Source organism: Nicotiana tomentosiformis, chromosome 6, assembly GCF_000390325.3.
Source record: "Nicotiana tomentosiformis chromosome 6, ASM39032v3, whole genome shotgun sequence".
In the NCBI taxonomy this organism is placed as follows: Eukaryota; Viridiplantae; Streptophyta; class Magnoliopsida; order Solanales; family Solanaceae; genus Nicotiana; species Nicotiana tomentosiformis.
The window spans coordinates 79,898,207-79,970,295 of record NC_090817.1 but is presented as its reverse complement, the minus strand read 5'-3'; positions in this window follow the sequence as shown (position 1 = coordinate 79,970,295).

Genomic DNA, 72,089 nt, shown 5'->3' with positions numbered 1-72,089 from the left:
GTCACATAAGCTGAAACAGAAATGGAGAAAATAGTAAATAGGGAATCAAGGATATTACTCTCAAAAAGACCGGATGAGTCGTTACACATATAGGTCGTTTCACACGTAATTCACATAACATGTAGTTCAAGGGTTTAGAATTCCCTCAAATCAAGGTTAGACCCAACACTTAACCTTGCTAGTAGAATGACCAGAAGTCTCCCTCTTGGCATGACAGTCCAATATAACATGATAAGGTGACAACCAATCCATACCCAAGATAACATCAAAGTCCACTATATCGAGAAGTAGGAGTTCTACACTAGTCTTAAGGCTCCCAATAGATACCACACACGAGCGATAAACACGATCTACGACAATAGAATCTCCCACAAGCGGGACACATATACAAGAGCACTCAAAGAATCACGAGGTACAATCAGATATTAAGCAAAATAGGACGACATGTAGGAATACGTAGAACCCAAATCAAATAGAATTGGAGCATCTCTATGGCAAACCGGAACAATACCTGTGATGACAGCGTCAGATGACTCTGCCTTAAGTCTAGCTGGGAATGTCTAAGAACGGGGCTGGGGCCCACCACTCTGACCTCCACCTCTCGGGTGACCTCTAGATGGATGGCCTCCACCTCTAACAATCTGATCCCCGCCTCTAGCTGGTTGTGCAAGTAGTGGAGCAACAGGTGCCGACATGATGGCACGAGAACCCTGCTGAGGTCTGTTGCTCGACAATCTAGGGCAATAACTCCTGATGTGACCTATGCCCACACACTCAAAGCACTCTCTCAGCTGCTGAGGCTACTAAAACTGAGACTGACCCTAGCGACCCGGATAGCCGCTGTAGTAACTCCGAAGTGGTGGTGCACTGATTGGAGCTGAAGGTGTGCTAAATGTTGGCTTCTCAGCATGAGACTTATAAGAACCACGACCACTTGAAGTACTGTGGGCTACCTGAAGAGCTGACTGAATCGGCCTAGGAGAATGACCCCTACCAAAAGAACCCCAGCCTCCAAATGATGCACCACTGAAACCACCAAAATAATGGGGCCTCTTCTCAGATGTCGACCCTCTATCCTGACCACGAACCATCTCGATCTATATGGAAATCTCTACGACCCTCTAGAAATAAATATCATCCCCCATTTCCTTAGCCATCTGAAGCCTGATGTCAAAGGTAAGACCATCGATAAACCTCATCACTCTCTCTCTCTATATGTAGGAATCAACATAGCTGCATGACGGGCTAGGTCTAAACATCTACTCTTGTACTGGGTGATAGTTATGCCACCCTACCGGAGGTGCTCAAACTGCCTACGGTACTCCTCCCTTAGAGTGAAAGGAATAAACTTCTCCAAAGAAAACTGTGAAAACTGATCCCACGTAAGTGAAGGAGAACCGACTGGTCTGCTCCGCTCAAAATCCTGCCACTACCTATTGGCAGAGCCGATCATCTGGAACACTACAAAGTCGACCCCATTGGTCTCAACAATACCCATGTTTCGCAATACCTCGTGGCAATGATCCAAGTAATATTGTGGCTCCTCAGAGGGTGCACCGCTATAATGAAAAAAAGAGCTTGGTGACCTTGTCCAACCTCATCAATCCCTCAGAAGACATCGCGGGCCTCTCCTCGGGTTGTGTATTAACTACGGGCTGAGCTACTCCAACTGCTAGAGCAACCGGAGTTTGATATACAAGAGCCATCTGCTCTGGAGTGTGCGTGGTGGGAGTTTTTGCTCCTCCCCTAGCCCGAGAGACGATTGGTACCATAGGAAAGGATCCGATATGAGCTACACTCTCAATGAGTCCAAAGCAGACTAGAGCGTCTTGAAGCACTGAAGTGGCTATGAATCCGGCTCAACCACTAATAATCCACCCACTAACAGTCAGAAATACTAATTTATCTCCAGATTCGATAAGAAAGTGCAATACTCGTCATAAGTTGTCACGACCCCAATTTCATCTCCTTAGGATGTCATGATGACACCTTGTATCTAAGACTAGGTAATCCTAATAATGAGGGATTATGACGGAAATAAAAGCTAAGACATGATATAAACTAAAAATTCTAAAAAATATGTCGATAACTGAAACACAACTACACTGCTCCCAAAACCCAGTGAGACTAAGTCATAAGCTTTTACAAAATGTTCCAAAACACGTACTACAACACTGTCTAATAAAGGAATCAACAATACTATAAAGATGACGGAAGGTGACTCCGAGGCCTGCGGATGTCAAGCAGGTATACCTTAAATCTATGGCAAACAACTATAATCAAACACTAACGTCCAGCACGAGCAGACGTACCTGGATCTACACAAAAATGTGCAGAAGCGTAGTATGAGTACACCACAATGGTACCTAGTAAGTATGAAGCCTAACCTCGGTAGATTAGTGACGAGCCCACGTCAAGACACCTACTAGGACATAATAAACAGAATGAAAATATAATAATGAGACGTAATTGAAGACGGAGAAATAACTGATACGAAATAAGTTAATAACATAGACTAATGCCGGAATTGTAAGCATATAGATAACATAAAGGAAGCAATTAAAGATAACCACCATAGTCAAATATAGATACAAACTGGTAAGACAAGGAAGAATAAAAGCAACAAGAAGTGTTTCACCAATAACTCTTTACAACATGAGAATAACAACAAAAATCACAAACGAGGTACCACCTCGTACACAACAAGAATCACAGCCGAGGTACCGCCTCGTATTCTCAATTCTTAATTTCAATTACAATCTTTCCTTATACTTCCGCGTGAGCCTTACATTTAAATAATTTTGAAAACATTTTTCCCGAAATAGCTACAGGCACTTTAGCCCATCTTATGATGCCACACGACTTCAAATAATTCCCTTACAAGCAACACGCTCATAAGTCCCACCATATGCTGTCACATGCACATTAACCCCTAGCCTTATACCATCGCATGCGCATCAGTATCACATCACAATAACAACTCGCACCACAACTGCCCATATGTCACAAATTCCCAATAATCAACAATATCTATAGTTTCACAACAATAGCCATTTCTCAACCACAATATGTATAAGAATATCAACAATAACGATGAATGTAAATTTCTCAACAAGGAGAATATCTCAACAATTAATAACTTCACCTCAATGTAATAACAACTTTCACAACTTCAACACCAATAACTCAACAATGAGAGAGATAATGTGTAACCACTATATCAAATAAGAATAACTCACAATGGGAGAGATAACATGTAATAGTGACTTCAAATATGGATAAATTAACAACGGAAGAGATAACATGTAACAATGACTTCAAATAAGGATAAGTCAACAATGGAAGAGATAGCATTTAACGATGACTTCAAATATGGATAAATCAACAATAGAAGAGATGACATGTAATAATAAAAGATACAACAACTTCGACTAAAGCATAAGAGTAAAGTATCAAGTAAGGTGTAGAACAAATGTTAACAAAGTCAAATAATGCATATAAGGATAGACTAACACAAGTGAGTGTAGATTGACTATGAGAATTTAAAACATGATATGACAATTCAATTAAGGTATGGAAAGAGTCTATGTAACCTAAATCGGTCAAATACCACATATAACCCATATACACACTCGTCAACTTGCATACATGGCTTTCACATAACACAAATAACACAATCAATCCCAAATCCTAAGGGGTAGTTTCCCCACATAAAGTTATACAAGATACTAACCTCAACTAGGCCAACTTAACCCTCGAAAATAGCTTTTCCCCTAAAATTCGCCTCCTCATAGCTCAAATCTAACCAAAATTGACTTAATATCATCAAACAATGCAAGGTAAAACAATTACAATAGATAAACTTATGATATTTATACTTCTCCCAAAAAGTCAACTCGGGGCCCGCCCGGCCAAAACCTGGTTTAAGGGTAGATTCCGACTACCCATAACCCTACGGGTCCATATATGTGATTAGTTTCAAAATTCGAGTCCAAATCGACTCTCAAAACTAAAATTCTTATTATTCAAAAACTTGACAAAGTTTTAGAAATTTCCTTTTTGATTCATATGATTTTTGATGTTAAATCTAAGATATATTGGTGAAATATAGTTGGAAATTGATTAAAATCACTTACCCAATATTTGTAGATGAAAATCCCCTCTCCAAATCGCCTCCTACCGAGTCTAGGGTTCTAAAATGAGAGAATATGTTGAAAAATCCCGACCCCTAGCCCTTTTGTCCAGCTGCAGATGTTTCATTTGCGATGCGAACCCTCACAATTGCGAACCGGGGATCGCATTTGCGAACCCTAATAGCCTCAACAATTGTCGCAATTGCGACAAAAGCTTCGCAATTGCGAAGCTGGACTTCTTCGCAAAAGCGAGCAATTTTTCGCAAAAGCGACCCATGCCTCAGGCCTGCTGACTTTGCAATTGCGAAACAGAGCACCATCAATTCCATTTTCAGTTCAATTCATTCTGAAACATGTCTGAAACTCATCTGAGCCCTTGGGGCTCCAAACCAAACATCCACACAAGTCTAAAAACATCATACGAACTCGCTCGAGTGGTCAAAACACAAAAATAACATCTAGAACTATGAATCGAACACTAAAATGCATGAATTTCAATGTAAAGTTCAAGAAATACTAGAATTGCAACTAAGAGTCCAAATCCTATCAATTCAACTCCAAATGATACCAAATTTTGCAGACAAGTTCTAAATAGCATAACGAACCTATTCTAAGTCCCAAAATCAAATTCCAAGTCCGATAGCTAAAAGTCAACCTACGGTCAAACTTTTCAACTTCAAATTGCCAAATTTCGGCAAAACAACACAAATCCATCTACGGACCTTCGAATTCGATTCCGGGCATACGCCCAAGTCCAAAATCACGTTACAAAGCTATTGGAGCCATAAAAACACCTTTCCGTGATCGTTTTTCATAAAAGTCAAAGTTTGGTCAATATTTCTAACTTAAGCTTCTAACTCAAGAATCAAAGGCTCCAAATCAACCCGAAATCTTCCCGGAACGGAACTAATCAGCCCTATAAGTCATAAAATCATGAACACATATGTGTGAAGCATCAAAAGGGGAAACAGAGCGCAATTACACAAAATGACTAGTGGGGTCGTTACATTCTCCCTCTCTTAAAACAAATGTTCACCCTTGAACATGCATAAGGGCATACCTGAAGTGATGAATAGATGAGGATAATGACTCCGCATGTCATGCTTGGTCTCTCAGGTCACTTCCTCGACCGGATGACCCATTCATTGAACCTTCACTGAACCAATATTCTTTGATCTCAACATTCAGACTTGTTTGTCTAAGATAGCCACCGACTCCTCAATATGAGTCAAATCCTTATCTAATTGGACGATGCTGAAGTCTAAAACATGAGACGGATCACCATACTACTTTTAGAGCGTAGAAACATGGAAGGGTATCAAAGGGTCCGATATTCCTAGGGCAGTGCAAGCTTGTATGTCACTTCACCAATCCTCTCAAGGATCTCAAAGGGTCCGATATACCTAGGGCCCAACTTGCCCTTCTTTCCGGACCTCATCACACCTTTCATGGATGATACTCGGAGCAAAACCCGCTCCCCAACCATAAATGCTACATCAAAAACCTTTCGATCGGAATAACTCTTCTGTGTAGACTGGGTTGTACAACGCCGATCCTAAATCAACTTGACTTTCTCCAAGGCATCCTGAACCAAATTCTTGCCCAATAACTTAGCCTCTTCCGGTTCAAACCAACCAACTAGAGAACGACACTGTCTCCCATATAAGGCCTTATAAGGAGACATATAAATACTCGATTGGTAGTTGTTATTGTAGGCAAACTCCGCAAGCGGCAAGAACTGATCCCAAGAACCCCCTGAAATCCATTACACATGCACGAATCATATCCTCTAAAATCTGAATGGCGCGCTCGGACTATCCGTCTGTCTGGGGTTGAAATGTTGTACTCAACCCGTGTGCCTAAATCACACTACACAACTCTCAATAAGTGCGATGTAAACTGTATGTCCCGGTCAGAGATATTAGATACCGACACACCATGATGCCGGACAATCTCCCGGATATAGATCCGAGCCAGCTGCTCTGAAGAATAGGTTGTCGCTACTGGAATGAAATGAGTCGACTTGGTAAGACTATCCACAATCACCCATACAACATCAAATTTCTTCTGAGTTTGTGGGATCCCAACAACGAAGTCCATGGTAACACTCTCCCATTTTCACTAGGAAATCTCAAGTCTCTGAAGCAAACCACCTGGCCTTTGATGCTTATACTTCACTTGCTGGAAATTTAGGCACTGAGCTACATACTCCAACATGTCTTTCTTCATTCTCCTCCACCAATAGTGCTATGTCAAATCCTGATACATCTTAGAGACGCTTGGATAAATGAAGTACCGCGAACTGTGGACCTCCTCAAGGCTCATCTCACGCAACCCATCCACATTGGGCACACATAATTGGCCCTGCATCCGTAACACACTGTCATCTCTAATAGAACCCTACTTGGCATCACCATGCTGTACCGTGTCCTTGAGGACAAGAAAATGGTGGTCGACATACTGACACTCTCTGATGCAATCATATAAAGAAGACCGAGAAATCACGCAAACAAGAACTCGACTGGGATCTGATACATCCAATCTAACAAATTGGTTGGCCAAGGCCTCTGTGCTGCCGATAGATATGCTAAACTATCCAAGCTCTCCGCCTTTTGACTCAAGGCATAGGCCACCACATTGGCCTTCCCGGGATGATATAGAATAGTGATATCATAGTCTTTAAGCAATTCTAACCATCTCCGTTGCCGCAAGTTAAGATCTTTCTATTTGAACATATGCTCTAGACACCGGTGGTCGGTATAGACCTCACAAGGGACACCATACAAATAGTGCCTCCAAATCTTCAATGCATGAACAATAACTGCAAATTCCAAGTCGTGGACCAGATAATTTTTCTCATGGACCTTCAACTGTCGAGATACGTAGGCAATCACCCTACCGTCTTGCATTAACACCGCGCCAAGCCCAATATGTGACTCATCACAATACGCAGTGTAAGACCCCGAACCCGTAGATGACACCAACACTGGGGCTGTAGTCAAAGCAGTCTTGAACTTTTGAAAGCTTGCCTCACACTCCTCTGACCATATGAAAGGAGCACCCTTCTAGGTCAATCTAGACATAGGTGCAACAATGGATGAGAAACTGTCACGACCCAAAAATCCCAACCTGTCGTGATGGTGCCTATCTCAATAATAGGCAAGCCGATAATCTCGATAAACCATAATTTTTCTTATGTTTGAAAATACAATAATTTAATACAATACAAAATCCCATAAATACTGACACGAACACTCCCCAAAACCTGGTGTCACAGAATACATGAGCATCTAATATGAATACAAGTCTGGAAAATACGGTCTATAATAGTCTAAGATCAAATACAATAAACAAGGAGATAGAGAAGGAGAGACAAGGTCTGCGAAACACGGCAGCTACCTCAAAATCTCCTGAAAATTAGTTGTACGGAAAAATCAACACCCGCTATGTCCGGGAACACCTGGATCTGCACACGAAGTTCAGGGTATAGTATGAGTACAACCAACTCAGTAAGTAACAATAATAAATAAAGAATTGAAGATAGTGACGAGCTACACAGCTATAGTTCATATTCAGTAGTTCCAGCAAAGAATAGACATGCTTTCAAATATGGCAGCTTAATGTCAAATCAATTTTTATACCGTTCATGTAATCCGTATATAAAATCTTTCAGAGATTTCACAACAATGACAGAAAGCAACTAGGTGCAACAACAAATGAAAATCAAGTATAACCTCTCAGGACAACAATCACTCACTAGGGTCCCAACCCTCATCACTCATTGGGCTCCCATCCCTCATCACTCACACTCAATGGGTACCCGTGCTCACTGGGGGTGTACAGACTTCGGAGGGGCTCCTACAGCCCAAGCACTATAATCTGCACGGACAACTCACGTGCTGCATGGACAACTCACGTGCCATAATATAAATATCTGGATCCGCACGACCAACTCACGTGCTGCACGGCCAGCTCACGTGCTATAGTATAATATAAGGATCTGCACGGCCAACTCACGTGCTGCATAGACAATTCACATGCTATGGTATCAATATCTCACAATCAGGCCCTTGGCCTCACTCAGTCATAAATCTCTTTAGTCTCTCGGACTCTCAATAATCATGAAATCATCCCAAACAACAATGATATGATGTATCAATAATAATAATAGAGACTGAGATAAAATGTGCAAATAAAAACTGAGACTGAGTACATATAGCATTTAGCAGGCAATTCAACAAGTACGCGACTTTTGTGGGTCCTAACGGTATTATTTCATAACCTAAGCATGACTTCTAACATGATTTACAGTCAAATTTTATCAACACATAGAGAGCATATATCTAACAACAAATTATTCAACTTTACAGTTCTCGGGATGGACCAAGTCACAATCTCCTCGGTGTACGCCCACATTCCCGTCACCTAGCATGTGCGTCACCTTTAAAATAATCACATAATACCAAAATCCGGGGTTTCATACCCTCAGGACTATATTTATAACTGTTACTTACCTCAGAGCATGAAATTCTTTACTCTGCTATGCCTTTGCCTCGCAAATCGGCCTCCGAATGCCTCGAATATAGTCACAAATAATTCGTTTCAGTCAATAAAATTTATTGGAATTAACTCCATAAGAAAATGCTAATTTTCCATAAAAATCCTGAATTTTAGCTCAAAAACCGCCTGTGGGGCCCACACCTCAGAACTCGACAAAGGTTACAAAATTTGGAAACCCATTCAACCACGAGTCTAACCATACCAATTTTATCAAAATCCGACCCCAACTCGACCCTCAAATCTTCAATTTAAACTAAGAGGGTTTTCAAACTTTTCCTACTTAATTCACCAATTAAATGATAAAAACAACCATGGATTCAGGTAATTTAACCAATATTGAGTTAAGAACACTTACCCCGTTGTTTTCCTTGAAAACTCCCGAAAATTGCCTCTTCCCGAGCTCAAATCCGTCAAAATCCTATTTTTAGAACTTAAACTCTCTGTCCAGACCTCTCTTCTTCGCGAACGTGACAGGTCCCTCGCGTTCGCGAAGCACAACTCGACTGCCCACAAATTTAACCATTCGCGAACACGATCGTGGCTTCGCGAACGCGAAGCTTTGCAAATCTTACCCTTTGCGAACGCGACCACGGTTTCGCGAACGCGAAGCTTTACCAGCTCAGACCTTCGCGTTCGCGTCCTCCCCTTCGCGGACGCGAAGAACAAAACCTCACACTCAGAAAATACTCTTCGCGAACGCGAGGGCCCACTCGCGAATGCGAAAGAGAAAATCAGAAAAATGCAGCAGGAGATATCAACAATCTCACCAAGGACAAAAATGATCCGTTAACCATCCAAAACTCACCCGAGCCCCTCGGGACCTCAACCAAATATACCAACAAGTCCTAAAACATTATACGAACTTAGTTGAACCCTCAAATCACCTCAAACACCACTAAAATCATGAATTTCACCCCAATTCAAGCCTAATGAACTATGAATTTCTAGTTTCTACAAACGACTCCGGAACCTATCAATTCACGTCCGAGTGACCTCAAATTTTGCACACAAGTCATAAATGACATAACTGATATATTCAAATTTTGAGAATCGGATTCCGACACCGATATCAAAAAGTCAACCCCCCGGTCAAACTTCCCAAAAATTCAACTTTCGGCATTTCAAGCCTAATTCCTCTACGGACCTCCAAATAATATTCCAGACACGCTCTTAAGCTCAAAATCACCATACAGAGCTATTAGAGTCATCAAAATTCAAATCCGAGGTCGTTTACACATAGTTCCATATCCGGTCCACTTTTCTAACTTAAAGTTTCAATTTTGAGACTAAGTATCTCATTTCACTCCAAATTCCTTCCGGACCCGAATCCACTAACCCGGTAAGTCATAAAACAACTATAAAGCATAAATTGAGCAGTATATGGGGGATCGAGGTTATAATACTCAAAAGGACCGGCCGAGTCGTTACAGAAACCCTCTACAAAATGGCAATAATACCCAGCCAAACCAAGAAAACTACAGATCTCAGTAGCTGAAGACGGTTTGGGCTAATTCTGAATTGTTTTAATCTTCTCTGGTTCTACCTTGATCCCCTAACTCGACACCACATGACCCAAAACGCCACCGAATTAAGCCAGAATTCACATTTTGAGAATTTTGCATACAATTTCTGCTCTTTTAAAGTCTGAAGCACGGTCCTAAGGTGCTGCTCATGATCATCCTGACTGCGGGAGTACACCAAGATGTCGTCAATAAACACAATGACAAATAAATCAAGATATGACTGGAATACACTTTTCATCAGGTGCATAAATATTGTTGGGGAATTGGTAAATCCAAATGACATCACAAGGAACTCGTAGTGGCCATACCGAGTCCTAAAGGTAGTCTTCGATCCGGATCCCAAATCTTCAGCTAATGATACCCTGACCACAAATCAATCTTTGAGAATACTCTGGCACCCTGTAGCTGATCAAATAAGTCATCAATGAGCGAAAACATATATAATTTTCATCGTAACCTTGTTCAACTACCGATAATCAATACACATGCACATAGAACCATCGTCCTTCTTCACAAATCAAACCGGCGCACCCCAAGGCGACACATTGGGCTGAATGAAACCCTTATCAAGCAACTCTTGGAATTGCTCCTTCAATTCCTTCAACTCTGCTGGGGCCATGTGATATGGTAGAATAGAAATGGGCTGAGTGCCCGGCAATAAGTCAATACAAAAATCGATATCCCTATCGGGCGGCATGCCCGGAAGATATGCTGGAAATACATCTGGGAAGTCTCTAACTACTGGAGCTGACGAAACGGTAAGAGTATCAGCACTGTCATCTCTCACAAAGGCTAGGTATGCATCACACCCCTTCTCAACCATCCGCTGAGCCTTTAGAAATGACACAACCTTGCTAGGAACATAATCCAAAGTACCCATCTACTCTAACCGTGGTAAACTTGGCACAACCAATTTTACCATCTTGGCGTGACAATCCAGAATAGCATAAAAGAGTGACAACTAGTCCATGCCCAAGATAACATCAAAGTCGACCATACTAAGCAATAATAGATCAACTCTGATCTCAAAATCACCAATAACAACCAAACACGACCGATGCATACAGTCCACAACAATAGAATCTCCCACATGCGTGGATACATAAACAAGAGAACTCAAAGAATATATCCAAATACATAGCAATGAACAATGACACATATGAATAAGTGGATCCCTGATCAAATAAGATTGATGCATCTTTATGATAAACCTGAACCATAACTGTGATGAATGCATCTGAAGCGACTGCTTTCGTCCTACCCGAAAAAGCATAGAATCTGGCCTAGCCTGTCACGCCCCAACCTCGGGGAACACGACCGACGCTCAACCGAGTGAACCCGACCGAGAAAGCCTGTTAGATAGTTTCTAACCAACTCACCCATGATCAAGAAAAGAGATGATTTCATTAATTATACAGTAGGAAGCACATTCATGCAATACTAAATCGTTTCATTAGCTATTTCGCCCAGTTTCAAAATACACCTATTCTTATAGTTTGAGTGGAACAAGTGATCAAACACAACATAATTTGTTTAACATTTCCAACACCCATATACAACCCACATAGTGTCTACGGAGCCTCTAAAGATACAAAAGAGAGTAAAGATGGTGCCTGCAACAAGGCCCCAACTATACCTCAAAATGTGACCACAATATAAACAAAAGGTACAATACATGACCTCGGAATGAAATAGGGCTCATCGAGTCCGCTGAGAAGAGGATGCAGCACTATCTATGATCAACACTGTTTTCTATGGAACCACCTTCATCCATTTAAAGATGCAGCGCCCCTGGCAAAAGGGACGTTAGTACTATCGAATAGTACTAGTATGTAAAACTAAAACACTATCTCAATAGAATGAACAATAATAGAGGGGAAACAGTCAAGAATGCAATATGAGCTTTAAATAACGCTAAAACATCAAATGAAGGATCACATAGATTTTTAAGTCAATTCCTGCATTATTAGGTTGGATGGTTTTTAGTGCCAATATGCCACAATCCACAATACCACCATGTTCTTACATGGAGTCCGATCTCGGCCTGATCGGCTAGGCCATCTCATTTGAGACATCAACCATATTTACAATTTCATCCACAATACCACCATTTTCTTATGACGAGTCTTATCTCGCCCCGATCAGCTAAGCCATCTCATTTGAGACGTCACCCCTTTTCAATCAGTCATCTCACTTCATATTTCTTTCCCATCTTTTCAATACAATGGCACGAGTAGCCCCAATTATAAAGTTATTCTTGGCTCTTGGCCGTATTTCATGATTCAAGTTCTTTTCCACGTTCCAACATTATTATTATCATCAACAACAACACAGTTTTTCATTCAAGACTTTTGATTTCACATGTGAGCAATTTAGAATCCAATTGACATAACAGTATTTAGTCGAATTTGACTTGAAGTCTAGGAATTGTTTTAGCACATATTCTAAGTTTGAACATTTCCTCAGATGATGAGATAACATGATAGAAGCATGGGAATACATATTACACATATATTTTCAAAACAAGCACATTCGGGATAGTAATTTCTAGGACGTTCATTTTGGGACTTGCATCAATTTCTTGAATACCATGGAATTCAATTCTAAGAAGAGGGGGTTTAGCCAACATACCTCAATTGACCTTCTTAAAACTCTGAGATGTTCCATAATATTAGCAACTTCAATCTATTTTAGCAATATAGAAAAAATTGAACCAAAGATTAGGAAAACGATCATGATTCTAGCTCACTTGACCATTTTATCAGACATTATGTGTGTATTAAGGTTCCATGGCCCTTTTATGAAAGACTTCACCATCCCACACCCCATTATTTTCTATCTTTAAATCACAACCTCCCCACGTACCTTAAGAATACATGCATGCAAGGTATGCACTCCCATCCCCATGAACTACCTTACTAATTGCCCACTCTAGTTACATTTCAAAATTAAGAATTTGGGTGATAGGATCTTACCTCTTAGGATGAAGAACTAGGGCGCTTCTCTTGATAATCTTCAAAGTTTTAAGCAAGAATTGAAGAGAAATTTTTGATGAGGATCACTTTCTCCCTCTAGGACTCTCTCTCTCACTCCAAGATATCAGAAATAAGCTCAAAATGGTCTATGGGATGTGTTTTAACAGAATAGGGCCGGGTTTAAAAACCCAAAAAATGAAGCTCCGGAACGGGTTCTGCGGTCACATATGTGACCGCATAATGATTATGCGGTCCACAAAATGACCGTGAAAGGTGGCTCTGGGAACTGGGCTAGCCTGCTTCACTCTACGACCGTTATGCGGCCCGCAGACCTGTTCTATGGTCGCATAATGTGCCGCAGAACCTCCCTCCTCAAAAGTCTAAGGATGTCTATGCGACCAAAGTGCGGCCCGCAAAACGGTTATGCGGTTGCATAATTGGTCGCAAAATTGACATCAACAACGCCCCAGAAAATAGCCTCACTCTGCGACCAATCTGCGGTCAGCAGGGTGGTTCTGTGGCCGCAGAACGGTGCTGCAAAAATGCCTACTTCTACCCAACATTTTCCTTCAACTCCCCAAGCACTGTGCAATCCAAAAGGTCCGAACCACGGCAAGCTACTTTGACATCACGGAATTCGGGTTTTTAGGAAAAAAAAAATTACGGGGCCTTACATAGCCTCCCCCTCTAGGGTGACCTCTACCTGCCCATCCCTCACCCCTAGCTGGCTGCACAGGTGGAGCTGCAATTGGAGCAACAACAATGGTTTGGAAAGTATGTGGACCTGTGGAGGTGCACCCCTAATGAGTCTGGGGAAGTGACTCACTATATGACAGGTATCACCATACTTAAGCAAGCTCTCGATGAGCGTGGCTACTGGGATTGGCTCGGGCTTGGTCAGCTGGACTGACCGCTGAAGGCACCCCCGTGCAGGAGTTGCACTAGAAAGTAGCTAAGCAAAGTGTGCAACCTGAGACCTCGGAATACCTAAAGCACCACTAGAAGCTGGAGGTGCTAAGTGAACGGTACGGATCACATAGCCTCTACCGTGACGGGCTATAGCTGCAGCGTGGTCACCACTAATTCCTCCAGTACCTCGAGGCCTTTTGGCCTCTCTGCCCTCTCTCTCATGGCCCTGCATACCCTACAACCTTCGTGCGATCTCTACCACCTGCTTATATGGGGCATCTCTCACCAACTCTCGATCTATGCTGAACCTAATACCATAGTTGAGCCCCTCGATGAATTGGCAGACTTGCTCCTAAACTATATAAACCAAAGTAGGTGTATGTCTGGATAAATCACTGAATATGATAGCATACTCTGACACTGACATAGTACCCTACACAACTTCTCAAACTCTGCACGCCATGCATCCCGAAGTGTCTGGGAACAAACTCTCTCAAGAACATCTCTGAAACTGAGTCCATGTAAGTGAAGCTGCATCGACTGGGCTATGCTCCCCGTGAACCCGCCACCACTGATATGCTGCTCCTAACAACTGGAATGTAGTGAAGGCAGCTCCGCTAGTCTCCACAATACCATGGTGGGGAGAATACAGTGGCACTTCTCTAGAAACTCATGTGCATCCTCTGAATCTAAGCCACTGAAAGTAGGAGGATGATACTTCTTGAACCTCTCAAGTCTAAGATGCTCCTCCTCATATACCATTACCCTAACCTCAGGTTGAACCAGAGCAATAGGTTGTACTGGCATAACCACTGAGACCTGATCAATATGGACCCACTACTTTGGAGTACGGGCCGCAGGAGTCTGAGCTCCTCCTCCAGCCTGAGTTATGTCTGGTGCAAGTGGAATCAAACCCGCCTGAGCTAAGGTACCGAACATTCTCAAGAATTGTGCGAGGGTCTCCTAAAGTGCAGGGGTGGCAACAGGGGCCTCATGTGCTTGTCCCCAACTGGAGCTACTGGTGGTTCCTCTGTCGCATCTCGGGCAGGTGCTCTAGCTTCACCACGTGCCCCTCCTTCGCCTTTTCCCCGGCCCCGACGACTCACGACTTTAGCAGGGGGGACAAGTGTCTGATCATTGGATCCAGTAGTACATGTCCTCACCATCTGTGAGAGAATAGAAAGTCAAAGATTTAGTTTTGAAATCAACTAATTCACACGATAATGAATCAAAGAAGTGGAGTTTTCCTAACAGTTCTGTAGCCTCTCGAAGATATGTACATACGTCTTCGTACCAATCCGCAAGACTCTACAAAATCTGCTTATGACTCGTAACACCTATGAACCTAGAGCCCTGATACCAACTTGCCATGAACCTAATTTTCCCTCTTTAGGATGTCGTGATGGCACCTAGTCTCTAAGACTAGTTAAGCCTAATAATGAGAGATTATAACATAAATAAAGCTAAGACATGATATAAAATAACAATTCTCATAAATATCTTGGTAATTCAACCACAACTACATTGCTCCCAAAACTCGGTGAGACTGAGTCATAAAATTCTATAGAGTGTTCCAAAAACACCTACTACAATACTGTCTAATAAAGGAAACAAAAATACTATAAGGATGACGGAAGGTGACTCGGAGGCCTGTGGATGTCGAGTAGGTATACCTTGAAGTCTCCAGCAAGCAGCTTCAATCAAACACTAACGTCCAGCACGAGCTGACGTACCTGGATCTGCACAAAAATAATATGCAGAAGTGTAGTATGAGTACACTACAACAGTACCCAATAAGTATCAAATCTAACCTCAGTAGAGTAGTGACGAGGCCAGGTAAAGATACCTACTAGGACATAATACACAGAATGAAAACATAATAGCGAGAAGTAACGGAAGGCAAAGAAATAACTTATTCAATACAAGTTAATAACATAGACTAATGCCAGAATTATATGCATAGAGATAACATAAAGGAAGCAATTAAAAAGAACCACCATAGTCAAATACGGATACAAACTAGTAAGACAAGGAAGAATAAAAGCAACAACAATTGTTTCACCAACTCTTTACAAGATGAGAATAAGAAGAAGAATCACAAACGAGGTACCGCCGCGTACACAACAAGAATCACAATCGAGGTACCGCCTCATATTCACATTTCTCAATTTCAATTACAATCTTTTCATACTGCAGCGTGAGCCTTACATTTAAATAATTTTGAAAACATTTTTCCCAAAATAGCTACACGCACTTTAGCCCACCTTATGATACCACACAACTTCAAGTAATTCTGTAATGCCCCGACTGGTCTTTTTGAATATTTTCATTCTGTTAAGCTATTTGAAGTCTTGAGTATCTTTGTATAATGTATTATGACTTATGTGAATCGTCGGTTTTGGTTTTCAGGTGATTCGAAATTGATTTGGAAGAATGATTCTCAAATTGGATGCTTTAAGTTGGAAGAGTTGACCAAGTTTGAATTTTAGTATTTGACCTCTTATCAGAGTTTCAATGGTTCTGTTAGGTCCGTATGGTGATTTTAGACTTGGGCGTATACTCAGATTTGCATTTGGATGTTTCTAGAAGGTTTCGACACTATTTGGCAAAAGTTGGCTAATTGAATGTTTGGAATGTTCATAAGTTTAACTGGGAGTTGACTTTGATGATATCAGGTTCGAATTATGGCTCTGGGAATTAGAATAGCTTCGTTATGTCATGTGGAACTTGTGTGTAAAATTTGAGGTCATTCCGGGTTGATTTGATATAGTTCAGCACGAGTTTTGGAAGTTAAAAGATCGAAATTTCATTAAGTTTGATTTGAGATGTGATTCGTGGTTTTGATATTGTTATGTGTGATTTGAAGACTCGAGTAAGTCCTTTTTATGTTATGGGACTTGTTGGTATGTTCGGACCGGGTCCCGAGGGGCCCGGGCATGTTTCGGATTGGTTCGGATCATTTTTGGGCTAAGTTGGCTTGGCTGGAGGTTCTGGTGTGTCCGCATATGTGGAGGGTCGGTTGCATATGCGAGCCCGTAGATGCACCACTTTGGTTGCAGAGGTGAATTAGGTTGTTGTGGGGCTGTTTGTGTAGAAGCGAGATTTTGGGTGCATCTGCAGAATCGCAGATGCGGTGACATGGAGCGTAGGAGCGAAGTTAAGCGCAGAAGCGGAACGTGTCCTCACACATGCGATGTCACAGAAACGAAATTATTCCACAGGTGTGAGAGGTTGGATTTCAGTGACCTTCCGCAGAAGCGGAGGATGTATCGCAAAAGCGATGCCGCAGAAGCGGCTAGTACTTCGCAGATGTGAAAAAGCCTGGGCAGAAGCTATACATCGAGGGCTTGGTTATTTATTTCACATTTAGAGATTTGGAGAGGATTTTCACCACATGGATTGGGGTAAGTATTTTATACTCGGTATTGTCATTTGACTGATGATTTCAAAGAGAATTTTGGGGGGTTTTGTCTAAACTTTCATAAAGTGAATTTTTGAGTTTTGAACATTGATTTGGAATCGGATTTGAGTGAAATTAGTATGTTTGAGGTAAGTATCTTATTTAAAATTGGTTGAGGCACTAGTTGCCTGAACTAATTGTGATAGCTACGTGCTATGGGTGCGCGCATGCGTGGGGTTTGAACCCATGTGCTAAGACTGGGGGTATTTATTCATGCTCGGGTTGTGTTTAGTCTATGATAAGCCTAGAATTGACTGTTAAGCTTTAATCTATAATGTTCCTCATATTTGTAACATTGTTGTGAACTATATGATTCATGTTTGAGGCTACTTAGAGGTTTAATCCCTGAATGAACTTGATAAATGCTATTCTGTGGTGAAATTACCGATTTGAGCTATGATAGCATACTTTGCACATGCCTACACTCTATCATGTTATTATACCAGTCCAGAACATGAAATATGATAATTTTTCATCATATACATATGTTCTTGTATACTTGCTTTTGTGTGATATGATTTGGACTGGATGCCGGTGACCATGGTGGGCGGGTTATGTTGTTATGCCTGTGACCACGCCGGGCGAATTGTGTTGATATTCTTGTGACCACGCCAGGCGGATTGTGTTGTTATGTCTGTGACCAAGTCGGGAGAATTGTGTTGTTATTCTTGTGACCACGCCGGGCGGATTGTGTTGTTATGCATGTGACCACGCTAGGCAAATTGTGTTGTTATTCCTGTGACCACGCCGGGCGGATTGCAATATTAAGCCTGTGACCACACCGGGCTAGTAGCACGTTGAATTGGCTTTGCTTGCATGTGTATACGGATCCATCCCCCTAGGGTCACTCTCTCATGTTTCTCTCTTGATGGTGTATACGCGGACTGTGAGAAACCGACAGGTTTCTGCTTGATGTGAGCTCTAGGAGAGATGGTTACTGTTATTGGATCGGGTTGCACGCCACAACATGCCTTATTAGATTATGGTTATTGGACCGGGTTGTGCGCTGCAACATACTGATATTTGGTTATTGCATTTCATCTTTACTTGAAATTTCCTCGACTATTTACCTGATTTTACTTGCATATCTTCCTTATATGCTGGATTGTTGACTAAGCAGAACACTTTAAAACAAAGAATTATGAGCATCAAAGTGGTTTTACCTGAGATTTCCTGTTTTGATCATATATATGTTCTATACTTGTTGAAATTATGAATTGCACAGGTATTAGTGAGTATCATCTATAATTATTGCTTCTTTTACCTCGCCGAGGTTAGTTAGGATACTTATTGAGTACATGGGGTCGGTTGTACTCATACTACACTTCTGCACCTTGCGTGCAGATCTTGGAGTTGTTGCTGCTGTGTATAGTGGGAGTTAGCATTAAAGATGTACCCACGTTCTAGTTATGGCTATCACTTATCCTTGGTAGCTTTAGATTTGAATATTGTTCATGTACAATCCAAACGGATGTTGTATTATTTCATTTCAGTTTTTGTAAAATCTAAGTCTTAGTGGCTTATGACTTGTACTACCAGTCCTTGGGGAGATGTATAAAATTCAGTTATTTCATTTTTGGCTCTTATCATTATCATTGTATTATGCTTTATTGTTATTTGGCTTACCTAGCGGGTTGGGTTAGGTGCCATCACGACGGGTTTGTTTTTGGGTCGTGACAAATTCCCTTACAAGCAACATGCCCACAAGTCCCAACTTATGCCGCCGTATGCACATTAACCCTTATCCTTAGACAGCCGCATGCGTATCAATATCACATCACAATAACAACTCGCACCACAAGTGCCCATATGTCACAACTTGCCAATAATCAACAATATCTATAGTTTTACAACAATAGCCATGGCTCAACCACAATGTGTACAATAATATCAACAATAACAATGAAAGTAAATTTCTCAACAAAGAGAATATCTCAACAATTAACAACTTCGCCTCAATATGATAACGGCTTTCACAACTTCAACACCAATAACTCAACAATGAGAGAGATAATGTGTAACCGCTATATCAAATAAGAATAACTCACAATGGGAGAGATAACATGTAACGATGACTTCAAATACGGATAAATCAACAATGGAAGAGATAACATATAATAATAACTTCAAATAAGGATAAGTCAACAATGGAAGAGATAACATGTAACGATGACTTCAAATACAGATAAATCAATAATGGAAGAGATAATATGTAACAATAAAAGAGACAACAACTTTGAATAAGGTGTAGAACAACTGTTAACAAAGTCAAATAAGGCATATAAGAATAGACTAATACAAGTGAGAGTAGATTGACTATGAGAATTTAAAATATGATATGCCAATTCAATTAAGATATGGAAAGAGTCAAAGTATCCTAATCTAGTCAAATACCACATATAACCTATGTACCCACTCGTCACCTTGAGTACACAACTTTCACATAACACAAATGACACAATCAATCCCAAATCCTAAGGGGTAGTTCCCCCACAGAAAGTTAGGCAAGATACTTACCTCAACTAGGCCAACTCAACCCTCGGAAATAGCTTTTTCCTTAAAATTTGTCTCCTCGCGGCTCAAATATAACCAAAATTGACTTAATATCATCAAACAATGCAAGGAAAAATAATTACAATAGATTAAGTTATGATCTTTACACTTTTCTCAAAAAGTCAACAAAAGTCAACCCGGGGTACTCCCGTTAAAACCTGGGTCCAAGGGTAGATTCTGACTACTCATAACTCCACGAGTCCATATATGTGATTAGTTTCAAAATTCGAGTCCAAATCGACTCTCAAAATTCAAATTCTTGTTTTTCTAAAACTTGACAAAGTTTCACAAATTTTCACTTTGCTTCACATGATTTTTTATGTTAAATATAAGATATATTGATGAAATATAGTTGGAAATTGATTAGATATACTTACCCAATGTTTGTAGATAAAAATTCCCTCTCCAAATCGCCTCATACCGAGTCTAGGGTTCTAAAATGAGAGAACATGTTGAAAAATCCCGACTCCCAGCCCTTTTGTCCAGCTGCAGATGTCGCATTAGTAATTGTAGACCAGGGATCACATTTGCAAACCCTAACAGCCTCAACAATTGTCGCAATTGCAACAAAGGCTTCGCAATTATGAAGTTGGACTTCTTCGCAAAGGCGAAAAATTGTTCGCAAAAGACCCATGCCTCAGGCTTGCGGACTTCAAAATTGTGAAGGGGCAAATCTCAATTGCGACATTAGAGACTCCCCATTCACCTTCGCAATTGTGAGGTTGGTGCTCACAGTTGCGATAACAGATCACCAGCAACACCAACAATTCATTTCGAAACTCATCCAAGCCCCCGTGGCTTCAAACCAAACATCCACACAAGTCTAAAAATATCATACGAACTCATCGCGCTATCAAAATACTAAAGTAACATTTAGGACTACGAATCGAACACTAAAACGCATGAATTTCAAAGGAAAGTTCAAGAACTACTAAAATTGCAACCAAGCATCAAATCTTATCAATTCAACTCGAAATATTCCCAGAATGAAACTAATCAACCCCATAAGTCATAAAACCATGAACACATATGTGTGAAGCATCAAAAGGGAAAACATGGTGCAATTACACGATACGACCGGTCGGGTCGTTACATAAGTCTATAATAACGAAAGAATACTCATGACACTAAAATAATGACTATGGAGCGACTCTAAAAGTTCCAAGAAAAGACGATACTAATAAATAAACTCTTCGCCCACGCGGACAAGTGCGAGGCTCTACAGGAACTATCAACTCGTATACTCTAATCCACGAAATCTTCGCTCGCGTCAACTGCTGTCTCTGAAAACAAATAGCGGAGAGTGAGTCGCTAGCTTAGTGAGTAATAACACTTAACCATAACCATTTTTAATTGGGGACAAGTTAGAAAACATGCCAGTTAACCAAAAATATCATAAAAATGCCATTTTAGAAATAGTAACCAATAATCCGTCTTGTCATGTATTTCATGTAATAGAAATCAATTAACAATTCGGTAATGAACTCAGTAATACTGTGCCATATTAATTAATCATATTTGGGAGGTGTTTCAATGAACATATCATATAATCAGTATAAATGTGGACCTCTTCGCAAGAAGTCAAATATAACGGTAGTCCCTTCTCGAGGGAAATCAATAACGGTATGCTAGTTCTACCTTCCCACTAGCAAGAGCTGTAACGGTAATTACAAGGTGCACCAGGTCTAACGAACCCACTGTTAGCTACGAGATACTTCAAAGTCTCCTCGCATTATTACTTGTCCTTGTAATCGGTAAATACTCATTAGAAAATAGTTTAAAACAGTACATGTCATTTATGTTCTTATCAAATCATCGATAACAGTAAATTCAAGTAACGGTAAAAACATATCTAGTAATAACGGGAGTATTTAAAACAATAATAATTATCTCAAATAACTATTTTGGTATCATATCGAGTAAAGGACTTATCCCACATACAAACTCAAAATAATCGGTAACATATTCATATTAAAAACCGTGTAAATCATGCAATTTATAAAGACACAAATTGCGGTAAGATTACTACTCACATTACTCGCGTCGAAATACCAAACTCGTCACCTCGAGCGATCTGCACGACTTTTTCCAATCAATCTATAATCACATAAATATCGATCTCGTGTTAATTTCTTTGTTTAAGCTAATTCACAACTAATTTAGATTACCCAAATTCACAGAGTTTTATGTTCTACCATCAATTCGCTGAATTATATTTATCCATGCTATGAGTAATCAACTAGCGTATAATCTATAAATTTCAACTTACTCGTATATTTATTCTTCAATTTTTCTTTTACCCAAATTATGCCAAATATGTGTATAGATCTAAATCATATAGGATCACTATCGACAATACTTTCTTTCGTACATAACAAAATTATATACACCCAGATGATAATCTTAAGCAACTGAAGTAAATAAGTTTATCCTTTGAATTAAAAAAATGCCTTGAACAAACTACCTTTGTTTCTCTGTTTGTTCCCATATATAATTCATACTACTACATACAAAGGCATTAAGAATTTGATTTGCTTTTAAAAAATAAATCTTCGTTGCAAAGTGTTCTACATGCACTCATGATTCTTCCACAAAGTGCTATGAGTTAAGAGAATCATTACTTAATCTTTTCTGTTTCTCAATCTCAATATATAACTAAAATCATAAATTTATATACTCTCATATTAGTAAATAAAATATAATAATACTATGTTACCTATTTTCCAAATCTTGGTTCCTTCCTCCTTCTCCTTCTCCTTCTTCTTCTTCTCTACGTTTCCCCCCTTTTCTATAGCTTCTGTTGCAGCAGCCTAAGCGTTGCTTTCCCTTCCCCTAAATTCCTTTTCTATTTTCGTTCCAGGAGGCTTTAGACCCTTCTTTCTATTGATTAGGTTTTCCCTTTCTTTTTTATTTATTTTCTTATTTTTTTAAGCTAGTTACTTAAATACCCTTATTTAATATGGAGTATTTCATTCTCCCCATCTTATAAAATTTGGTCCCCGAAATTAGCTCAGGTACGTACCTGTAGACTGAAATAAATGAGGATACTTGACTCGAACAGTATCTTCCATTTCCCTTGTAGCTTTTTCAACTGTATGATTTCTCCATTAGACTTTTACGAACACAAATTCTTTTGATCTTAGCTTTCTTACTTATCTATCAATAATAGCCATGAGCTCTTTGTCATAAGTTAATTTCTCATCAAGTTGTGTAATTGGTAATTCAAGCACATGAGAGGAGTCCAATATACATTTTTTCAGAATAGAAATATGGAACACTAGATAGAAAAAATAACTCTCATCCCTTGAAGTATCTCTTATAATCTTATAAACCTTGGATTTATCTTCCTTTGTTTTCAAATTGCATTTTGCCTTTCACAGGGAAACTCATATGATCACTCGATCTTTAATTGTAAATTCTAAGTCTATTTTTCTCTTATTTGCACAAGACTTTTGTTTTCTTTATGATGTAAGTAATATCCATCTGATTAACTGGGTCTTATCAATAGCTTCTTATACTACTAAGTCTGAACCCAATACATTAGCCTCATTGTTTTTAGTCATCTAATAAGGGAGAGAAATCAAGGTCGAAAAGATTGAAAAAATATCATCACAATGTTTCATGCGATACCATCTTAATGTTCTATTTGAAAGTTATCATTGTAGGTAAATTAAGCTAAAGGTTGGGAATCATCCCTAATGCCTCCAAGAGAAATATTCAAGCTCTCAACATGTCCTCCAAGATTTGTGTAGTATGCTCAGACTGCCCATTTGTCTACAGATGAAATGTAATACTAAGATCTACTCATGTACCCAATACTTATTGAAAAGATTTTTGAAAGTGTAAGGTGAATTGTGATCCTCGCCAGTGAAGATGGAAACGGGGATCTCGTGAAGTCAAAAATTCCTTTCATGTATATTTACGCATATCTCGCCCCATTGTATATAGTTTTGATCGACAAGAAGTGTGTAAAATTTGTAAGCTGGTCTACAATTACCCACATAGTGTCGTAGCCTATAAGTATTCAAGGTAGCCCAGTCACAAAATACAGGGTAATGCTTTCCCGATTCTACCATGGAATCTATAGTTATTGTAGTAGGCCCCAGGGTCATTTACAACCTTGTCCTGCTGACAAGTTAAATAGATAGAAATAAAGTTAGTAATTTTGTTTCCCTCCACCAATGTTATTGCTTCAGGTCATGGTGCATATTCGTGTATCTGAAGTCTTGGGCTTCATCAAGAGTCTATAACATGTCTCAACACATCTACATTTGTTACACATAATCTATTATCTAGTTGAAAAGCAAAAAAATACCCTCATTGCTAGGAGTCATATCCTTGAGTTTACCAGCTAGGACTTCATCTTAGTGTTTGCACAATCACTCATCCACGTATTCACTAGCCTTTATGCACTCTACATCAGGCTTGACCAGTAGCCAATAATGTCTTTGAAATTTTCACATTGAACCTAATACGTGTACTCTCTAGTCTATGCATAAGCCATAATATTTATCTTCCCCTACCAATATAGAATAGTACAATTATATCTTCAGTAGTTCCCTCCATCGGTATTGCTAAATATTTATATCTCTGTTAGTTTTAAATATACTTCAAGCTCTTGTGCTATGTATAAATTTTGTAGGTTTCTTCATATAAATATTATCTCTAAATCCTAAAAGGAAATACCAGTGTGACCATCTTCGGATCATGAGTGGCATAGTTCGACTTGAGCTTCTTCAAATTTCTTGAAGCATAAGCTACGACCATTCTGCATGAGAAAATATCAATCCTATTCGCGAAGCATCACAGAATATCATGAATCTTCTAGATTGGTGTGATTGTAAAACATGCCTTGGGTTTCTAGAATCTCGGCTTACATTTTTCCATCCACTAAAATTTAGCGATTTTCTATGTTAACTTGGTTAGTGGTGGTGCTATTCTAGAGAAATCCTACACAAATACCAGTAGTAGCCTGTCAAGCCTAAAAAAACTCAGTATTTGTAGGAGATATGGGTCTCGCCCATTTATGAACTGCTTCTATCTCCTCATAATCTACCATATTTTTATTTTTAGATACAATGTGCCCTAAGAATACCACCGAGTCTAGACAAAATTCACAATTGAAGAACTTATCATTAAGTCGATGTTCATGCAGTGTTTGCAACATATTTCATAGGTGAAACTCATGAGCTTCCTGGCTATAAGAATATACTAGAACATCATCAATAAGCACAATAACAAATACGACGAGAAATGACTTTAACAACCTATTCATTAAATCCATGAATGGAGTTGAATTATTGGTCAAACCAAAAAGGTATCACAAGAAACTCATTGTGCTCGTACTAAATTTTGAAAGTTGTCTAAGGAATATCTTCGTCTCTAATTCTAATTGGTGATAACAAGACCGAGGATCAATCTTTGGGAAGTGGTGATTCCCTGTAACTGATGAAATAGGCCATCTATATGAGAAAATATTTTTTTTGCGGATTGCCACCTTATACAATTGCATGTAGTCGATGCACATTCTTAGAGATCTGCCTTTCTTTTTCACAAAAATATCAGTGTACCCCAAGGTAATATGCTCGGTCTGATAAATCCTTGTCAGTAGGACATGCAACTTTTTATTTAGTTCTCTTTGCCTCACTAGTTCGATACATTATGGGGGTATTGATATAAGTTGTGTCTAGTGCCAAGTCAATAAGAAATTTATTTCTCATACTCGGGTTAGTGCTAGTAAACCCTTAGAAATACATCAAAGTATTCTCTCAGTATTAGTACTTTTATTTTTCAAACTAAGTTTGACATCTCTTGGATCCCTTTATAGAAGTTACGAGACCTTAACCACTCTTATTAAATAATTGTAGAGCCTTCTTAAATGATATAATCTTGACTATCACTGGGATATAATTATTATTTTTACTTTTTATTTTTACAATTAGGTTTACTAGATATATCAATCTAACTATCTTCGCATGGTAATAAAAGGTAATGTGATAAGATGATAATCAATCATACTTATAAGCACGTCAAAATCAACAAGGTCAAGTACAATTTGTCTAGAGAGGGTATCCTCTCTCTCTCAACTTGAATCTAATAATCTTAATACAAATTTTCAAGTATACGAGGTTCTTCCATGAAAGTAGCAACTATTAAAGGATCTCATAATATCTCAAGATGTCATTTATCTAAATCTTTATCCCATATGATAAAAAATTCATACAACGAGATTTTCTAGTCTTTACCTTCTTAAATGAATTCTTAGTTGCATGCCAATCACATCCAGTTCTTAATTTTATTTTTTGCAAGTTCAACTTCCACGTAATAGGTCAGAGTCTTCATATGTGGGATTATTTTCTTGTTTAAACGGTTAACCAACCATTCAACAAGCTTCTAAACCTAAGACGTCACGTAATTAGTCAACTGATATAGGCTGGTGCCACATGTCAATACATTCATTGTCTGAATTAATTTCTTAAGTACCTATCTGGTTTGCGCTTTTGACTATCGAGAAGGAAGCGATTCACAAAACGTTTAGTGAAATTATTCCAAAGTCAGTTGTGTTGCTCCTACTCGCATCCTTATCAGTATGGTTCTATCCCATATATTCGTCATGTACTCCTGTCTATAAGTTGCTAGCTCCACAGGACTCTCACTGGAACATTATAGAGCTCATAATGCTTTAAGTATTTTGCCAAAAACCTCTAAGGATGATTAAATTGTCAAAAACAATAAACTTTGTAGTTTCAATTTTAGGAACTCTATTAAGAATACATCTCTGCTCCTGTCTCTTAGTAAGTCCAAATGCCTAAAGCTTTTATATACTTAATTTATTACCCATTTCTTTATCCTGTCTACCAATTATATCTATCATGCTCTCAATTATTCTCTACATAGAGGTAAGTACCTCAATGATAATAATCTCCTAGTTATGGCAGTGGTCTAGTACTTAATTCAAGAGGAGACTTTATTACATATCTTAGCGGTATGAAATCCCCTCATTATGGCACAACGACCTTTTCATTGGCCTTGTTTACTACTTCTGTTGCTTTTCTTTGCAGGGAGACAATTGGTGTCCTATGGAAACATTAAAATATCCTTGAACCTCTAGCAAAACTCTATTATAGAATGACTGGCCTGTCCATGCATGAACAATATAAAAGGTGATATTTAGTTATCTGACCCTAACAACCACACACGTACGGAGGAATCAGAAAGAAAGATAAGAAATATCCTATCAGGCCCTCGCAGAATCATGATTTTGGGAATGGCCGACAATATAACCATAATTGAGAATCTACTACTAACGTGTGCTTCATTAATCATAGGAATTACCTAGGGTTCTGATACCAAATTTGTCACGACCCAATTTAGTATCATGATCGGCACTTAGGAACAAGTTCCCTAAGTAAGCCTCATCGATATATTACAGAAAAACAGACAACGCTTCCCCTATTTTTGGACTATCCAAAAACCTTTCCTTTCTCAAAACCAATAAACAAACATCCTAATATCAATCCAACAAACAATAACTTTATCAATTAACCACAACAAAACTAAACCATTAATAATCCACCCAATAACAGCCAGAAATACTAATTTATTTCTAATTTTGATAAGAAAGTGCAATACTCATCATAAGTCTATAATGACGAAAGAATATTCATGACACTAAAAGAATGAATATGGAGTGACTCTAAGAGTTCAAAAAAAAAGACAATAACAATAAATAAACTCTTTGCCCACGCGAACAAGTGTGGGCTCACCAGGAACTATTAACTCGTGTACTCTAATCAACCAAATCCTCGATTGCGTCAACTGCTATCTGAAAAAAATAGCAGGGAGTAATTTTATAGCTCAGTAACTAATAACACTTAACCACAATCATTTTTAATTGAGTACAAGCCATAAAACATGCTAATTAACAAGAAAATATCACAAAAACGCCCTTACAAAAATAGTAACCAGTAAATTATTCATATTTGGGAGGTTTCAATGAACAGATCAAGTAATCGGTATAACTGTGGACCTATTTGCCAGAAGTCAAATATAACGGTAGTCCCTTCTCGAGGGAATCAGTAACGATATGCTAGTTCTACCTTCCCACTAGCTAGGGATGTAATGGTAATCGGTAATTACAAGGTGCACCAAGTCTAACGAACCAGCTGTTAGCTACGTGAACCTTCAAAGTCTCCTCCTATTATTACTTGTGCTTGTAATCAATAATGTCACGACCCAAAAATCAATTAGTCATGATGGCACCTAACCCAACCCGTTAGGTAAGCCAATTAATAAAAGTCAAATTCAAAGTAAGATTTACTAAGAAAATAAATGATAAAGTAACTAAACTTTTATACAAAGAATTTCCAAGGACTGATAATATAAATTATGAGTTTCTATAATTTAAAGTTTATAAAACCGGTATGAATAAATACATCAACTGTTTGAAATGTACATAAATAATTTTTTTTTATAAATCTAAAGCTACCATGTGCAAGAGTGTGATGACCCAAAAGGTCATTTTATATTTTAGAACTCGAATCTGTACTCTTAAGACTTAAAAATCTTATTTTTACCCTCCTCGATTTGTGTGCGCAGTCTGGGCAGGTTTCCGAAAAGATTTTATATTGAAAATTGATGAAAATAAGAATGTATGCCTTAAAAGTTGATTTTAGTTGACTTCGATCAATATTTTTGGTAAACGGGCCCGGATCCGTGCTTTGATGGTCCCGGTAGGTCCGTACCAAATTATGGGACCTGGGCATATGTCCGGAATTAAATTCGGAGGTCCCTAGCTCAAGTTATAAATTTTTGATGAAAATTAAATGTCTGAAAATTAATTATTTTTAAGAATTGATTGATATTTGGTATTGTTAGTGCCGGGTTCGTATTCTGGTTCTGGAGCCCGGTACAGGTTCATTATGATATTTAAGACTTGTCTGTGAAATTTGGTGAGAAACGGAGTTGATTTGACATGATTCAGACGTCCAGTTGAGAAGATATGAATTTAAAGTGTTCTTGAGAATTTCATTTGATTTGGTGCTACATTCGTAGTTCTAGGTGTTATTTTGGCGATCGCGCGAGCAAGTTCGTATAATATTTTTTGACTTGTGTGCATGTTTGATTTGGAGCCCCGAGGGCTCGGGTGAGTTTCGGGTAGGCTACAGAGTGAGTTTGGAACTTAGAAATTTGCTGGTGTAACTGGTGTTTGAAGCATGCCTCTGATCTCGCAATTGCGAGATCATGCTTCGCAAATGGAACCAAGCAGGTATGGCAATTGCGAGATTTTTATCGCAATTGTGAAGAAAGCCTAAGTCAACAGTTCTCGCAATTACGAGTTTATCTTCACAATTGCGAAGGGGGTTTGAGGAAGGGCATGTTTGCCAATGCGAACTTCTACCCGCAATTGCGATGGGCCAATTGTCGCAAATGCGACATACTCTTCGCATTTGCGAAGGTAGCGGAAATGTGAAGGTTCTCGCATTTGCGATGAATCCTTCGCATTTGCGAGCTTCGCAATTGCGAAGCTCAGGTCACAAATGCGACATCTGTAGCTGATCAAAATGACTTTTGGACGGGAATTTTCATTAATTTCCCAAATTTTCAAGACCTAAAACACAAGAGGCTATTTTTCCAAAGACCATTTCTTCCCCAAATCATAGGTAAGTGATTCTAAACTGGTTTCTTTCAATCTTTCACTACATTTTACAAGATTTCAACCAAAAATCTAAGGTTTTCATGGTAGAATTAGGGGTTTTGGGTAGAAACTAGGGATTTCAAAAAGTTGGGGCTTTAGACCTCAATTTGAGGTCGGATTTCAAAACCAATTATATATTCGAGCTCGGGGGTGAATGGGTAAATGAATTTTGGTCCGAACCTCGGGTTTTAACTATGTGGGCCCGTGGTCAGTTTTTGACTTTTGTTGGGAAAACTTAGGAAAACTGTAATTATGCATTAAAGTTGATTCCTTTAGCGATAATTGATGATATTAAACTAATTATGATTAGATACGAGTGGGTTGGAGCTGAATTCTAAAGGGAAAGTGATACTTGAGCAGTGAGTGGCTTGCGAAATTGAGGTAAGTGTCGTGTTTAACTTTGGCTTGAGGGAATTGGTATTGTGTGAGTATTTGCTACGTGTTTTGTTGTTGAATATGATGTATAGTTGAGGTGACGAGCATCTATGCGTTGTGGTCAAGTCATAGCATTGTGAGTGAAATTCCATTCTTGCAAATTTGTAGTCTTAAATCTTATTATCCATGCTTATTGTTGTTGTTGAAATATTTGGAGACTTGTATCCGGTTCCACCAAGGTTGATAAAATTGTGAATATTGATTCGAGGTTGAGATGTTAAATTGTGAAAGTAATCATTGATGAAATATTGATCTCTTTGTGAAACTTCTCTCTATCCGTTGTTATTGATTCTATGAATTGTGAGGAAGAGTGTAAAGTACGAAGGGTGATGCCGTGTATGATTTATTTCTATCATGAAGAAGATTGTAAAGCACGAAGGGTGATGCTGTACATGATTTATTTCTATTGTGAGGAAGAGTGTAAAGCATGAACGGTGATGCCATACGTGATTTATTTATATGGCGAGGAAGAGTGTAAAGCACGAAGGGTGATGCCGTGCATGAATTAATTATATTGTGAGGAAGAGAGTAAAAGTACAAAGGGTGATGCCGTGCAGTCTTATTTATTATTTGGTGAGGTTGAGAGTAAAAGCACGAAGGGTGATGCCGTGCAGTTTTTCTTATTGTTTTAATTGCTCAATTCGTTTAAGGATTTCCAGTTTAATTCTGTCTTTTCATTATACTCACTATTTATGTTGTGTTCCCCCATTGTATGTTCCCTTCCCATTATTTTTGTGTTATTTCTTTATTTACTGTTATTGTCACTAGCATGATTATACTGTACAGGTTATATGTGGGTGTCTTGTCCTAGCCTCGTCACTACTTCGTCGAGGTTAGGCTCGACACTTACTAGTATATGGGATCGGTTGTACTGATGCTGCACTCTGCACTTTCTGTGCAGACTTTGATACCAGGTCGGGTTGATCGAGATTTTGGTTTTGGTCCGCTATCCGGAGATTCAAGGTAGATCTGTCGGCATTCACAGACCTTGAAGTCCCCACCTATATTTTCTATTCTACCGTTTCTTTCATCCAGACAGTTGTATTTCTTTCAGATTATTACTTGTAGTAAATTCTAGAATGCCCGTGAATTGTGACTCCAGATCCGGGTGGTAGTAATTAATACAGTTTTATGATATTCCGTACTTATTATATTAGTTAATTATTATTAATTACTGAATGGAAATATGAAATTGGTTTAATGATTCTCTAACGTTGTCTTGCCTAGCAAGTGAAATGTTAGGCGCCATCACATTCCCGTCAGTGGGAAATTTTGGGTCGTGACAGTTGGTATCAGTGCACTAGGTTACATAGGTCTCACGAGTCACGAGTAAGCTAAGTAGAGTCTGAAGGATTGATACGGAGATGTCTGTACTTATCTCTCAGCTGCTATGAAGTTTTGGAACAATATCACCTCTTTCATTCCTTATCGTGCGGCATTGATTTTGCTTGAAACCTATATTTCACATTCCTTTGTATCTACTCGTGTATGACATTGCGCACTCAGTATCAGTTGTGCGTCGACGGTTCATGATGCCGCAGATGAAATACGAGGGAGCCAGAGATGCTCAAATATTGCCTCAATATGTGATTCTGACTGAAGATGTGGACGTATAAAGAGATCACCCAGTGAATAATGTGGGGGGGGGATGCAATGTACCTTGGCATCTCATTGATTTATACGAGTTGTGAAGGTTAATATTGTGGACCATCGGATGTGGTGAACTATGACTTCGCGCCAAGTAGGGGAGTCCACTATCAATGAATGGATTGTGAGTCATGTGTTATATCAGTTTTGGCCTGAAATGTATATATGTAGTACTGAAAGGTTCTCCCAAAATTTACATGCGTTTAAGGCCTGAGATCTTGTAGAGAATAAGGTTGGGACTCGCGTTATGTCCGCCTCCGTAATAATCTTATACTTCAGTACCAAAAGAGTTATAGAAACAACATCAAATTTACAGAAGGTCTACTTATCGTGGACGTCATGGTTGCGGAATTTGGGGTGCTTCGGAGGAAGTACAGTGGTTGACGAGATTCTGGACTATGTGGTTTGTGCCAAGATTTGTCTGTATGGAGCTCTACTCTTGTGATCGTTGTGTATAAATAGGGGTAAGGGTTACCTCTGAGAATAATCGAAGGGTATGTTAAGAAATGGGTCAGCTCAACAGTGTTGAGTCAGCATAACAAAAGAAGAAATTGGCCTTGGGAGAGATAATTCTCCACAGGTGTCCGTGGCAAGCCTATGAAGAGGTCAGACCAATCAATGCAACACCGCCCACTTGGCTCAGTTCTTAGAAACACTTTTGAAAGAGTTTGTTCCCAGACTCTCCGTAATGCGTGGCACATAGTATTTGAACGGTAGCGTCAGGTCACCAAGACGGTGTCATAATATGCCATTAGGTTTAATAAGTTAGCCCGTCATATTCCTACTTTGCTTCCTACAGCCAGAGAGCGAGTCCACGGACTCATTGAAGGACCCAATTATAATTGTAAAATTTGGTACGACTCGGGAGCAACAAGCTAATGCTTCATTTCCTCTAGTGGTAGAAATTGCCAAGATATTAGAACGTGTTCGGGGTGAGAAAAAAGGAAACTAAGGAGACCAAGATGTCTCGAGGTTCTGGGGGATTCAGTGGATTCTACTCTGCGAGTATAAATCATTATGGCGGGGGCTCGGGTAGTCGGCCAGCCAAGTTCGCACATCGGATTAATCGAGGTGCTCCAGTAAGTTCTTTTAATGCACCACTGATATGAGTTTCCTACAATGGTTATTCCAGTTATCTAGCATAGACTCAATATGAGCAGCCAAACCCGCAAAGGGGTTGTTATGATTACGGCGTTACTAGGCAGCATGAGAAAATTGTCCCAAACTTGGGAGAGATATATTTCATCAAAGAACTCAGGCTACGTGCCCCATTGCAGTTACCACACCACCCACATGATCAGTTAGGGGTGGAGGACAGGCGGGTAGAAGGCGTCCTATAGGTGGAGAACCAGCCGTTGTTATTTTTGTTTTATGGTATGGTGGAGGTCGTTACATCAGATGGTGTCATTATAGGTACGACCTCGATTTAAAATAAAGGAATAATTTCCTTAACTTGATTCGGTTCTGTGTATCAAGACGAGTCCTCCTATCGTGCTCCACTTATGAGTGAGCTTCATAATTCTATAATCTACTTATGTGTCTACTTCTGTGGGGAGGCTTTATGGAGATAACTACACCTATCATTCCATGATGGACTCTAATAAGATCTGGGAGGCTAAAGGTGCCTTTCTGGTACTAATTTCGGCATATTTTGATATATTTCCTGATAATTATGTACAAATTGTGAATTATATGCCCTACCGGTGTGGGGTTCATTATGTATTATGATTTTGTTTAACGAAAGTTATTTCAAAGGAGAAAATGGAAAGTTTCGATTGGCAAGATGTGCATATTATTTGTGATTCAGAACTGAGGCCGAGGTCCTTGTATTTTTAAAATAAATTGATATGTTTATACCTTTCTATGAGCTACCGTGGAAGTTATATAAGGACGAGATCCTTGTGATAAAAATTCTTGTGTTTAAATTCTCCCTTGTGAAAATTATATTTATACAATAGTACTAATAGGGAGTCATGCCTGCTAGGCTTATTTGAATTTTTTTTTTGTATGAAATTCTCTGTGCATACTTGCCAAATTCGTGTTGTAATATTGAGTTGTAACCTATGAGGTAGGTGCCCGCCTAGGTGGCGTTAAATATGACTCGTTAATTCGGGTAAATAATTATGAGGTCTTCATGCCTCGCATCTCGTTATTAGTATTGTGAAGGTTTGAAACGAGATTTTTGTTAACATGAAGTTAATTGACAATTCTGTAATTGATTATGAACAACTATTAAGAACAGATTGACCCAGAAAGGTGCCCCATTTATATGGTCAGACGAGTGTAAGTTGAGCTTTCAGAAGCTCAAGACCGCTTTGACTACAACGCTAGTGTTGGTATTACCCACAGGTTCAGGATCGTATACGGTATATTGTGACGCCTCTCACATTGGGCTTGGTGCAGTATTAATACAAAATGGCAAGGTAATTGCATATGCGTCGCGGCAATTGAAAGTTCACGAGAAGAATTATCATGTTCATGACTTAGAATCGTCAGCCATTGTTCATGCACTGAAGATTTGGTGCATTACCTCTACGGTGTCTCGTGTGAGGTATTTACTGATCATCGTAGCCTTCAGTATCTGTTCAAACAAAAGGATCTTACTTTGAGGCGGAGAAGATGGTTGGAGTTGTTGAAAGACTATGATATCACCCCGAAAAGGTCAATATGGTGGCCGATGCTTTGAGTAGAAAGGCTGTGAGTATGGGCAGTCTTGCGTATATTCCAGTTGGTGAGAGGCCATTAGATGCACATATTCAGACTTTGGCTAATCAATTTGTGAGGTTAGATGTTTCAGAACACAGTTGAGATTTAGCTTGCACAGTCGCCCGCTCTTCTTTATATGAGCGCATCAGAGAGAGGCAGTATGATGATCCTCGTTTACTTGTCCTTAAGGACACGGTGCGGCAAGGTGATGCCAAACAGGTTGCTGTGGGGGAAGATGGAGTTCTGCGAATGCAGGGTCGTATTTGTGTGCCTAATGTGGATGGGCTTCGTGAATTAATTCTTGAAGAGGCCCACAGTTCCAAGTATTCTATTCATCCATGTATCGCCAAAATGTATCAAGATTTGCGGCAATATTATTGGTGGAGAAGAATGAAAAAGGATATTATTGCATATGTAACTCGGTGTCTGAATTGCCAGCAAGTTAAGTACGAGCATCAGAGACCTGGTGGTTTGCTTCAGAAGTTAGAAATTCCCGAGTGGAAGTAGGAGCGTATCACTATGGATTTTGTTGTTGGGCTCCCACGAACTCAGAGAAAATTTAACGCAGTTTGGTTCATTGTGAACAGGTTGACCGAGTCAGCACATTTCATTCCAGTGGCAGTTACCTATTCTTCAGTGAGGTTAGCTGAAACTTACATTCGTGAGATTGTCGCCTTCAAGGTGTGCCCGTGTCTATCATTTCTGATCGTGGTACGCCGTTTACCTCGCACTTTTGGAGGGCAGTACAGCGTGAGTTAGGCACGCGGGTTGAGTTGAGCACAACATTCCATCCTCAGACGGACGGACAGTCCGAGCGTACTATTCAGATCTTGGAGGATATGCTTCGCGCCTGTGTTATTGACTTTGTAGGTTCTTGGGATCAGTTCTTGTCGTTAGCGGAGTTTGCCTACAATAACAGCTACTAGTCGAGCATTCAGATGGCTCCATATGAGGCATTAGATGGAAGGCGATGTCGTTCGCTAGTTGGCTGGTTTGAACCAGGAGAGGCTCGGTTATTGGGTACCGATTTGGTACAAGGTGCCTTGGATAAGGTCAAGATTATTCAGGATCGACTTCGCATAGCTCAGTCTAGGCAAAAGAGTTATGCCGACCGTAAAGTTCGTGATATTGCATTCATGGTTGGAAAAAGAATATTGCTTCGGGTATCGCCCATGAAGGGTGTTATGAGATTTGGGAAGGAAGGTAAGTTGAGTCCTAGGTATATCAGACCTTTTGAGATTCTGGAGAGAGTGGGATAGGTGGCTTACAGGCTTGCGTTGCCACCTAGTTTAGCAACTGTTTATCCGGTATTCCATGTGTCCATGCTTCGAAAGTATCATGGCGATCTGTCCCATGTGTTAGATTTCAGCTCTGTCTAGTTGGACAAGGATTTGACTTACGAAGAGGAGCCGGTGGCAATTCTAGCCCGGCAAGTTTGCCAGTTAAGATCAAAGAGTTACCCTTCAGTTCGAGTGCAGTGTAGAGGTTAGCTTATTGAGGCAGCTACTTGGGAGTCCGAGTCCGATATGCGGAGTAGATATCCCCACCTTTTCACCAGCCCAGGTACTTTTCTATGTTCGTTCGAGGACGAACGGTTATTTTAGAGGTGGAGAATGGGATGACCCAAAAGGTCATCTTATGTTTTAGAACTCGAATCTGCGCTCTTAAGCCTTAAAAATCTCATTTTTACCCTCCTCGATTTGCGTGTGCAGTCTGGGCAGGTTTCTGAAAAGCTTTTATATTGAAAATTTATAAAAATAATAATTTATGCCTTAAAAGTTTATTTTAGTTGACTTCGGTCAACATTTTTAGTAAACGGGCCCGAATACAAACTTTGACGATCTCGGTAGGTCCGTATCAAATTATGGGACTTGGGCGTATGTCCGGAATCGAATTCGGAGGTCCCTAGATCAAGTTATGAATTTTGATGAAAATTAAAAGTCTGAAAATTAATTGTTTTTAAGAATTGATTGATGTTTGGCACTATTAGTGCCGGGTCCGTATTCTGGTTCTGGAGCCCGGTACAGGTTCATTATGATATTTAAGACTTGTCTGTGAAATTTGGTGAGAAACTGAGTTGATTTGACGTGATTCAGACATCCAGTTGAGAAGATATGAATTTTAAAGTGTTCTTGAGAATTTTATTTGATTTGGTTCTAAATTCATAGTTCTAGGTGTTATTTTAGCAATTTGATCGTGCGAGCAAGTTCGTATGATATTTTTAAACTTGTGTGCATGTTTGATTTGGAGCCCCGAGGGCTCGGGTGAGTTTCGGGTAGGCTACGGAGTGATTTTGGAACTTAGAAATTTGCTGGTGTAACTGGTGTCTGTAGCATGCCTATGATCTTGCAATTGCGAGATCAGTCTTCGCAAATGCGAACCAAGCAGGTATGGCAATTGCGAGGTTTTTATCGCAATTGCGAAGAAAGCCTAGGCGAGCAGTTCTCGCAATTGCGAATTTATATTCGCAATTGCGAAGGGGGTCTGGGGAAGGGCATGTTCGCAAATGCGAACTTCTACTCGCAATTGCGATGGGCCAATTGTCGCAGATGCGACATACTCTTCGCATTTGTGAAGGCAGCGGAAATGTGAAGGTTCTCGCATTTGCGAAGCTCAGGTCGCAAATGCAACATCTGCAACTGATCAAATTGACTTTTGGACACGAATTTTCATTCATTTTCCAAATTTTCAAGACCTAAAATACAAGAGGCAATTTTTCCAAAGACCATTTCTTCCCCAAATCATAGGTAAGTGATTCTAAACTGGTTTCTTTCAATCTTTCACTGCATTTTACAGGATGTCAACCAAAAATCTAAGGTTTTCATGGTAGAATTAGGGGTTTTTGGTAGAAACTAGGGATTTCGGAAATTTGGGGATTTAGACCTCAATTTGAGGTCGGATTCCAAAATCAATTATATATTCAGGCTCGGGGGTGAATGGGTAAATGGACTTTGGTTCGAACCTTGGGTTTTGACCAAGTGGGCCCGAGGTTGGTTTTTGACTTTTGTTGGGAAAACTTAGGAAAACTGTAATTATGCATTAAAGTTGATTCCTTTAGCGATAATTGATGATATTAAACTAATTATGATTAGATACAAGTGGGTTGGTGCTGAATTCTAAAGGGAAAGCGATACTTGAGCAGTGAGTGGCTTGTGAGATTGAGGTAAGTATCGTGTCAAACTTTTGCTTGAGGGAATAGGTATTGTGTGAGTATTTTCTACGTGTTTTATTGTTGAATACAATGTATAGTTGAGGTGACGAGCATCTATGCGTTGTGGTCGAGTCATAGCATTGCGAGTGAAATTCCATTCTTGCAAATTTGTAGTCTTAAATCTTATTATCCATGCTTATTGTTGTTGTTGAAATATTGGGAAACTTGTATCCGGTTCCACCAAGGTTGATAAAATTGTGAATATTGGTTCGAGGTTGAGATGTTAAATTGTGAAAGTAATCATTGATGAAATATTGATCTCTTTGTGAAATTTCTCTCTATCCATTGTTATTGATTCTGTGAATTGTGAGGAAGAGTGTAAATCATGAAGGGTGATGCCGTGCATGATTTATTTATATCATGAGGAAGAGTGTAAAGCACGAAGGGTGATGTCGTGTATGATTTATTTATATCGTGAGGAAGAGTGTAAAGCACGAAGGTTGATGCCGTGCATAATTTATTTCTATTGTGAGGAAGAGTGTAAAGCACGAATAGTGATGCCGTGCGTTATTTATTTATATGGTGAGGAAGAGTGTAAAGCACGAAGGGTGATGTTGTGCATGAATTAATTATATTGTGAGGAAGAGAGTAATTATATTGTGAGGAAGAGAGTAAAAGCACGAAGGGTGATGCCGTGCAGTCTTATTTATTATTTGGTGAGGTTGAGAGTAAAAGCACGAAGGGTGATGCCGTGCAGTTTTCCTTGCTGTTTTAATTACTCAATTCGTTTAAGGATTTTCGGTTTAATTCTGTCTTTCCATTATCCTCACTCTTTATGTTGTATTCCCCCACTATATGTTCCTTTCCCATTATTTCTGCGTTATTTTTTATTTACTATTGTTGCCACTAGCATGATTATACTGTTCAGGTTATATATGGTTGTCTTGTCCTAGCATCGTCACTACTTCGCCGAGGTTAGTCTCGACACTTACCAGTACATGGGGTCGGTTGTACTGATGCTGTACTCTGCACTTTCTGTGCAGACTTTGATACCGGTTACGGTTGATCGAGATTTTGCTATTGGTCCGCTGTCCGGAGACTCAAGGTAGATCTGTCGGCGTTCACAGACCTTGAAGTCCCCGCTTATCTTTTCTGTTCTACTGTTTCTTTCATTTAGACAATTGTATTTCTTTCAGATTATTACTTGTAGTAAATTCTAGAATGCTCGTGAATTGTGACTCCAGATCCGGGTGGTAGTAATTAATACAGTTTTATGATATTCCACACTTATTATATTTCATCTTAGTTAATTATTGTTAATTAGTGAATGGAAATAAGGAATTGGTTTAATGGTTCTCTAACGATGGCTTACCTAGCAAGTGAAATGTTAGGCGCCATCACGGTCCCGTCGGTGGGAAATTTCGGGTCGTGAAAAAGAGGTAGCAAAAACCGGATCGCAAGTGCATATTCAATGACAACTTTTTCCATATACATCAACATCAGCTCCATTATCTGCACGCAAGGTGCAGAAGTGTAGTATGATTACAACCGACCCTATGTACTCAATAAGTAATCCTAATTCACCTAGGCGAAGTAAAAAAAGCAAGAACTATAGATGATGCTCCACTTGTGTAGTTCATAATTACAACAAGTATAGAACAGATATATGATCAAATCAGGAAATCTCAGGTGAAACCACTTTGATGCTCACAATTCTTTGTTTTAAAGTGTTCTACTCAGTCAACAATCCCGCGTTTAAGGAAGATATACAAGTAAATCAGGTAACAGTCAAGGAAATTGAAAGTAAAGATGAAATGCAATAACCAAATACCAGTCTGTTGCGGCGCGCAATCCAATCATATAGCTATAAGCCAATAAGGCTTGCGGCGTGCAACTCGATCCAATAACAGTAACCAGCTCTCCCAGAGCTCACATCAACCAGAAACCCGTCGGTTTCTCACAATCCGCGTGTACACCATCAAGAGAGAAATATGAGAGGGTGACCCTAGGGGTATGGATCTTTATCCACATGCAAGCACGGCCAATTCAACGTGCTACCTACCCGGCTTGGTCACAAGCTCAATATCTGGCGTGGTCAAAGGCATATCATCACAATCCACCCGGCGTGGTCATATGCATATCATCACAATCCGTCCGGCGTGGTCACAGGCATAACAACACAATCCGCCCAACGTGGTCACATGTTTAACAACACAATCCGCCTGGTATGGTCACATGCATAACAACACAATCTGCCCCGCGTGGTCACAGGCATAACAACACAATCCACCCGGCATGGACACATGCATAACAACACAATCCGCCTGGCATGATCACAGACATCCAGTCCAATCATATCACACAGGAGAAAATACACAAGAATACATGTATGTGATGAGTGAATAACAAATATCATGCTCCTAGACTGCTATAAATGACATGCTAAAGTGTAGGCAAGTGCAAACTGCGTTATCATAGCTCAAATCAGCAATTTCATCACAGAATGGCATTTATCAAGTCTGTTCAGGGATTAAACCTCTATGTATCCTCAAACACAACTCAAATAGTTCACGCATTGTTACAAATATGAGAAACATCATAGCTTAAAGCTTAACAGTCAATTCTAGGCTTATCATAGCCTAAGCACAACCCGAGCATGGATAAATACCCCAGATGTTAGCACATGGGCTCAAACCCCACACATGTATGCACCCATAACACGTAACTATCACAAATAATTCAGGCAACTAGTACCTCAAATTACGTTTATATAAGATACTTACCTCAAACAAGCCAAAACAATACCGAGCAAACCAAACAATACTCTAGAAATACCATCCCGCGCGTATCAACCTCTGAGCGGCTCGAAACTAGCCAAAAACAACTCAAACACATCAAGTAATGCCATAGGAAACAAATCCAAACCATAAAGGTCGAATCTTTAATCAATTACTCAAAGTCAACCAAAATGTCAAACCCGGTCCCGCACCTCGGAACCCGACAAAACAACAAATTCCGATGACCCATTCAAATACGAGTCTAACCATACTAATTTCACCATAATCCGACTCTGAATCGATGTTCAAAACCCAATTATTCACTTTAGAAAAGTTTTGACAAAACCCCAATTTATCTTGTTAAATCCCATGTTTTGATGTTAAATCTAGTGATGGATTCATGTAAATCTCATAGATATATGTTAGAATCACTTACCCCAAGCTTGTAGATGAAGGTCTAGGTTGAAACCCTTCAAACTTGAGCTCCCAAGTCTCTAATGTGATGAAGAATGAAATATAAATCCAAAAATCCCATTTATATACTACAACGTCTGATCTCTCACAGTGTTGACCGCACATTTTTTGTGTGGTCCTCACTTCCAAGTTCTACGGATGCAATCCATATTGTGCGGCCGCACTTCAGCAGTAACTGCACTACCAGTCTTCAATAAATTGATCATAACTTTCTGTACAAATTTCCTGACAAATGGTTTGATATTTTGGAAACTAGACTCAAAGATCTACAATTTTTGTTTTTAGATCATCTCAATTTCTTATATATTGCAAGATATAAGCTCCCGAAATCGGACCAACGAACCTGCAGATTTTCCTGTTGCGGCCCTCAGTGCTATCCTCACTTTGGCTAGCGCCTCCACAAAATTTTGTTTGTGGCTGCATATGAGCTTTGCCTCAGCACTCCTAAAGTGTGCCCTCCGCACTTCAACTACTCCAGAACATCATCAAAGTATTGAAATGCCTAAACTTACTCAAAACTTACCCGGAACACACCCGAGGTCCCTGGGACCCCATCTAAACATACCAACAAATCCTAAAAGATAATACGAACTTACTTGAAGCCACAGTTCACATCAAACAATACCAAAACCATGAATCGCACATCAATTCAAGCCTAATGAACTTCTAACTTCTAAAACTCATGTCGAACCATATCAAATCAACTCCGAATGATCTCAAATTTTGCACACAAGTCCCAAATTACATAACGAAGCTATTCCAATTCCTGGAACCACAATCCGAACCCGATATCATCAAAGTCAATTCCCGGTCAAACTTATGAATATTCCAAACCTTCAAGTTTCTAATTTTTACCAATTAGTGCCGAGACCTTCTAGAAATATCCAAATGCAAATACGGGCATACGCCCAAGTCCAAAATCACCATCCGGGCCTAACGGAGCCATCAAACTTCGATTTGAGGTCAAATACTCAAAAGTCAAACTTGGTGAACTCTTCCAACTTAAAGCTTCAAACATAAAATTCATCCTTCCATATTAGTTTCGAATCACCATAATACATCATACGGAAGTACCCAGGACTTCAAATAGCTGAACAAAATGCAAATGCTCAAAACTACCGGTCGGGTTGTTATAAGTAAATACTCATAAGAAAATATTTTAAGTAGTACAAGGCTATTCAGTTTTATCAAATCATCGATAACTGTTAATTCAAGTAATGGTAAAAACATATCTAATAACAACGGGAATATTTAACACAACAGTAATCATCTCAAATAACTATTTCAGTATCATATCGAGTAAAGGACTTATCCCACATGTAAACTCAAAATAATCGGGAACATATTCATATTAAAAATTATGTGTAAATCATGCAAGTTATAAAAACTCAAATTGCGGTAAGATTACTACTCATAATATTCGCGTCGAAATACCAAACTCGTCACCTCGAGCGATCTGTATGACTTTCTTCAATCAATCTATAATCACATCAATATCGATCCCGTGTCAATTTCCTTTTTTAAGCTAAGTCATAGCTAGTTCAGATTACACAAATCCTCATAGTTTTATGTATTACCATTAATTCACCGAATTATATTTATCCATTCTATGAGTAATTTAACTAGTCTAGAATCTATCAATTTCAACTGACTCGTATATTTATTCTTCAATTTTTCTTTTACCCTGATTATGCCAAATGTGTGTATAGATCTAAATCATATAGGATCACTATCAACAATACTTTTTTCGTACCTAACAAAATTATATACTCCTAGATGATAATCTTAACCAACTTAAGTAAAAAAGTTTATCCTTTGAATTAAAAAAATAATGCCTTCAACAAATTTCATTTGTATCTCTGCCTGTTCCCATATTTAATTCATACTACTACATACAAAGGCATTAAGAATTTGATTAGTTTGAAAAAATAAATCTTTATTGCAAAGTGTTCTACAAGAACTCATAATTATTCCACAAAGTGCTATGAGTTAAGAGAAGCATTACTTAATCTTTTCTTGTTTCTAATTATATTAGTCAATCTCACTATATAACTCAAATCATTAAATTAATATACTCTCATATTAGTAAAACAAAATATAAAAATACTATATTACCTATTTTTCAAAGTTTGGTTCCAACCTCTGTCACGATACCAATATCCCTCTGTAGGATGTCTTGATGGCACCTAGTCTCTATGACTAGGTAAGCCTAACATTTGATAGCAATTAAACAGATGTAAATAACAAAATACCCAAACCTAGTTTGATAAACTCATATAACGCATGAAAAGCAAAATCTCAACCATACAATCCCCAAGAACAATGGAACAGAGTTATAAGCACTATCGAATAAACTAAAATATCCGACACATCAGTGTTTGCGAGAAAATACAACAGTAATTGAGAATAAGGGAAGGGGACTATGAGGTCTGCGGATGCCGAGCAAGTATACCTTGAAGTCTCCGATAAAGGCAGCTACCAGGTAGTCTCCAATTAAGAGTGAATCAACAAGATATATTCCTACCAAACACTTTGCAACATGAAATAATTACAAGAATCACAACGAGGTACTGTCTCTATGTATAATGAAATCAAAACCGAGGTACTGCATCGTATAATCAAGAATCACAATCGAGGTACCGCCTCGCATTCACTTTTCTCAAATTGAATCTCAATCATTCTTTATACAACCGCGTGAGCCTTACATTTGAAAATAGATTTTGAAAATAGTTTTTTCAAAATAGCTACACGCACTTTAGCCCACCTTGTGATGCCGCGTGGCTTCACGTAGTTCCCCTACAAGCAACACGCACATAAGTCCCACCTTATACCGCCGCATGCACGTTAATATGTTATCAAATTAACAATTCGCACCATAAGTGCCTATATATCACAACTTGCCAACAACAACAATATCAATATTTCCACAACAATAGCCCATGACTCCACCACAACGAATACAACAATATTAACAATAACAATGAATGAAAAATGCTCAATCAGATAGTTGTTTCAATAATAACCAACATCGCCTCAACGTATTAACGACTTTCACAACTTCAACACCAAGTAACTCAACAATTAGAGAAATAATGTATAACCACGATATTAGATAAGACTAACTTGCAATGAAAGAGATAATATTTAACAATGAGCCTCGAATAATAGAATTCAACAAGTAATGAGATAACATGAACAATTTCTTCAATTAATAAAAATCAAATAAAAAAAGAGATAACACAGACAATAACTTCAAATAATGATAATTATCCGAGAAGAGATAGCATGTAACAATTAAAAGAGACAACAAGTTCAGCTAAATCATAGGAGCAATTTAGCAAGTAGGTTGTAGAACAAGTACTAAGCAAGTCAATTAAGGCATGTAAGGATAGTCTAATACAATTAAGGATAAATTGACTATGAGAATTTAGAACATGATATGGCATTTCAATTAAAGCATTGAAATAGTTAAAGTAGCCTAAAATGGTCAAATACCACGTACAACCCATGTATCCACTCGTCACCTTGCGTACATGTATTTCACTTAGCACATTTGAATCAAACAATACCAATCCTAAGGGGTAGTTTTCCCACACAAAGTTAGGCAAGACACTTTCCTCGACTAGGCCAGCTCAACCCTCATAAATCGCTTTTCCTTTTAAACTCTCCTCCATACGACTCAAATCTACCACAAATTAACTTAATATCATCAACCGATGCAAGATAAAATAAGTATAATGAATAAAGCTTTGATCTTTATATTTTTCCCAAAAAGTAAATAAAAGTCAACTAGGGATTGGCCGCCCCGTCAAAATCTGGGTCTAATGGTAGATGTTTTTACCCATGACCCCACGATTTCATATATGTGATTAGTTTCAAAATTCGAGTCCAAATCGACTCTCAAAACTCAATTTCTTATTTTTCAAAAACTTGACAAAGTTTCACAAATTTCTACTTTGATTCATATGATTTGGATGTTAACATCTAAGATATGTTGATGGAATATGATTAGAAATAGATTAGAATCACTTACCCAAGGTTTGTAGGTGAAAATAGTCTAGGGTTAAAAAAGGAGAGAATAAGTTCAAAAATCCTGTCTCCCATCCCTTTAACCAGTTGTAGATATCGCATTTACGACACAGGGTTCGCATTTGCGAATCCTCGCAATTGCAGACCAGGGCTCGCATTTGCGAACCCTAACATCCTTTTACTTCATCGCAATTTCTAGAAAGGCTTCGCAATTGCGAAGCTGGAATTATCGCAAATGCAAAAATATGTTCGCAAACTCTGCCCAGATTTTGCTTCCTTCGCAAATGCAAAGGGGAGGTCGCATTTGCGACATAAACCCCCTACTGCCGCCTTCACATTTGCGAGCCTGGTGTTCGCAATCCAGAGCTCCAGACCCAAATTTTCTGCAATTTTTAGTCCAACACTCTACGAAACTCATCTGAGCCCTCGGGGCTACAAACCAAGCTTCCACTAGGGACTTATCGTTTGATCATGGAGACTAGACGTCACCTTGATCTATTACAGACTCTTTATGTACTTTCAGTTTCTAGGAATTCGATTTCTCTTTCAAGACTTGATATTTCTAGATTTGATTTAAAGTTTGGAAATTTATGTTTTAATTTATATAATAATGATATTTTTTATGGTTCTGGTATTCTTAGTGATGGTTTATATAAATTGAAACTCGATATTGGTTTTTCTGAATCCCTTCTTACTATTCAACATGATGTTGGAATTAAATGTAGTTCACTAGATAAAAGTTTTGCTTACTTGTGGCATAGACGTTTAGGTCATATATCCAAAGAAAGGTTAGAAAGATTAGTAAATAATGAGATTCTTCTGAATCTAAATTTTAATGATCTTAATATATGTTTGGATTGCATTAAGGGAAAGCAAACCAAGCATAGTAAGAAAGGTACCACAAGAAGCACCCTACTTCTTGAAATTATACACACCGATATTTGTGGACCCTTTGATGTTCTATCTTTTGGTGGAGAAAAATATTTTATCACCTTTATCAATGACTTTTCACGTTATGGATACATCTATTTGCTGAAAGAAAAATCTCAAGCAACAGATGCTCTCAAAGTATTTGTTAATGAGGTTAAAAGGAAATTAGATAAAAATGTGATTCCTCGAGGAACATGGTATATGTGCATAGTATACTATGCTAGGAACACCTCAACAAAATGGTGTTGCAGAAAGGCATAAACGAACACTTACGGATATGGTTAGGAGCATGATGGGTAATTCCTCATTACCCAAATCATTGTGGATGTATGATCTTAAAACCAATGTATATTTATTAAATAGAGTTCCTAGTAAGGAAGTTTCAAAGACTCCTTTTGAACCGTGGAGAGGAAGGAAACCTAGTTTAAGGCACCTGCATATTTGGGGTTGCCCAACGAAAGCAAGAGTTTATAATCCATAAAAAAATAAATTAGATTCTCGAACAGTAAGTGGTTACTTTATTGGTTACCCAGAGAAATTTAAAGGGTATGTGTTTTACTGTCCAAACCATAGTTCGAGGATTATTGAAACTGGTAATGCAAGATTCATTGAGAATGGTGAAGTTAGTGGGACTGTTGTAAAACAAAGTGTGGAAGTAAAAGAGGTGAGGGTCAATATTCCATTACCCACAAATATGTCTACTTCAACGCAAATACCAAATATTATTCCAGTTGTTTAAGAACATTTTGACAACACCGAGCAACATTTTGATGAAACACTTCATGAAGAAACTAACTCACAAATATTTGACATAAATGAACCACAAGAAATGACATTAATAAAATCTCAAAGAGTTAGAAAATTGGCTATTTCGGATGATTACGTGGTTTATTTGCAAGAGTCAGATTTTGACATTGGTCTTAATAAGGATCCGGTTTCATTTTCACAAGCCATAGAAAGTAATGAGTCTGAAAAATGGATTGATGCGATGAAGGAAGAGTTAAAATTCATGGAATACAATAAAGTTTGAGATCTCGTTGAATTGCCAGAGAGTTCTAAAAGAATCGGGTGTAGATGGGTCTTTAAGACCAAACGCGATTCAAATGGAAATATTGAATGATACAAAGCCAAACTTGTTGCCAAGGGTTATACTCAGAAAGGAGGCAATGATTATATAGAGACATTTTCATCGGTCTCAAAGAAAGACTCGTTAAGAATTATTATGGCTTTGGTGGCTCATTATGATTTAGAGTTACACAAATCGATGTGAAAACTGACTTTCTTAATGGAGACCTCGAGGAAGAAGTTTATATGGACCAACCAGAGGGTTTCGAAACTAAAGGAAAAGGTCAAATGGTGTGTAAACTGAAGAAGTCAATATATGGACTTAAACAAGCCTCGCTAGAATGGTATATAAAGTTTAATGATACCATACCATCTTTTGGATTTGTGAAAAATACCGTTGATCAATGTATATACCAAAAGATCAGTGGGAGCAAGTTTATATTTTTAGTCCTATATGTTGACGATATTCTACTTGCTGCTAATGATTTAGGTATATTGCATGAGACTAAAGTTTTTCTCTCTAAGAATTTTGAAATGAAAGATATGGGTGAGCCATCCTATGTGATAGGAATAGAAATATTCTGTGATTGATCACAAGGATTATTGGGGTCGCCTCATAGAGGCTATATCGAAAGAATTCTAAAGAGATTTAACATAAATAATTGTTCAGCAGGAATTTTTCCAATTCAAAAGAGGGACAAATTTTGTCTCATACAATACCATAAGAATGATGTAGAACGAAAGGAAATGGAATCAATTCCTTACTCCTCTATTGTTGGTAGTCTGATGTATGCTCAAACTTGCACAAGACCGAATATTAGTTTTGCGGTCGGAATGCTGGGAAGATATCAAAGTAACCCAGAAATTGATCACTGAAAAGCTGTAAAGAACGTTTTGAGGTACATGAAAGGAACGAAGGATTACATGTTCATGTATAGGAGATCCAAGCATTTGGAAGTTGTTGGATACTCAGATTCATATTTCGCTGGATGTATTAACACTAAAAAGTCCACGTTTGGTTATTTGTTCTAATTGGCTGAAGGAGCAATATCGCGGAAGAGTGCCAAACAGACTATCTGGAACGACCCGGCCGGTCGTTTTGAGTATTTTTCAATCCCCAAAACCGTGGAGCGCGACCAGCGCTCAACCGAGTGAACCCGACCGAGCAAGTCTGTTAGATTCCTTCTACCCAAACTCATTCATGAATAAAGAGAATATATGTTTTCCTTAATTAAATAATAAAGTGGTCATGTCTGCAATTACCAATTTCTTACCATAAGTTTCACCATTTTTAAAGTCTCAAATGGATAGGTAATACAACCACAACATAGCATAGTTTGTCTTTCCCAGCACCAATACACAACCCACACTATGTCTACGGAGCCTCTATTGATAAAGAAGAGTACAATGATAATACCGGTAACAAGTCCCCGACTATACCTCAAACCCAATACATAAAGTACAAAAGATTCATGACCCCGGAATGAAGTGGGGCTCACCAAGTCAACTGGGAAGAAGATGCACTACTATCACTGACCAATATCTCCTGCTGTGGAACCACCTGCATCCATTGAAAGATGTAGCGCCCCCGGCAAAAGGGACGTTAGAACTGTCGAATAACACTAGTTTGTATAACTAAACACCCTCTCAATAGAATGATAAATAATACAAATAAGATTATCATAATATCAGTGAAAGCCTTAATTAACATCAAACCTCAATTTAGGATCAAGACAGTGTTCAAATTAATTTTCATATCTCATATTGGGAGATTTTTAGTATCGATATACCATTGTCCACAATACCAGTAGCATTATTCACCATACCAATACCAATATTCACAATACCATTATTCATAAAACCAGTACCACCACACTCTTAGCGCGGAGTCCGATCATGACCCGATCGACTAGGGTATCTCAGTAGAGACATCAACCACAATTTCTCTCAATATCAATAACACCGTCTTTAACACGGAGTCAGATCACGACCCGATCGGCTAGGCTATCCATTAGGGACATCGGCCACAATCACAATTTCAATCACAATTTCCAGCACAATCACCACCATGTGTGCGGTATGGTGTCCGATCACGACCCGACCGGCTAGGCTGTCTTATTTGAGACATCAACCTTTTTATATCAATCATCGCATTTCATAATACTTTCACATCTTTTCATTTCATTGGCACTAGCGGCCATAATTATAAGATCATTCTTGGCACGTTGGCCATATTGAGTATTTCATGCTCACATTATCAATTTTAAATATCATCCTCGTCATCAACAACAAACACAATTCAAATCAAAGTGTGTAGTAGACATGTGAGCAATATAGAGTCTAATGCACATAGAGATATTTTACAAAATTTAGCATAATAGACTTCATTTGAACTTGACTTAAAGTCGAAATATTATTAATGCACAACCCATATTCTAACACATTCTCAATTTGTAACATAACATGAAAAGAGCATTTGGGATGCTTGTTGAACATATATCTTTCAACCCAATTTTACTCAGAATAGCCAATTTCATAATGAATCACTCGGGACTTACATAATTTACATGAATATCATGGGATTCAATTCTAAGAGAAGAGTTTAGCCAACATACCTCACTTGAGCTTCCTTACACTCTAAATGTTTCGGATTTCTTAGCAACTTCAATCTATTGTAGAAATATAACAAATTGAATCAAAATTAGGAAGGTGATCATGGTTCGAGCTCATTTGAGTATTTTATCAAACACTAAGTGTGCATTAAGGTTCCAAGGTCCTTTTTATGGAGAATTCCATCATCCCACAACCCAATATTTACCATTTTTAGCTCAACAATCTTCCAACACCCTTTGATAACAAATGCATGTAAAATAAACAACTCTCATGTCCAAAAACTGTCTTGCTAGTTACCCATTTTCAGAAAATTTTGAAATTAGGGTTTAGGGTGTAGAATCTTACCTCTAGGATGAAGACCTAGTGAGCTTCCCTTCTGAATCTTCCAAAACTTGAGCAAGAATTGAAGAAAAATTATTGAAGAACACCTTCTCACTCTAGGGCACTCTCTCTCACTCTAAAATATCAAATTATGTCTCAAAAATGGCACAAAGAGTGTATTTAACGAAATAGGGCCGGGTTTTAAAAACCCAAAAATAGAGCTCCGGAACAAGGTATGCAATCGCATAACCGATATGCGGACCGCATATCGGTCGCATAATTGGTTACAAAATAGCCAAAAGGACTGTTTGTGTATGCGGTCATTATGCGGTCCGCATAACAGTTATGCGGTCGCATAATGCACCGCATAACAGTTAAGCGGTCGCATAGTCGAACGCATAGTTGCTTCCAAATGACCCAATTAACTTCCTCACTCTGCGGCCATTATGCGGTCCGCAAAGTGGTTCTGCTGTCGCATAATGGACCGTAGAAATGCACTTTTCCGCCAAATATTTTCCTTTACTTTCCGGTGCATTTTTCAACCCAAAATAGTTCGAGCCATGTCCGGACACCATGAAATATTATTTTCTTTGCAAACTTTACCGGGCTTTACACTTAAGTACTTTGAAATTTTTCGGGGTGTTACATTCTCCCCCACTTAGGATCATTCATCCTCGAATGAGGGTAAAAATCCGTCATTAGAATCTTATGCAACTCAGTTTGTTTCATACCACATTCGAGCAGCCCCAAATTTGACTAACTCCCAAAATCTCCAAAACCTTTGCTAGAGTTTCCCTTGTAACTAGGCCTATCCACCTGTTAGAGAGCCCCAGAAACACATCCTAACAACATATACGTATTCCAACGACGTAACATAATACAAAACAACACCAAATGTGGTCTCATAAGCAATATATATCCAGAAAGGAACACCTTTAATGCCAATTATTCACATGATAGAAAATTCATAAAACATAAGTCTTATAAATTTTTTCTAGATCACAATTTTAAATACATGATCATTCAAACAAATAAGGATACTTTTTCTTCATTTCTTCCTAGGTCTCCCATGTAGCCTCTTCAACCTGTTGGTTTCGCCACAACACTTTCACGGAGGAAATTTCTTTATTTCTCAATTTTCGGACTTGCCGATCAATAATAGAAACCGGAATCTCTTCGTAAGTCAATTTCTCATTTACCTCAATGATCTCAACCGGAACAATGAGTGTCACATCTCCAACTACTTTCTTCAACATAGACACATGAAACACCGGGTGTACTAATGACATCTCAGTTGGTAGTTTAACCTTGTACGCCACCTCACCGATCCTCTGAATGATTTTGTACAGTCCAAAATACCTCGGACTCAATTTCCCTTTCTTACCAAATCGCATTACCCCTTTCATGGGGAAAACTTTCAAGAATACCCAATCATCTTCTTTGAACTCCAAATCCCTACGACGAACATCCGAATAGGATTTCTGACGACTCTGAGTAGTCTTCAACCGCTCCTTAATGATTTTAACTTTTTCCATGGCCTGATGCACGAGGTCTGGCCCTATTAACTCTGCTTCCCCGATTTCGAACCACCCAATGGGAGATCTACATCTCCTGCCATATAAAGCTTCGAACGGTGCCATTTGAATGCTAGCGTGATAGCTATTGTTGTAGGCAAATTCTATGAGTGGTAAATGATCATCCCAACTACCTTTGAAGTCTAGAACGCAAGCACGCAACATATCCTCAAGTGTCTAAATAGTCCGCTCTGCCTACCCGTCAGTCTGTGGGTGAAAGGCTGTACTAAGATGCACTTGAGTACCCAAACCTTGCTGAAATTTCTTCCAAAATTTAGCAGTGAATTGTGCCCCCCGATCCAAAAATGATGGAAACTGGGGTGCCATACAACCTGACTATTTCTTTGATATACAACTGAGCATACTGCTCAACTATGACAGTAGACTTAACCGGCAAAAAGTGTGATGACTTCGTGAGCCGATCCACAATTACCCAAATTGAGTCAAACTTGCGCGAAGTGTGTGGTAATCCTACCACAAAGTCCATATTAATCATTTCCCACTTCCATATTGGAATTTCTATGTTTTGTGCCAACCCACTAGGCCTTTGGTGTTCGGCCTTCACTTGCGGACAATTCGGACATCTTGCCACAAAGTTCGCCACATTCCTCTTCATATCATTCCACCAATAGACTTCCTTAATATCATGATACATTTTTGTAGAACGTAGATGCACAGAATACCTAGAAGTATGAGCTTCAGTCATAATTCTTCCTCGGAGACCATTCACATTTGGAACACAGAGTCGCCCTTGGTACCTTAGTGTATCATCATTCATGCTAAGAGAAAAGTCCATGGTCTTATGTTTATGAATTCCCTCTTTTAATTTCACCAACAATGGATCGTTATATTACCCTTTAACTTCCACAACAAGCGATGATTCAGCCCTATTTTGCACAATTATCCCTTCTTCACTAGAGTCCGCAAGACGAACTCCCAAACTAGTCAATTGGTGAACTTCTTTGGCCAATGGCCTTTGATATGCCTCCAAGTGTGCTAAGCTACCCATAGATATTCGGCTAAGAGCATCTGCCACAATATTAGCCTTCCCCGGATGGTATAAAATATCAATGTCATAATCCTTGAGTAATTCAAGCCATCTTCTCTGCCTCAGATTCAATTTCTTCTGTTTGAAAATATATTGAAGGCTCTTATGGTCCGTGAATATATCCACATGGACCCCATATAAATAATGACATCAAATTTTCAATGCAAATACCACCGCCGCAAGTTCTAAATCATGTGTTGGATAGTTCTTTTCATGATTCTTTAGTTGCCTAGAAGCATAAGCTATCACTTTCCCATGTTGCATTAATACACATCCAAGCCCGATTCTTGAAGCATCACAATATACCACAAATCCATCTATACCCTCTGGTAGAGTCAACACCGGTGCCATAGTCAATCTTGCTTTCAATTCCTGGAAACTCTTTTCACAAGCATCTGACCATTGGAACTTAATTGCCTTCTGCGTCAATTTAGTCAATGGAGAGGCAAGAGTAGAAAACCCCTCCACAAACTTTCGGTAATATCCAGCTAAGCCTAAGAAACTGCGAATCTCTATTGGAGTTGTAGGCCTCGGCCAATTCTTCACAGCTGAAATTTTCTGAGGATCAACCTTAATTCTCTCACTAGAAACTACATGACCCAAGAATATGACTAATTTAAGCCAAAATTCACACTTTGAAAACTTTGCATATAACTAGTGTTGATGTAGGGTTTGCAGAACTACCCTGAGATGGTCAGCATGGTCTTCCTGACTTCGTGAATACACAAGAATATCGTCAATGAACACTATCATAAAGGAGTCGAGGAATGGCTTAAAAATGCGATTCATAAGATCCATGAAGGCTGCTGGAGCATTTGTTAGCCCAAAAGACATTACTAGAAACTCAAAATGCCCATACCGGGTTCTAAAAGTTATTTTCGGAATATCCCGCTCCTTGATCTTCAATTGGTGATACACAGATCGTAAATCGATTTTGGAGAAGTACCTGGCACCTTGAAATTAATCAAACAAGTCATCCATCCTTGGCAATGGGTACTTATTTTTTATTGTTACCTTATTAAGATGCCGATAATTAATTGTAACGACCCGACCAGTCGTTTCGAGAGTTATAGCCCCATTTTCCCCATTTCTACTTCTTTTTATGTTATTCAGCTATATTATGTTATATCGGGTTAGTTGGGTCGGGACCGGAGTGGTTTCAGAGTGAATTGAGACACTTAGTCTCTTAAGTAGAACTTAAGTTGGAAAAGTCAACCAGATATTGACTTATGTGTAAATGATCTTGAATTTGAATTCTAAAGGTTCCGTTAGCTCGGTTAGGTGATTTTGGACTTAGGAGTGCGACCGGAATGTGATTTGGAGGTTCGTGGTAGAATTAGGCTTGAATTGGCAAAATTAAAAATTTGGCGATTTCGGTCGGCAGTGAAAAATTTAATATCGGGGTCGGAATGCAATTCTGGAAGTTCGAGTAGGTTCGTAGTGTCATTTTTTATGTGTGTGCAAAATTTAAGGTGCGGCTCCTTTGACCGCAGGTGCGGTCACGCGGGTGCGAGAAAATGGCCGCAGGTGCGAGAAGCCTGGGCAGAGGGTACATATTGCACACTTCGCAAATTTTGGTGCATTCTTCACCATTTCTATTCGGTTTTGTAGCTTTTGGGAGAGATTAGAAGAGGGAATCAAGGGGGTTTTGTTGAGGTAAGTTACTTGAGCCCTAATACTTGTATATATGGTGATTCTTCGTTGTTTAATCATTGTAATTAGTGAAAATGAGGGGTTAGGGATTGGAATGTTTAATAGATTAATTTAAGGATTTGAGGGACCAAACGATGTCGTATTTTGATGAATTTGGTATGGTTAGACTCGTGAGTGAATGAGCTTTCTAGTTTTGTAAATTTTATTGGATTTCGAGACGTGGGCCCGAGGCCCGGTTTTGAGCCAATTTCGGGTTTTGGTCTAATTTTATAGTTTTTCTTGTGGAATTCATTCCATTAGCGTATATTGATGGTATTGTACTGATTGTGAATAGATTTAGAGCATGTGGAGACCGATTCCAGACACGAGGGCATCTCGGAGTAGGATTTTACGCTGTTATGGTAAGTAACAGTTTTAACTCTGGCTTTGAGGGCATAAACCCAGAGATTTGACATCACGTGATTGTTTGAAAGTGATACCCATGCTAGGTGACGAGCGTGTGGGTGTGAACCACGAGAGATTGAGACTTGGTCCGTCCCATGAGACTTTATGGCCTAATGGCTATTATCTGTGGTTATATGTTTATTTGTTGTTGAACTTGTTTGCCTTCATGATAAAAGATCATGCTTAGGCTTTATTCATGCTCATATTATTTGTACTCAGTCATAGAAATTATTGTACATATTTACCTCAGTCTCTATTATTTGCTAATATGCGGTGATACTTGATGTGGGCTGTGTTCCCTTATTTGTTAATGATGGTAAGGCTAGTGAGGTACATGATTGAGTGAGGCCGAGGGCCTCGTTGTGAGGATATTAATACCATAGCGCGTGAGTTGTCCGCGTAGTACATGAGTTGACTGTGCGGGTCCAGGTATTGATACCATAGCACGTGAGTTGATCGTGCGGATCCAGGTATTGATATGATGGCACGTGAGTTGTCCGTGCTTAGCGCTTGGGCTTTGGGAGCCCCTCTGGAGTCTTTACACACCCCCAATGAGCGTGGAGTGTTGAGTGTTGAGTGTTGAATGTTGAGTGTGAGTGATGAGTGATGGAGTGACACTGCTGTGAGGTTGTATTTATTTGTGCTGTTACTGCATTTATCTGTTAAACTTCTTTGTGGCATTTACTGAGTTATGGAATTTACCTGTTTATTTATGTTTATTTTTAAATTATGAAAATAAATAATTGGACTGTTTTACTTAGCTTGTCACTGTTGCTCAGTTCCTTAGTTATTTCTATTACTTGCTGAGGTGGTTGTACTCATGCTACACCCTGCACTTTATGTGCAGATCTAAGTGAGTTACAGCACAGCGATCATTGTGTTCAAGCCGACTATCTGTGGAGATTTCAAGGTAGCTGCTAGCGTCCGCAAGACCTTGTCACTCCTTTTATCATTTCTTCTTTTGGATTGTATTGACAGTTAGATAGTTTCATTTCTTAGTTCATAGATTTAGACGCTCATGACTTAGTGATACCCCGATATTCGGGGCTCGTTTCTGTATTTTTCTATATTATATTTAGTGTTGATTTAGTTTATGAAAAAATTAAAATGTTGAAATGTTTTATTAATACTTATAATCGGGTTAGCAGTAATATTTTGGGAAGTAGGCTTTCCTTGTAACACGATAGGCACCATCACGACCATGGTTAGATTTTGGGTCGTGACAAGTTGGTATCAGAGCCTAGGTTACATAGGTCTCACGAGTCATGAGCGGGTTTAGTAGAGTCTTGCCGATCGGTACGGAGACGCCTGTACTTATCTTCGGGAGGCTGCAGAACCTTTAGGAAAATTTCACATTCTTGGATTTTTATCCTGCGTTATGTGTATCCTAGTAACTAAACATCTGTATTTCATTCTCTCACAGATGGTGAGGACTTGTGCTACCGGTCAAGAGGGACAGCCACCAGTTTGGGCCGTGGTAGGGGTAGAGGTGCAGCCCGTACAACGGATGGGGAAGTACCTGCAGATCCACCAGTTGTCCCAGATCAGGACCAGGTTCCAGTTGTTGATGCACCAGCTCAGGCACCGCCTGTGCCTATTGTGATTCCAGGCTTTTAGGAGGCCCTAGCTCAGATTCTGACAGCATGTACCAGCCTTGCTCAGGCGGTCTCTATCTCGACGGCCACAACCACTTCTCAGGATGGGAGAGGCACTCAGACTCCTGTCGCTCATACACCCGAGCAGGTTATTCAGGGACTTCAGACACTGGAGGCACCACCAGCCCAGCCGGTTGCAGTTTCTCAGGATTATGTGGTTCCTGCTATGCCTGAGGATGATCAACGTAGGTTGGAAAGGTTTGGGAGACTCCAGCCACCACCTTTCAGTGGTACAAGGAGAGAGGATGCTGAAGACTTCTTGGACAGGTGTCGGAGGATACTCCGTACTGCTGGTATTTTGGAGACTTGTGGGGTCTCATTCACTACCTTTCAGTTTTCTGGAGCTGCACTCAGATGGTGGGAGACTTATGAGAGGCGTGGGCCTATTGGCCCAGCACCCCTTACTTGGTAGTAGTTCTCCGTTCTCTTTCTAGAGAAGTTTGTTCCTGAGTCCCGCAGAGAGGAGCTGCGCAGGTAGTTTGAGCAGCTTCACCAGGGTGAGATGTCTGTTACACAGTATGAAATGCGGTTCACTGAGTTAGCTCGTCATACGGTCTGGTTGGTTCCCACAGACTGAGAAAGGATCGGGAGGTTTATAGATGTCCTCGATTTTCAGCTTCAATTACCTATGACCAGGGAGAGAGTATCTGGGGTTACCTTTGATGAGGTTGTCGACATTGCTTGACAGATTGAGATGGCTCGAGGTCAGGAGAGGACTGAGAGGGAGGAAAAGAGGCCTCGTGGTCAGGGTGGTTTCAGTGGTGCTCCTCAGGGAGGTCAGTTTCAGCAGGGCCAGTTTCAGCAGAGTCAGTCATCATTCAGTGCATTGCCAGCACAGGGTTCTAATTATGCCCCGCCCGCTCATGTATCATCGGGTAATTCTTTTGGGCATCAGGAGCAGCAGTTTCGAGTGCGGGGATTTTGGTCACATTGTGAGATATTGCCCTAGGCTGTTGGGTGGGACTCCACAACGGAGTACTTGGCCAACGGCACCAGCACCAGTTCCTCCACCACCCGCCCAACCATCTAGGGGTGGAGTTTAGCCAGCTAGGGACGGAGCCCAGTCAGCTATGGGTAGCCCGAGAGGGGGAGACAGATCAAGGGGTGGTCAGGCCCATTTCTATGCCCTCCCAGCCAGGACAGACACTATTGCTTCAGATGCTGTGATTTCAGGTATGTTCTCCTTTTAGACTCGTTCGAGGACGAACGTTTGTTTAAGAGGGGGAGGATGTAACGACCCGTCCAGTCGTTTCGAGATTTATAGCCCTATTTCTCCCATTTCTACTTATTTTTGTGTTCTTCAGCTATATTATGTTATATCGGGTTAGTTGGTTTGGGACCGGAGTGGTTTCAGAGTGAATTGAAACACTTAGTCTCTCAAGTAGAACTTAAGTTAGAAAAGTCAAAAGGATATTGACCTATATATAAACAATCTCGGATTTGAATTCTGATGGTTCTGTTAGCTCCGTTAGGTGATTTTGGACTTAGGAGTGCATCCGGAATGTGATTTGGAGGTCCGTAGTAGAATTAGGCTTGAATTGGCAAAATTGGAAATTTGACGATTTCGGTCGGCAGTGGAAAATTTGATATCAGGGTTGGAATGCAATTCCGGAAGTTTGAGTAGGTTCGTAGTGTCATTTTTTATGTGTGTGTAAAATTTGAGGTCATTCAGACGTGGTTTGGTTGGTTTCGGTGTCGGTTGCCGAATTTGGAAATTTAAAAGTTCTTAAGCTTGAATCCGAGGGTAATTTGATGATTTGATGTTGTTTTGAGTCATTCGCGGGTTCGACTAAGTTGGTATATTGATATATGACTTGTTGGTATTTTTAGTTGCGGTCCCGAGGGGCTTGGGATGATTTCGGATGGGTATCGAGGAGTTTGGAAGTTGGAAAATGCAGCTGGAGCTGCTGTTCTGGTGTGTCCGCACGTTCGGATAGGGAACCGCAGGTACAATGGTCGCAGGTGCAGATGGTATGTCGCGGATGCGGAAAATGGAGGCCTGGCATTGGGCGCAAGTGCGGAAGAGAGGATCGCACCTGCGAGCCCGCAGGTGCGAAGAAGCAGTCGCTGGTGCGAAGCTTGGCGTCTAAGTGTCTTTCGTAGATGCGCACCTGGGACCGTAGATGCGAGTCCGCAGGCGCGAGAAAGGTGTCCACGGGTGCGGAAGCTGGGGAATTAAGTGAGTTGCGTAGGTGCGGCTCCTTGGACTGCAGGTGCGGTCGCGCGGGTGCGAGAAGCCTGGGCAGAGGGTACATATTGCACACTTCGCGAATTTTGGTGCATTCTTCACCATTGCTTTTCGGTTTTGGAGCTTTTGGGAGAGATTTGAAGATGGAATCAAGGGGGGTTCATTGAGGTAAGTTACTTGATCCCTAATACTTGTATATATGGTGATTCTCCGTTATTTAATCATTGTAATTTGAGGGACCAAACGATGTCGGATTTTGATGAATTTGGTATGGTTAGACTCGTGAGTGAATGCGCTTTCTAGTTTTGTAAATTTGTCAGATTTCGAGAAGTGGTCCCGGGGGCCGGTTTTGAGCTAATTTCGGGTTTTGGTCTAATTTGATAGTTTTTCTTGTGGAATTCATTCCATTAGCGTATATTGATGGTATTGTACTGATTGTAAATAGATTCAGAGCATTTGGAGACCGAGTCTAGAGACGAGGGCATCCCGAGGTAAGATTTTACGCTGTTAAGGTAAGTAACAGTTTTAACTCTGGCTTTGAGGGTACAAACCCAGAGATTTGACATCATGTGATTGTTTGGAAGTGATACCCACGCTAGGTGACGAGCGTGTGGGTGTGCACCGCGAGGGATTGAGACTTGGTCCATCCCATGAGAATGTAAGGCCTAATGGCTATTATCTATGGTTATGTGTTTATTTGTTGTTGAACTTGTTTGCCTTCATGATAGAGATCATGCTTAGGCTTTATTCATGCTCATATTAGTTGTACTCAGTCAAAGAAATTATTGTACATGTTTACCTCAGTCTCTATTATTTGCTAATATGCGGTGATACTTGATGTGGGTTGTGTTCCCTTATTTGTTGATGATGGTGAGGCTAGTGAGGTACATGATTGAGTGAGGCCGAGGGCCTGGTTGTGAGGATATTACTACCATAGCGCATGAGTTGTCTGCGTAGCACGTGAGTTGACCGTGCCGGTCCAGGTATTGATACCATAGCGCGTGAGTTGTCCGCTTAGCACGTGAGTTGACCGTGCGGATCCAGGTTTTGATATGATGGCACGTGAGTTGTCCGTGCTTAGCGCTTGGGCTTTGGGAGCCCCTCCGGAGTTTGTACACACCCCTAGTGAGCGCAGAGTGTTGAGTGTTCTGAGTGTTGAGTGCTGAGTACGAGTGATGAGTGATAGAGTGACACTGCTGTGAGGTTGTATTTATTTGTGTTGTTACTGCATTTATCTGTTAAACTTCTTTGTGGCATTTACTGAGTTATGGAATTTACCTGTTTATTTCTGTTTATTTTTAAATTGTGAAAATAAATAATTGGACTGTTTTACTTAGCTTGTCACTATTGCTCAGTTCCTTAGGTATTTCTGTTACTTGCTTAGGTGGTTGTACTCATGCTACACCCTGCACTTTATGTGCAGATCCAGGTGAGTTACAGCGCGGCGATCGTTGTGTTTAGGCCGACTATCTGTGGAGATTGCAAGGTAGCTACTAGCGTCCGCAAGACCTTGTCACTCCTTTTATCATTTCTTCTTTTGGATTGTATTGACAGTTAGATAGTTTTATTTTTTAGTTCATAGATTTAGACGCTCATGACTTAGTGACACCCCGATGTTCGGGGCTTGTTTCAGTATTTTTCTATATTATATTTAGAGTTGATTTAGTTTATGAAAAATTTAAAATGTTGAAATATTTTATTAAATCCTTATAATCGGGTTAGTAGTAATATTTTGGGAAGTAGGCTTGCCTTGTAACACGATAGGCGCCATCACAACCATGATTAGATTTTGGGTCGTGACATCAATACACATTCTCAGTGACCCATCTTTCTTTCTCTCAAAAAGGACCGATGCGCCCCAAGGCGACACACTTGGCCGGATAAAACCCTTTTCTAACAAATCTCTCAATTGTTCCTTTAGCTCCTTCAGTTCTACTGGTGCCATTCTGTAGGGTGGAATAGATATAGGATGCGTGTCTGGCACCACATCAATCCCAAAATCAATCTCCATGTCCGGTGGGATCCCAGGGAGTTCATCCGGAAAGACTCCCGAAAATGCATTCACAACAGGCACATACTCAAATGTAGGTGCCTCAGCATCGGTGTTAGTAACCCAGACCAAATGGTAAATACATCCCTTGTTGATCATTTTCGTGGCCTTTAGGTAAGAAATAAACCTACCCTTCGGCACTACATCATCACCCTTCCACTCAATAACTAGCTCATTTGGAAATTCGAACCTAACAGTTCTGGTTCGGCAATCAAGCTTGGCAAAACAAGAATAAAGCCAATTCATCCCCATTATCACATCTAAATCGACCATTCTCAATTTAATAAGATCGACAACGGTGTCTCGACCACACAACGTAACAACATAATCCCTATAAACTCACGTGGCTAAAATAGACTCACCAACCGGAGTTGATACAGAGAACGGCTCATAAAGCTGTTCTGGTTCTATCCCAAATTCCATAGCAACATAAGGTGTGACATATGACAAAGTGGAACCGGGATCAATAAGAGCATATACTTCATGCTATTGGACAGTCAATATACCTGTGATAACATCTGGAGAAGCCTCTATATTCTGGCGACCCCTCATAGCATAGAAACAGTCGGATCCTCCTGAACTCTGAGCTCCGCCTCTAGCTACACCACGCCCTGTGGGTGTTAGAGTGCCTCGAGCTGGAGGAGGTGTTGTGGATGTAGTAGCTATAGAACTGACTGGCTGTGCCATGCCCCTGCCCGTACCCTAGCAGGACGAACGACAGTCCCTCTGAATGTGACCCCCCAATCCGCATCTGTAGCATATGTGTAAGTCCATGTAGCATATTCCTAGGTGCATCTTTCCACACGTAGGGCATGGGGGCTTCCTCTGCTGCTGGAATCTACCACCATGATGACCCTGCTAATTGGATCCCCTGTTGCCCTGACTGGGCCTGAAACGACTCCACTGCTGCTGCTGACTAGGCCCTGATGGTGGTGCACTAGCCGAAGACTGAACAAAGGACTTTGATGGCCTTGACGACCCTCCTCTGAATATTGACTTGCCACCACCTGAAGAACCACCAATGTTGCCCGTAGACCGGGCATTATTACTACCCTCTCGCTCTATTCTGTTCCTTAATTTGAGGGTCTCTGTGGCTTGAGCGAATGCCACCATCTTTCCATAGTTCATATCAGAATTCAAGGCTGTTGTAGCGGCCTCATTAATTACCAAGGGACTAAGGCCCTGCACAAGTCGGCGAACTCTAGCCTTCATAGTGGGCAGCATGTAAATAACATATTTAGATAGGTATGCGAATCTCATATGGTAATCCCACACACTCAGGCTACCTTGTTTCACGTTCTCAAACTCAGCAGCACGGGCTGCCTTAGTCTCGGCAGGCAAGAAATGATCAATAAAGGCATCAACAAACTCACCCCACCTCGCCGGAGGGCTCCCTTTTTCACAGGACTCCTCCCATAGTTCGAAACCAAGAATATGCGACCTCTTTCAGGAGGTAGGAGGCCAATTCCGCTGCCTATGTTTCAGTAGCACGTAACTCTGAGAGTCTTGTGCATCTCATCAATGAAATCCTAGGGATCTTCCTCTGGGTTAGTACCCGCGAACACTAGAGTATCCAACTGGAGAAACCTGTTCACCTTGGAACCAGTAGAATCCCCTGGCTGACTGGAAGAAGTGGGTGCAACATTTGACCTCTGGGTCTGGGAAGTCACTATTTGAGCCAACATCTATATTGCTCCCCTAAGATCAATATCAGAAACACCAGAATCAGATGTTGGAACTGGAGGTGGAAGTGGTATATCAGTTGGAGGGACTATTGCACCTTCAGTAGGTGTAGGGATAGGTGCGGCTAGATCAGTTGTAGTAGAGTCAGGCAGTGTAGTAACTGGAGGAATATTCTCACTCCTCGGGTGCTCACCCGTATCCTCAATTATACGATCAACTGTCACTCCTGGGGTGACATTAGCTCTTTGGCCAGTTCTTGCCTTCTTCTTAGGCGCCATGTATTGAAAATTAGAGCAACTTAGGAGTTAAAGGAGGAACAATCTTACAACAAGCTTTATCGCACGATCAAGATCATAAAAGAAGGGTATTATTCCTAAATGCCCATGTAGCATCCTAATTATAGATGTGGTCGACATCACACTGATAATAAGGACTCTACTAGACACGGCTCCGAGACATCCTAGGATACTTTAAAACCTTAGGCTTTGATACCAAGTTTGTCACGCCCCAAAATCGAGGAGCGCGACCGGCGCTCAACCGAGTGAACCCGACCGAGCAAGCCTGTTAGATTTATTCTACCCAAACTCATTCATGAATAAAGAGAATATATGTTTTCCTTAATTAAACAATAAAGTGGTCATGTCTGCAATTACCAAATTCTTACCATATGTTTCACCATTTTTAAAGTCTCAAATGGGCAAGTAATACAACCACAGCATAGCATAGTTTGTCTTTCCCAGCACCAATACACAACCCATACTATGTCTACGGAGCCTCTATAGATAAAGAAGAGTACAATGATAATACCGGCAACAAGTCCCCAACTATACCTCAAACAGAATACACAAAGTACAAAAGATTCATGACCCCGGAATGAAGTGGGGCTCACCAAGTCAGCTGGGAAGAAGGTGCACTGCTATCACTGACCAATATCTCCTATTGTGGAACCACCTGCATCCATTGAAAGATGTAACACCCCCGGCAAAAGGGACGTTATTTACTGTCGAATAGCACTAGTATGTATAACTAAACACCCTCTCAATAGAAGGACAAATAATACAAATAAGATTATCATAATATCAGCGAAAGCCTTAATTAACATCAAACCTCAATTTAGGATCAAGACAGTGTTCAAATTAATTTCCATATCTCACATTGGGAGATATTTAGTATCGATATACCATTGTCCACAATACCAGTAGCATTATTCACCATACCAATACCACTATTCACAATACCATTATTCACAAAGCCAGTATCACCGCACTCTTAGCACAGAGTCCGATCACGACCCGATCGACTAGCCTATCTCAGTAGAGACATCAACCACAATTTCTCTCAATATCAATACCACCATCTTTAACACGGAGTCCGATCACGACCCGATCGGCTAGGCTATCCATTAGGTACATCGACCACAATCATAATTTCAATTATAATTTCCAGCACAATCACCACCATATGTGCGGCATGGTGTCCGATCACAACCCGACTGGCTAGGCTGTCTTATTTGAGACATCAACCTTTTTATATCAATCATCACATTTCATAATACTTTCACATCCTTTCATTTCATTGGCACTAGTGACCATAATTATATGATCATTCTTGGCACGTTGGCCATATTCAGTATTTCATGCTCACATTATCAATTTCAAATATCATCCTCATCATCAACAACAAACACAATTCATATCAAAGTGTGTAGTACACATGTGAGCAATTTAGAGTCTAATGCACATATAGATATTTCACAAACTTTGGCATAATAGCCTTCATTTGAACTTCACTTAAAGTCGAAACATTATTAATGCACATCCCATATTCTAACACATCCTCAATTGGTAACATAACATGAATAGAGCATTTAAGATGCTTGTTGAACATATATCTTTCAACCCAATCTTACTCGGAATAGCCAATTTCATAATGAATCACTCGGGACTTACATAATTTACATGAATATCGTGGGATTCAATTCTAAGAGAAGCGTTTAGCCAACATACCCCACTTGAAATTCCTTACACTATAAATATTTCGGAATTCTTAGCAACTTCAATCTATTATAGAAATATAACAAATTGAATCAAAATTAGGAAGATGATCATGGTTCGAGCTCATTTGAGTATTTTATCAAACACTAAGTGTGCATTAAGGTTCCAAGGTCCTTTTTATGGAGAATTCCATCATCCCACAACCCAATCTTTACCATTTTTAGCTCAACAATCTTCCAACATCCTTTGATAACACATGCATGTAAAATAAACAACTCTTATGCCCGAAATTTATCTTGCTAGTTACCCATTTTTAGAAAATTTCAAAATTAGGGTTTAGGGTGTAGAATCTTACCTCTAGGATGAAGACCTAGTGAGCTTCCCTTCTTAATCTTCCAAAGCTTGAGCAAGAATTGAAGAAATATTATTGAAGAATACCTTCTCACTCTAGGGCACTCTCTCTCACTCTAAAATATCAGATTATGTCTCAAAAATGGCACAAAGAGTGTATTTAACATAATAGGGTCAGGTTTTAAAAAACCAAAAATGGAGCTCCGGAACAAGGAATGCGATTGCATAACCGATATGCGGACCGTATATCGATCGCATAATTGGGTACAAAATAGCCAAAAGAACTGTCTGTGTATGAGGTCACTATGCGGTCTGCATAACTGTTATGCGGTCGCATAATGCACCGCATAACAGTTATGCGGTCGCATAGTCGAGCACATAGTTGCTTCCAACTGAGCCAATTAACTGCCTCACTCTGCGGCCATTATGCGGTCCATAGAGTGGTTCTGCGGTCGCATAATAAACCGCAGAAATGCTCTTTTCTGCCAAAAAATTTCCTTTACTTTCCGATGCATTGTTCAACCCAAAAGGTCCGAGCCTAGTCCGGACACCATGAAATATTATTTTCTTTGCAAACTTTACCGGGCTTTACACTTAAGTACTTCAAAATTTTCTGGGGTGTTACCGTATTATAACCCCGTTCCCCCATTTACTGCTCAATGCATGCATTACAGTTATTTTATGACTTACCGAGTTAGTTAGTTTGGGTCCGAAAGGATTTCAGAGTGAAATGAGACACTTAGTCTCTTAGTTGAAAACTTAAGTTGGAAAAGTTGGCCAGATATTAACTTATGTGTAAATGACCTCGGAATTGAATTCTGATAACTCCAGTAGCTCCGTATGGTAATTTTGGACTTGAAGCGTGTCTAGAAAGTTTTTTGGAGGTCCATAGTGGAATTAGGCTTGAAATGGCGAAAGTCAAATTTTTGGGAAGTTTAACCGGGGGGTTGACTTTTTGATATCAGAGTCAAAATCAAATTCTGAAAATTTTAATAGGTCTGTTATGTCATTTATGACTTGTGTGCAAAATGTGAGGTCAATCGGACTTGATTTGATAGGTTCTGGCGTCGTTTGTAGAAATTGGAAATTTCAAAGTTCATTAGGCTTGAATTGGGGTATGATTCGTGTTTTTAGCGTTGTTTGATGTGATTTGAGGCTTAGACTAAGTTCGTATGATGTTTTAGGACTTGGTGTATTTGGTTGAGGTCCGAGGGACTCGGATGAGTTTTGGAGGGCTAACAAATCATTTTTTACCTTTGGGAGATAGCTGATAGCTACTGGTATTTTCTTCTGGTTTCCTTATACGCGATCGCATAAGTTCATCCGCGATCGCGTAAACTAATTTGGGGCAGAGGTGACTTTGTTCTATGCAATCACATGAGATGGTTTGCGATCGCGTAGGATTGTTTGAGGCAGTGATGATTTTGTTCTTCGTGATCGCGTGAAGAGGGCCGCGATCGCGTAGCTCTGGGATCGCGTGGAAATGTCTGCGATCACGTAGGCTTGTGAGAGTGAGCTTTGCGATCGCGTGGAAATGTTCGCGATCGCGTAGGGTTAAATCTAGGCAGTGGAAAATTGTTCTTTGTGATCGCGTGTGTTTGTCCGCGATCGCGTAGAGCAAATGACTGGGCAGAGAGTTTAAGATTTGCCATTTTCCATTTTTACCGATTTGGAGCTCGGATTGAGTCGGTTTTTGGGAGATTTTCAGAGAAAACAACGGGGTAGGTGTTCTTAACTCAATATTGGTTAAATTACCCAAATCCATGGTTGTTTTTATCATTTAATGGGTGAATTAAGTTGTAAAATTTAGATAACCCTCTATGTTTAAATTGAAGATTTGAGGGTCAAGTTGAGGTCGGATTTTAGAAATATTTATATGGTTAGACTCGTGGTTGAATGAGCTTTTGGATTTTGTAACTTTTATCGAGTTCCGAGATGTGGGCCCCACGGGTGATTTTTGAGTTAAATTTTGGATTTTTATGGAAAAATCTGCATTTTCTTATGGAATTAATTCCAATAAATTTTATTGACTGAATCGAATTATTTGTGGCTAGATTTGAGGTGTTTGGAGGATAATTCAAGAGGCAAAGGCTTAGCGGAATAAGAATTTCACGGTTTGAGGTAAGTAACAGTTTTAAATCTGGTCCTGAGGGTATAAAACCCCAAATTATTGTATTATGTGAGTATTTTGGAGGTGACACACATGCTAGGTGATGGGCGTGTGGTCGTGCGCCGTGGGAATTGGGACTTGATCCATTCCGTGAAACTGGAAAGTTGAATAAGCTTGTCGTTAGCTATGTGTCATTTCTGTGCTATACAAATTTGACAATGAAGCATGCTTAGGCTATGTGTTGGTGCTGTAAAGACCACAGAGATCTTGTACATATTGAATTATATGCTAAATTGTTATTTGTACTCAGTCACAGTTTACTTGTTTATTTTATCTCAGTCTCTATTGTTCATTAATGATGCATCATATTATTGTTATTTGAGCTGAGTATCATGACTATTGAGATCCCGAGAGACTGGAGAGATTTAAGACTGAGTGAGGCCGAGGGCCTCATTGTGAGATATTATACTATAGCACGTGAGTTGTCTGTGCATCACGTGAGTTATCTGTACGGATCCTTATATTATACTATAGCACGTGAGTTGTTCGTGCAGCACGTGAGTTGTTCGTGCAGATCCAGATATTTATACTATGGCATGTGATTTGTCCGTGCAGCACGTCAGTTATCCGTGTAGATTATAGCGCTTGGGCTGTAGGAGCCCCTCCGGAGTCTGTACACTCTCAGTGAGCGCGGGTCCCCATTGAGTGTGAGTGTTGAGGGCTGAGAGCCGAGTGGTTGAGCTGTTGTGACGAGTTGAGTAATTGTTTCCCTTGGAGGTTGTACTTGCTTTTCATTTGTTGTTGCACTTAGTTGCTATCTGTCATTGTTGTGAAATTCTATGAAAGATTTTATATCCGGATTACATGAACTTGAACTGTATAAAATTGATTTGACTTAAACTGTTGTAATGGATAGCATGTCTACTCTCTGCTGGAATTACTGAAAATGAACGGTAACTGTGTAGCTCATCACTATCTTCAGTTCCTTATTTATTATTGTTACTTACTGAGTTAGTTGTACTTATACTATACCCTGCACTTCGTATGCAGATCCAGGTGTTCCCGGACATAGCGGGTGTTGATTCTTTTGCACGGTTGATTTTTTGGAGATTCTGAGGTAGCTGTCGTGTTTTGCAGACCTTGCCTCTCCTTCCCGGTCTCATTATTTACTATATTTGGTCTCAGACTATTATGGCCCGTATTTTCCAAACCTGTATTAATATTAGATGCTCATATACTCAGTGACACCAGGTTTTAGGAGTGTTTGTATCGATATTTGCGAGATTTGTGAATTGCATTTAAAAATTATATTTTTCAAACTTAAAAAGAAATTGTGATTTATTGAGATTGTCGGCTTTCCTAGTATCGAGATAGGCGCCATCATGATAGGTTAGAATTTTGGGTCGTGACAAGTTGGTATCAGAGCTTTAGGTGACATACGTCTCACGAGTCATGAGCAGGTTTAGTAGAGTCTTGCGGATCGGTACGGAGACGTCTGTACTTATCTGCGAGAGGCTGCAGAACCCTTAGGAAAATTTCACTTTCTTGTATTCTTTCATGCGAATTTGTTGATTCCAGAAACTAAATTTCTGTTATTCTATTCTCTCACAGATGGTGAAGACACGTACTACCGGATCGGACGGCCAGCCACCAGTTCCACCAGTTAGGGCCACGAGAGTCCGGGGCCGTAGTAGAGGTCGGGGCAGAGGTAGAGGTTGAGGTATAGCTCGTGCAGAAGTTGGAGAAGAACTTGTAGTACCACCAGTTGCTCCAGCTTAGGAGAATATTCCGGATATAGTTGAGCCGGCGGGACCAGCTCAGGCACCAGCTATACCTATTGTGATTCCAAGCCTTCAGGAGGCTCTGGCCCATATATTGACAGTTTGTACTGGTCTTGCTCAGGTGGTTTCGGCTCAGGCCGCACCTTCCACTTCTCAAGCCGAGGGAGGTACTCATACCCCTGTTGCCCGTACTCCAGACCAGGTAGTATAAGGACTTCAGATATCGGGTGCACTACCAGCCCAGTCGGCTGCAACTGCTCATGCCCCGAAAGTTCCTGTTATGGCAGATGATGAGCAGAGAAGACTTGAGAGATTTGAGAGGCTTAAACCTCCACCATTTAGTGGTACTGAGTCAGAGGATGCTCAAGGTTTTCTGGATAGGAGTCAACGGATGCTTCGGACAGCGGGTATTCTGGAGACTAGTGGGGTCTCATTCACTACTTTTTAGTTTTCTGGGGCTACCTTCAGATGGTGGGAGACTTATGAGAGGCACATGTCGGTCGGTGTTGTACCACTTACATGGCAGGAATTCTCCATTCTATTTTTGGAGAAGTTTGTGCCGCAGTCTCACAGAGAGGAGCTGCGCAGACAGTTTGAGCAGTTACGTCAGGATGGTATGTCTGTGACGCAGTACGAGATGAGATTTTCTGAGTTGGCTCATCACGCATTCTGGTTGGTTCCCACTGATAGGGAGAGTATTAGGAGGTTCATTGATGGCCTCACATATCAGTTGCAGTTTCTTATGACTAGTGAGAGGGTATTTGGTGCTACTTTTGATGAGGTAGTTGACATTGCTCGGCAAATAGAGATGGTTCGTAGCTAGGAACGTGGAGAGAGGGAGGCTAAGAGGCCTCGTGGTCCATGTGATTACAGCGGTGTTCCATCAGGGGGTCAGTTTTACCGTGGTAGGGGTCGCTCTTATAGACACGCTCAGACGGGTCATCCAGCTCATCGTGGTGCATCAGCTATCCACAGTTCTTACAGTACTTACTCATGCTAGTATTCATTCAGTGCACTACCAGCGTAGAGTTCTCATCATGCCTCGTTCGCTCAGGCGTCTATAGGTAATTCTTCGGGTTATCAGGAGCAGCAGTTTCGTTAGAGGAGGGGTTGTTTCGAGTGCGGAGAATTTGGTCATTTCAATAGAGATTGTCCTAGGCTATTGAGTGGGGCTCCACAGCAGAGTCCTCGACTAAAGGTACCGGCACCAGCAGTTCCACCACCCGCCCAGCCAGCTCGGGGTGGGGGTCAAGCAGCTAGGGGTCGCCCAAGAGGGGGAGGTCGATCAGGTGGCGGTCAAGCCCGATTCTATTCTTTTCCTGCCAGGCCAAATGTTGTTACTTTAGATGCAGTGATCATAGGTATTGTCTCAGTATGCCACGGGGAAGCTTCTATATTATTTGACCCTGGTTCTACTTATTTGTATGTATTATCGTACTTTACTCGTTATCTGGATATGCCCTGTGAGTCCTTAGTTTCACATGTTTGTGTATCTACGCCAGTAGGCGATACTATTATTGTGGACCGTGTATATCGGTCTTGTGTGGTAACTATTGAAGGACTGGAGACTAGAGTTGATCTCTTATTGCTCAGTATGGTTGATTTCATTGTAATCTTGGGTATGGATTAGTTGTCTCCATGTCATGCTATTCTGGATTGTCAAGAAAAAACTGTGACGTTGGCGATGTCGGGGTTGCCTAAGGTTAAATAGAGAGGTTCTCTAGATTTTGTTCCTAGTAGGATAATTTCTTATTTGAAGGCCCAACGTATGGTTGGAAAGGGATGTTTCTCATATTTGGCCTTTGTGAGAGATGTTGATACAGATACTCCTATTATTGATTCAGTACCGGACGTACGAGACTTTCTGGATGTATTTCCTGTAGACCTGCCGGGTATGCCACCCGACAGGGATATTGATTTCGGTATTGACTTGGTGTAGGGCACTCAGCCCATTTCTACTCCTCTGTATTGTATGGCACTAGTTGAGTTAAAAGAATTGAAAGAGCAACTTCAGGAACTCCTTGAAAAGGGGTTTATTAGGCCTAGTATGTCACCTTGGGTGCACCGGTTCTGCTTGTGAAAATTAAAGATGGTATTATGCGGAAGTGCATCGATTATAGGCAGTTGAACAAAGTTACAATCAAGAATAAATATCCCTTGCCGCGTATTTATGACTTATTTGACCAGCTTCAGGGAGCGATGGTGTTCTCCAAAATTGACTTGAGATCTGGGTATCACCAGTTGAAAATTCGGGATTCGGATATTCTAAAGATGGCATTCAGAACTCGTTATGGCCACTATGAATTTCTTATGATGTCTTTTGGGCTAACCAATGCCCCAGAAGCATGTATGCACTTGATGAATGGTGTATTCCATCCATATCTTGATTCATTTGTCTTAGTATTTATTGATGATATCCTGGTGTACTCATATAGCCAGGAGGATCATGCACAACACTTGGGTATTGTATTATAAAGATTGAGAGAGGAGAGACTTTATGTCAAATTCTCTAAGTGTGAGTTCTGACTTAGTTCGATGGCATTCTTGGGACATATAGTGTCTAGTAAAGGAATTAAGGTAGATCCGAAGAAAATAGAGGCAGTTTAGAGTTGGCCCAGGCCATCTTCAGTTACTGAGATTCAGAGTTTTCTCGGCTTGGCCGGTTATTTTCGTCGCTTCATTGAGGGTTTCTCGTCTATTGCATCGCCTATGACTAAATTGACCCAGAAAGGTGCTTCGTTTAGGTGGTCGGATGAGTGTGAAGAGAGCTTTCAGAAACTCAAGACAGCTTTGACTACAGCTCCAGTATTGATGTTGCCTACAGGTTTAGAGTCTTATACTGTGTATTGTGGCGCGTCGCGTATTGGTCTCGGTGCAGTGCTTATGCAAGACGGTAGGGTGATTACCTATGCGTCCAGACAGTTAAAGGTACATGAGAAGAATTATCTGGTCCACGACCTCGAGTTAGTAGCTATTGTTCATGCCTTGAACATTTGGCGGCATTATTTGTACGGGGTCCATTGTGAGATTTACACTGATCATCAGAGTCTACAACAAATGTTTAAAGAGAAGGATCTTAATTTGCAGAAGCGAAGATGGTTGGAGTTGCTTAAGGATTATGATATCACAACTCTCTATCATCCTGGAAAAGCCAATGTGGTGGCTAATGCCTTGAGTCATAAGGCGGAGAGTTTGGGCAGCTTAGCATACTTACTGGTAATAGAGAGGCCTTAAGCCTTGGATGTTCAAGCCTTGGCCAACCAGTTTGTTAGATTGGATATATCCGAGCCGAGTCGAGTTTTAGCTTGTGTGTTTTCTCGGTCTTCTCTTTATGATCGTATCAGAGAGCCCCAGTATGATTATCCCCATCTTCTTGTCCTTAAGGACACGATTCAGCACGGTCATGCCAAGGAAGTCACTATTGGGAATGACGGTGTATTACGGATGCAGGGTAGGCTATGTGTGCCTAATGTAGATGAATTGTGTGAGTTGATTCTCCAGGAAGCTCACAGTCCGTGGTACTCCATTCATCCAGGTGCCGCAAAGATGTATCAGGACTTGAGACAGCATTATTGGTGGAGGAAAATGAAGAAAGATATA